The sequence below is a fragment of the Lactuca saligna genome, chromosome 8 (genome assembly GCF_052625555.1).
Source record: "Lactuca saligna cultivar CGN05327 chromosome 8, ASM5262555v1, whole genome shotgun sequence".
NCBI classification, from domain to species: domain Eukaryota; kingdom Viridiplantae; phylum Streptophyta; class Magnoliopsida; order Asterales; family Asteraceae; genus Lactuca; species Lactuca saligna.
The window spans coordinates 203,874,173-203,946,261 of NC_136424.1; the positions used below are offsets into that span (position 1 = coordinate 203,874,173).

General features: G+C 38.1%; 3 protein-coding genes across 3 annotated transcripts; 1 reads left to right on the top strand and 2 right to left on the bottom strand.

Moving 5' to 3' along the window:
* Nucleotides 1–17,457: 17,457 nt before the first annotated feature.
* On the bottom strand, nt 17,458–17,859 carry LOC145010446 (uncharacterized). The gene has a single exon (XM_078968985.1). The coding sequence runs from the start codon at nt 17,857–17,859 to the stop codon at nt 17,458–17,460; it is 402 nt and encodes a 133-aa protein (XP_078825111.1).
* Nucleotides 17,860–20,550: 2,691 nt separating this feature from the next.
* Nucleotides 20,551–20,988, bottom strand: LOC145010447 (uncharacterized). Its single transcript, XM_078968986.1, has one exon. The coding sequence runs from the start codon at nt 20,986–20,988 to the stop codon at nt 20,551–20,553; it is 438 nt and encodes a 145-aa protein (XP_078825112.1).
* Nucleotides 20,989–57,613: 36,625 nt separating this feature from the next.
* On the top strand, nt 57,614–61,433 carry LOC145008984 (uncharacterized). Its single transcript, XM_078967632.1, has 2 exons — nt 57,614–60,345; nt 60,776–61,433. Exons 1-2 carry the CDS (start codon nt 57,729–57,731, stop codon nt 61,168–61,170), a joined length of 3,012 nt encoding a protein of 1,003 aa, XP_078823758.1. The 5' UTR covers nt 57,614–57,728; the 3' UTR covers nt 61,171–61,433.
* The last annotated feature ends 10,656 nt before the right edge of the window (nt 61,434–72,089 follow it).

Sequence of the window (72,089 nt, forward strand, 5' to 3'; positions counted from 1 at the left end):
TCGAAGTTTCACGACGGAACCGGCGCGACACCGGGAAGCGTAAATAGTGAACTTACGATAGAGCGACTTTTAGCCTTAGAAATCTAAATGAAAGTCGTAGAATATGTTAAACTGGGAGTGTTCATAAGAAGAACGCCCAAATATGACTTTGTATGAAGAAGTTATGAGATTTTAATGGACCAATCATGTCCCAGCCTGTTAAAAATATAACTTTAAAAATAAAGTAAAAATTAACCGACGGAGTCTAAACGAAAGTTGTAGAGTACGTCTCCACCTACGTGTGGATATAAAGAACGTCAAAAGCGGAGTTCGTATGAACGAGTTACAAATTATAATAGCATATTTACGTATTAATATAAAGTATACATCATGTGTACATACACATATATATATACATATGTATATATCATTAGAAAGGTATCGACAATGCGGTCATTATAAGACTGATGTTGAGTTCTTTCGACATTAGTTTAGTACAAATATCATTAAATCCATCTTAAATAGTATTATAAAGGGGTGTTTAGTTGTTTATATAACTAAAAGGTCATTAAGTAATTATGTAGGGTAGTTTTTGAAAATTCAATTAGTATAAATAAGAGCCTTGGGCTCTCATATTTCTTGCATCATTCTCTTGATTCAAGAGTCTTTCTCTCCTTATCCCCCGAGCATTTCGGTCCCTCGTAATTCAACTTCTCTTTCTGTAGTTTAGTATAGTAAGGTGAGCACTGAAGCGCTGCACGAATCTTTCTTAGAAAGATTCAGCGATGAAGTTCTTCCCCTACAGAGCCTGACTCCTAGCTAAAACCCCCTTGTAAGTAAGTTATGGTTACCCTATTTTAATATAGCTTATATTTACAACTAGTATTGTTATTATGAACTTATAATAAATATTTGAGCTATTATTATAACTTATATAAGTGTCGTTATAATCTTTTTTTTAACTACTAGTGGTACGGGGAATCTGGTTTAAAGGGCCACATAGGGTTGTTGGATTTCAAAGGTGCTATATGAAATAATGTAGTAAGGCTTATGTTGTATTGTTTATGCTTAGGATCTGTAGCGAACATGACATCCCGAGTCTTTTTAATGAAATACATTTCTATAGAAATGCTTTTGATAAATCTTTATCATATTTTGTTTTGGGACAAATTCCGCAACACTTTTATTTAAAATGTTACTCTGATATTCAAACAAAGCATTAACAAAATTGGTCTTTTCTGGCCGTGAAAATGGGGATGTCATAGTTGGTATCAGAGCATTCGTTTTAGCGAACTACGAATTTGTAGGATTTCTAGACTTAAACTTAGAATGCTAAGCGATGATTGTGAGATGTGAGCACTAGCTTATTTTAGGAACTGTGCCTAAAATGCTTTTATGTGCTAAATGTTTTGTGCCTGATATGCTATTATTTGTTCAGATCTATGGTCTGTTGCTGATCGGATTTGGAAACCTTATGTGTTTAGGATTCTAAACGTACGACTACGATATTAGAACTAGCATGTAAACGTTTCAAAGTGATAAGGATGGTTTAAACGTATATCCTAAATAAAGATCTAAATTCACCTTATTCGGTGTATAGATCAAAATGACAAGAACCCGCAGTGGAGTTGGGAATGCAAATGGGAATAGGAATCAACCCCCAGTGATTCAACAAATACCTGTTGTAGCAAATGCCCCTGAGCCAGTCACCATGGATGGAGTTCAAGCCATGATTCGGGCTATGCTAGCTGAACAAAGGGAAGAAATGAGACAGATGCTCCACGAAAATAGGGACGAACCTACCATACATGTTGAGCCGACCGAGCCAATTCCCGAGCAATCTGAGGAAGGGAACTACAGCCACCAAGTGAGTCAAGTATGGACTCAAGGTGAGAAAAGGGATGGCCCGGAGAGGAGAAACAACAAGGATGGGAGGATGTACAAGAATTTCTTGGGTGCAAAACCACCAAGTCTCTCAGGAAGCCCAAAGCCTGTTGAGATTATGGATTGGATCTCCGAGAAGGAGATGGTGGTTGAGATTTGCGACTACAGTGAGAAGGAGACGACCGTCTTCGTTGTGAGACAATTGAAAACTGGAGTCTTGAGCTGGTGGAAGCTATTGGCGGATACAATGCCACGAGGAGAAGCTCTGAAGATGTCGTGGGATGAGTTCTTGGAACAACTGAAGGCGCAGTACTGTTCAGAGATAGATATAATTGATCTGAACAATGAGTTCCAAAACTTGAAGAAGGGAAGAATGAGCATCGATGACTATGATGCTGCATTCACAGAAAAGATGAAGTTGTTCCATACTTACTTCCAACCGAACTTTCCAAAATTGAGAAGTTCGCAAATGGACTGCCAGCCGACTATGGCCCAACAGTCAAGATTGCAACCACTCTGAAATCAGCTGTTCGAGCGGCTAAGAATGTGGAGACCCAACAGAAATAAAGCGGTATGGAGAGGGCCGAGGTTGGTGAGAAAAGGAAACTTGACGGATCCTCGAGGTCCGGAAAGAAGAGTAAATTCTCAAAATCTGGTTCGAGAGGAGGAGGATCAGAAGCGAAGTGATGTGACAAGTGCAAAAAGAAGCACTCTGGGAAGTGTAACGGAGGGGTCACTTGTTTCAAATGCGGAAAGCCTGGACACTATGCCAATAAATGCACCCTCACCCAGAAGGCATGTTATGGGTGTAATGAAGAAGGGCACGTTTTGAGGGACTGCCCGAAGAAGAAGGAGGCAGGAAGACCCAACATTCCACCGAAGCCGAAGGCAAGAGCCTTCCAGATGACGCTCGAGGCTGCAAAGGAGGCCACAAACGTCGCTTCAGGTGCTTTTCTTGTAAATGGTTTGTCGGCAAATATAATATTTGATTCCGTAGCCAACTATTCCTTTGTGTCGCATAAATTTGGTGGGAAATTAGCATTGCCTGTAGAAAAACTTGATAATGCCCTGATTGTAGAAGTTGCCAGTGGCAAATTCGTACCTGTTAGTGATCGTATTCGGAACATCGTCATCAACCTAAACGGAAACGAATTCCACAAATAGCTATTACCCATAGAGTTAAACGGTTTCAACATTGTTTTGGGTATGGATTGGCTTAGCGCCAACGATGCTGAGATTCAATGCCGAAAGAAGATAGTAAGGGTGAACCCACCCGGAAAGGAATCATTTATAGTGTACGGGGACAAACGCAGAGTGAATTCTGGGATCATCTCTCTGATGAAATCCAGAAGATGTTTGTCCAATGGATGTGCATCATACTTGTCATTCGTAATCGATGCTAAGAAGGAAAAGAAGGAGGTACAGAACATACCTGTCATATGTGATTATCCGGAAGTCTTTCCCGAAGATCTTCCCGGATTACCACCTGATAGACAAGTAGAATTTCGGATTGACTTGTTACCAGGTACAACCCCAATAGCAAAAGCACCATATCGATTAGCACCGATGGAGATGAAGGAGCTTATGACGCAACTTCAGGGGCTGTTGGAGAACGGTTTCATTCGACCTAGTTCATCACCCTGGGGAGCTCCGGTGTTATTTGTGAAGAAGAAGGATGAAAGCATGAGAATGTGTATAGAATACCAAGAGCTGAACAAAGCAGCAGTGAAGAACAAGTATCCATTGCCGAGGGTTGATGACCTATCCGATCAGTTGCAAGGTTCGAGCTACTTCTTAAAGATCGATCTTAGGTCAGGATATCATCAGCTGAAGGTGAGAGAGTAGGATATCGAGAAGACTGCATTCAGAACAAGATATGGACACTATGAGTTCTTGGTTATGTCATTTGGATTAATCAATGCTCCTGCAACATTCATGGTTTTGATGAACAGGGTTTGTAAACCGTTCCTCGATAAATTTGTGATACTATTCATTGACGACATTCTGATCTACTCGAAAAGCCAAGAGGAGCATGGCAAGCATCTACAGGAAGTGTTGGAAGTGTTAAAGAAGGAGAAGCTTTACGCTAAGTTATCCAAGTTTGATTTTTGGATACGAGAAGTCCAGTTCTTGGGTCACGTGGTTAACCAAGAAGGGATAATGGTTGACCCCACAAAAATCGAAGTTGTGATAAAGTGGAAACGACCAAAAAGTCCCATAGAGATTCGAAGCTTTCTAGGATTAGCTGAATATTACCGATGATTTATCCAAGGCTTTTCTTCGATAGCATCTCCATTGACAGCTTTGACCCATAAAAGAGTTACATATACGTGGAATGAGAAGCATGAAGAAGCTTTTGAGAAGCTGAAGAAGAAGCTATGTGAAGCACCGATACTTTCTCTACCTGATGGAGTTGAAGACTTCGCGGGCTACAGTGACACATCTGGAGTCAGGTTGCGTTGTGTTCTGACCCAAAGAGAAATGGTGATAGCATACGCATCTCAACAGTTGAAAGAGAACGAAAAGAACTACCCAACTCATGATTTGGAGTTGGCGGCGGTAGTATTTGCTCTAAAGATATGGATGCATTGTCTCTACAGCATGAAGTGTAAGTTGTTCACTGATCATAAGAGTCTCTAGTATCTCTTTAATCAGAAGGAGTTGAACATGATGCAACGACACTGGCTAGAACTACTCAAGGACTACGACTGTCAGATACTTTACCACCCATGTAAAGAAAATGTTGTTGCTGATGCTCTTAGTCGGAAAGTCAATCTTGAAAGGAAAAGGCCAAGAGCGTTGAGAATTGAAGTCATCTCGACGATTGTGGAAAGTATCAGGAAAGCTCAAGAAGAAGCTTTAGAAAAGAATGACCGAAAGGAAGAACGTTTGGGAAAAACGTTAATGTTCGGTACAAACAGTCGAGGACTGAAGGTATTCCATGATCGGATTTGGGAACCTAAGACGGGAGGAATAAGAGACCTTCTGATGGAAGGGGCACACAAGACCATGTACTCGATTCATCCCGGTAGCACTAAAATGTATAGGGACCTAAAACCCTACTACTGGAGGCCGACGATGAAGCTCGATGTTGCGAAGTATGTGGCCGAGTTTGTGACATGTGCGAGATCTAAGGCACAACATCAGAAACCCTATGGGAGTTTAGAACCCTTACCTGTACCCATGGGTAAATGGGAAGACATCACCATGGATTTTGTGACTAAACTGCCCAGGACGAAGAACGAACACGACATGATTTGGGTAGTCGTGGATCGTTTCTCCAAGAGTGCACACTTCATAGCAGCCAACGAGAAGTGGTCTATGGATAAGCTCGCAAATGCTTACGTGAAGGAAATTGTAAGACTTCACGGTGTTCCTCTTACGATTATATCAGATTGCGATAGTCGTTTCACGTTGAGGTTTTGGAGGAGTCTACAAGAGGAATTGGGTACGAAATTATGTTTGAGTGCGGCTTACCATCCGCAGACTGATGGTCAGAGTGAAAGAACGATTCTGACACTGGAAGATATGCTGAGAGCATGTACCCTCGAGTTCCAACGGAACTAGGACGAGCACTTACCTCTGGTAGAATTTTCCTACAACAATAGTTTTCACTCGAGCATCAAGATGGCGCCTTATCAAGCCTTGTTTAAACAGAAGTGTCGTACACTATCTTTTTGGCTTGAAGCTGGAGAGAAGCAGTTTATGGGCCCCGAGATAGTCCATGAGACTGTTGAGAAGTTAAAAGTGATTAGGGAAAGGATGTTAGCAGCTCAAGATCGTCAAAAAAGCTACGCTGACAAGAAAAGACGACTAATGAATTTTGAAGTTGGGGATTCCGTTTTGCTTAAAGTCTCACCATGGAAGGGACTTATAAGATTCGGGAAACGAGGGAAGTTGAGTCCAAGGTTCATTGGTCCCTTCAAAGTTCTTCAGAAGATTGGGAACCAAGCTTACAAGTTGGAATTGCCCGAAGAACTCGGTATTCATAACACCTTCCATGTGTGTTATCTGAGGAAAGTCACGGGAGAAGTTCCCGACATAATCCTGATCTTAGAGTTAAGGATGGATGAGAACAAGAGGCTGATTAAAGAGCCTGAGGCAATCAATGACCGTAAAACTAAGAAGTTATGATGCAAGATGGTCGAATTAGTGCTAGTCCGATGGAAACATTCGAATGGGACGAATCTCACTTGGGAAACAGAAAGTGGCATGATGAGTCGCCACCCACATTTGTTTGCTAATGCATGATTTCGGGACGGAATCATCCTAAAAGGGAGAGAATTGTAACGCCCGGGTTTCGGGGCTAAGCATTTTTAACAATGTAATAGTCTAGGTCAACTATTGTAACTCTTTTTGAATTAATAAAGATGAAATATTTGAGAATTATGTAAATTATGTGTATTTATGTGTTTATTATTTAATTATAAATGTATAATTAATAAAGAATAAAAATAAGCATCAAAATTTAAGTGTGAGATAAGCTCGATATCTCTACATAAAGTTGTAGTGGTCGAAAAAAAGGATTCCGAGGATATAAAGAACACCGAAATCCGAGTTATAACGAAGAAGTTATGACTTGTCGAAGTTTCACGATGGAACCGGCACGACACCGGGAAACGTAAATAGTGAACTTATGATAGAGCGACTTTTAGCCTTAGAAATATAAATGAAAGTCATAGAATATGTTAAACTGAGAGTGTCCATAAAAAGAACGCCCAAATCTGACTTCGTATGAAGAAGTTATGAGATTTTAATGGACCAATCTTGTCCCGGCCTGTTAAAAATATAACATTAAAAATAAAGTCAAAATTAGCCGACGGAGTCTAAATGAAAGTTGTAGAGTACGTCTCCACCTATGCGTGGATATAAAGAACGTCAAAAACGGAGTTCGATGAACGAGTTACAAATTATAATAGCATATTTACGAATTAAAATAAAGTATAAATCATGTATACGTACACATATATATACATATGTATATATCATTAGAAAGGTATCGACGATGCGGTCATTATAAAACTAATGTTGAGTTCTTTCGCCATTAGTTTAGTACAAATATCATTAAATCCAATTAAAATAGTATTATAGAGGGGTGTTTAGTTGTTTAAATAACTAAAAGGTCATTAAGTAATAATGGAGGGTAGTTTTTGAAAATTCAATTAATATAAATAAGAGTCTTGGGCTCTCATATTTCTTGCACCATTCTCTTGATTCAAGAGTCTTTCTCTCCTTATCCCCCGAGCATTTCGGTCCCTCGTGATTCGACTTCTCTTTCTGTAGTTTAGTATAGTAAGGTGAGCGCTGAAGCGCTGCACGAATCTTTCTTAGAAAAGTTCAGCGAAGAAGTTCTGCCCCTACAGAGCCTGAATCCTAGCTAAAACCCCCTTGTAAGTAAGTTATGCTTACCCTATTCTAATATAGCTTATATTTAAAATTAGTATTGTTATTATGAACTTATAATACATATTTGAGCTATTATTATAACTTACATAAGTGTCATTATAATATTTTTTTTAACTACTCGTGGTACGGGGAATCTGGTTTAAAGGGCCGCATAGGGTTGTTGGATTTCAGAAGTGCTATAGGCCAAAATGGTCCTGCCCTCTGGTGTTTTATGTCTGGTCCCTATCTGTACATAGTGGTTGGAAAAATATTGTTTAACGCTTATATAATAATAATAATAATAATAATAATAATAATAATAATAATAATAATACTAAAACTAATATTTGATCACGGTAAATATTAGACTAAAATTTAGCGATAATAATGCTAGGTTTCGTCGAAGGAAAATAGAATCGTTAGAAGCAAGCGTTGCCCGATTTTGGAATCATCACTTTAACAAGTGAGTGCATAGTTACTTTCAGCTTACACATAGATATGAAGTATTTTATATAAATTACGTGCTATGTGTGCATATTATCTGAATACTTGCTATCTATGCTGGATGAACATTTTTATACATGTTTTCAATGATTTGAACTGTATATGTATTTTATATCTACAAAAAAAAATGTTGGGGTAAAACATGGGTAGATGTAATAGGTGATGTGTGATAAAATGATGAGAGGCCTCGATGTTGATTTTGTTGATTCAATTATCTAGCGGAGTATGGATGACGACCACGGATTCTTCTAGACAGTCCAGTGGAACGCTAGCAGGCTCGCAACCTGTAGGTGTTTGTGAACAATGTGTTCATTGGTGTACTCCATCCCCCACATGGTTGCCTTAAGGACATTTATTGCAGAGGAATCCCCTTAGTAGTAGTGTCCATCCCGATGATGATCCTTAGGCTAGGTCCCTTATGATAGGTGTTTAGGAACGTAAAAGTAAGGATAACAGGAACGGGTAATCGGGTTATTGTTGATTGATGACTTTAATAAACTTATTTATTGTGGGTTGAAAAATCTATGTGCTCACCAGGCTCCCAAGCCTAACCCACTCAGTTTTATGTATTCCAGGTAGTGGCGCTCGAGCAAAGATGTGATGTTTTGGATGAGTGATTACGGATATAGGACTGTAGTTATGAAATAATGTAGTAAGGCTTATGTTGTATTGTTTATGCTTATGATCTGTAGCGAACATGACATCCCGAGTCTTTTTAATGAAATACATTTCTATGGAAATGCTTTTGATAAATCTTTATCATATTTTGTTTTGGGACAAATTCCGCAACACTTTTATTTAAAATGTTACTCTGATTTTCAAACAAAGCATAAACAAAATCGGTCTTTTCTGGCCGTGAAAATGGGGGTGTCACAGTATGTGTGTGTGTGTATTCATGTTATATGTTATGAAAACATGTTAAAACTTCATAAAAACTCAAGATATCTACTAAAACTTGGTGATGTTTGTAAACTAAACCACTTTATGTAACTTACTATGAAGTTGAAAGGATCAAACATGTTAAGAAATACTTGAAAACTAAATAAAACCGTATGAGGGGCCATATTTGACAAATAAACAAAAAGTGAAGCCTTTTTGTTAACTCACGGTTTTAAGATGACCAAAAGAGTCATTTTTAGACAAAAATGGATCTTTATGATATTCACGGTTTTAAAGGGGCTGAAAGTGTTAATTTTTGCAAAACGGTCTTTTATTTGGGCCATCATGGTTTTGATGGGCTAAAATGGTCAATTTTCATAAAAATGGGCCTTAATTAGATAATCACGGTTTTCATGGGCCTAAAATATAAATTTTGGCCTTTATGGACTTAAAATGTCATTTCCATTAAATTTGGGCCAAAAATGTCATTTCCAATATATTTGGGCCGAAAAAGTTATTTCTAACAAAAGTGAGCTAAAAATGTCATTTTATTCAAAATGGGCCCTTAAATGTAAACTTTCGGTCTTAATGGGTCTAAAGTGTCGTTTTTATAAAAAATGGAGTTATAATGTAAATTCTCGGTTTATTGAGCCGAGAATGTCAATTTCAATAAAAGTGGACTTTTCATGTCATTTTGATATTAATTGAGCTAAATAATGCATTATAATAATAATTGGGTTAATTACGTCATTTCCATTCCTTAATGGGCCTTGTGTTCTCATTACATGTTATTTGGGCCTTATAGGCCCATTTATTTTCTTATTGGGCCTCAGGTCACATTTTATGTTAATATGACCAATAACAAACAATAGTTGACGCTTTGATAAAAACAAATGGTATTTTCATAACCAATGCTTTGTGATCAGATGCATACTTGTTCATTATTTTAAAACGGTAAACAATATGATACATTCTTCGCGAAAATTTAGTTAAGGTTCTTGTGAGACGTTCTTTCATTCGTTCCTACCTAGTGTACAACCTTAAGTCCCGTAGTTATAATCAGAGTCTCTTGAAGGGAGAGCGAGAGTTTGTGTATAGATCTATACGGGGTTGACAGCCCCGCACCTGAGTTGTTCGCTACAACTAGACAAGGTCAGTCTATGGTGACAAATGTCTTACCTTAAACAAGACGACGCCTGAAAAACGTAATGACAGGCAGATCCGTCATATCAAGCATGGTTATAACGACTCACATAGAGATTAACTCCACAGTAAAATTTACGGAATACATATACATTTCTGCTGTTACGAATGTAATGCCCCGATTCTCAGGTATTGATTTAAATGAAGGTTTATTTGGTTTTAAGATATACTCGACGAGTTGGTTGCCCTGCTCATCGAGTAGCAGTGGGGTGGGATCGCCTATTTAGTGGCCTACACGCCGAGTACATGAAGAACTCGACGAGTAGGACCTGGCAAAAGAAACCCTAGATCCCGGGGTTTTGCACCCTATTTAAGGAAGCATACGCCTCCTTTTCCTCTTTATAGTCCTTTAAGAGCTCAGAAAACCGTAATCCATGTGGTGCTTCATCCTTGTCTATCTTAAGCTTTAGAAAGGAGGTTTTTGGAAAGGAAGAACTTGGAGGGCAAGAGACTAGGAGCAAGGAAGGCGTGGGAATCAAAAATCTACCTCAGTTAGCATCATTTGGACGTATCAAGTCGTCACCTTTACTTCATTTTCCTTTTAGATTTCATTTGGTTGATATTTAGGGTTTTTATGGTTTGATTGAGATGATAGTGTGGGATATGAGCTAGATCTGAAGTTGTAACTTTCGATCTGGACCCTTCTTGGGTTCTAGAGTCATAAAGCTCTGATCCTGGTCTTGTATGAAGCCTCCTTGAGTATGAAACCCCCATTGTGAGCTTGGATTTGACATTAAGAGCTTTTTAGCCTTGCATGCACGTAAAGTTTGCAACTTTAAGTGAAATGCATGCCTTAGAAGCTTGGATCTATAATTTGGAGCCACTACATGGCTTAAAAGAGTCGGTATGGCTTAAGGACTGAAGGAATTCGGCAAGTCATATGAAGATAGGCCTAGACCCGACGAGTTGGATGAACAACTCGATGAGTCGGTTGAGGTTTCCCTAATTTATGTATGTGTGTGTAACCGTCGAGTTTCAAGAGTGAACCCGACGAGCCGCCTTAGGGTTTTCGATCGTAAACCGAAGGACCTCGACGAGTCACTCCGGTGACTCGGCGGGTGGACAAGCACTTTAAGAAACTCGACGAGTAGCTGAGGGTCGGCGAGTTACGGTCAACATGGACTGTTGACCTTGACTGATGACTTTGACTTGGACCAGGGTTTGATTAGTTGGCTGTTGGGGTACCTTGAAAGGTTGGGAACTTATGGGTATGATTATATTATGGTAATAGGTGGTGGAGTTTTTGACAATGATCCGAGGGTTGGGGTTCATCTACCGAGTCGACATCTGCAAGGTGAGTTATCCTCACTATATTAATAGGGTCTAAGGCACAAAGGTCGGCCCTTTTGCTGTTATTGTTATGTATGCTGCATGTGGTTATGACCTGTTAGGTCTGAATCATGATAGACAGTATGCTATGCTCTTATGGTCTGTAGGGATGAGTATGTTAGTGACCTGCTAGTCTGGTGCTCTAGTTATGAGAGATTGCTATGAGTGATGATCAGTGAAATAGATATGTTTGATGTTGTATATGCCAGTATATGTTAGCTATGCGCACATTGGTTATTTGCTTATTGCTTGGGTTTAGGCGGTCCTTCTTTGTGCTGAAGGCCAACACACCCTATGAGCGGTCCGGGGAGGCTGTAGGCCCACATGGCAAGTCATGCCAAAGGCTCTGGATAGATTTAGATAGACTATAGGCCTTGTAGGGCAGTCCAGTCAGGCTGATGGCCCAGTATGCATGTTGTTGATTGCCTGTTATTGATATGGTATTATCAGCGTGGTATTGGTATTTTAGGGGTAGCTCACTAAGCCCTCGGGCTTGTAGTTTTCACTTTATTGTTTCAGGTACTTCAGGAGATCATAGCAAGGCGAAGACGTGACCGTACCGCTCCTCATCCTTATGATCTGGTTATTCGGACACTCTGATGAATAATGATTTGTAAACAAATACTATTTTGTTTTATTTATGATTGGAAAAGTTTAAATTTGGCATAATTTTTTTGGATGTGAAAACAAAACTATACAAACACCATTTTATGGTCTTAGGTTTTTATGTCACACCCGAAAACCAAGAACGGCGTAAATGTTTGGAGGTGGAGGACGTCATGTACAGTATCACAACAAAGCATAGTAGTAAACAAGCAAGAACATCATCCATTCAAATAATAATATAATTTAATACAAGTGTGTTCTATGAAGTTTATAAGACACTAAAAATATGAATCAAAATAAAATATGAGTCTTGAACAAGCTCCATCTTCTCAAAAGCTGGCATCGGTACTTGTCTACTGATGACCTGAGAATACAAGTTATTTTGAAAGAGTTGATCAGCTTTAAAGTTGGTGAGTTCATAAGCATTTTAGTGTCATTTTTTGTATGAAAATGTTTGTAAGTGTCTGATGTATAAGTTTGTAAATGTTTGTCGTAAATGTTTGATGTAGAAGTTTGTAAATGTTTGTATCTCCTCGAAAATCCTATATTTTTGATGTGTGTGAAATGAGCTAGTTTTAATCCTACTTTTAGTTAATAAATTAAGCACACAAAGGCAGTGAACCTGTCTTTTAGTGCTATAGTTGGATAAGTAGGGTGTCGAACTCAGGGAACGGAAATTAATCAAATAACTAATTTTATCTAAGCAAGTAATAAAAGTAAAAGGGTTTTTTTCTCTAGTTTTACAAGACTAGAAACTTAAACAAAGCATTTAAACACTTAACTAACTAAACAATTAAAGCAAATGACAAATTCACCAAATTTATTAAAGGGTTTCTGTTTAGGTTCAACCAATTCACTCCTATGGTTATTTAAATGATAAATTAATTATTATTGGTTACCAACTATAGTGGTTAGGTTCATGTTCATTACTCCTAACCCTTAGACAATTAATCAATTCAAGCAGTGGCCAATTGTTTAAACTAATTAATTCCCTAGTTCAATTGTTTGGATTAAATAAGATTTGTAATTGGTTAATCAAGTTGGTGTTTTAATTAACCTCTTGTTTGTTGGTTTCTCAAACAAGCTCACACATTAATTTACCCATTCTCTAATTAATCCTAATTTCATATTCATTATTCTGAAGCATATGATAAAGTGTTCTCATAACATATGGGGTTAATAATTAAGAGATGTTCATCAGCTTAATTACCTTCCAATTAATAGAAAATAGTTGTCATTAATGCATAAGGTTCTTTAACAAACTTAATTCAATAAAATCACCAAATAACAATCAATCAAAAATTATATTCTAAACCATAGGAGTAAATTGGTCTTCCCCAACAGAAACAAAACAAATTTAGTTCATAGTCATAACAAAAACAATCTCAAAAGAAAATTTAACTAAGCTAAACATACTTAATTCCTAAAGCTAAGTGGAATGAATAACCTAATTGCCTTGATTCTTCAAAGGATTTAAGGTTAGGGTTCCTTAGCTCCTCCAAGGGTTCTTTTTCGCAGGTTCATCTCTCAAAATCGCCAAAAGTCTTTTCCATTCGGATAATAGTTTGATATTTATAATGATCACAAAACAGGGTGTACTCGGCGAGTAGCAGACCCAACTCGCCGAGTAGACGCTTGTTATCCGTCTTATACCAGGAGTCTTGACTTATCTTCTAGAATATTCTAGTGTACTCGCCGAGTAGCTAAGCTTTTGTCCCTCATTCTTCATTCTTTGATCTCTAATTGCTTCCCCTTGTTCCTTTTCACTCCCAAGCATGTCTTTTGGACTAAAAACAAAATTTAAGCATTATTAAGTACCTTTTGGTCCACATTATACACATAATTAGTTAAAAATGAATAAAAATGTATGCTAAATAATTAACTAATTATGCACATATCAAAATACCCCACACTTGACTTTTACTTGCCCCCAAGCAAAACTGAATTTTAACATATTAGAACCACATATGACAACTCCAATCTAACCTAGCCATTATGCCAAGGCCGCAACGCATGCATTTGTGTCTAAAATTGTCCTAAATATCCCCATACTCCAAATACTCACAATCCTCATAAACATTCGCCCATTCACCCCGAACTATGCTCATTTTATGCATCCCTCCGAATCCATCCTCAGAAAACCTCTTAACCTCAAGGTATTTTTGGTTGAGCAACCCAAGCATACATAATCTAGATAATTACAATTTAATGATACCACATTGGAGCTCTTTAGAATTCTCTATTTCTTTGACATTTGATCTTTGATCTCTTTGAATTCACCACCTTGTTGTTTGGTTTTTGGTATCTTCACCTTTTGAATTTCTTTGGAATTTTTGATCTTCATGTTTGATATTTGACTTTGATGCTCCAAAAATTCTTCAACTTTTCTTGTAACTTTCTCTCTCTTTTTTATACATGTACCTCACTTTTTCACTCAAATCCCTACATGCTTAAGCAGGGGCACTCAACTTCAACCTTTATTGGTTAACGATAATAATTTTCCTGGATACATTTCTAGTACACGATGCTAAACATATTGCATCCCTCAGGTTGAGCGAGGTCGTGTTTTTGTCCCATGATTTCACTGGAATAAGGAAGCCACAAATGCACTAGAACGTATATAGGCTCAACTAAACATTTGGCTTTTCATGCAATTATCAACACAATTTTAACATAGAACCCTAATTTCTTTTACCAAAATTTTCTAAATTAATTCCTAAGTAATATTTTTGGTATGCAACAATTTTTTAAAATTAGCCTAAATTAAGATTCTAAATTTTCTAATATGTGACCAACCCCCTACCCCACACTTATTTTATGCAATGCCCTCATTGCATATCATGCAAAAAATAACAATGCAAACTATAGAGAGAATTGGAACAAACTCCCCTGGGGTAGCAGTCGATAGGTTGATAACTCTTTTCTTCAGCTCCATCTTGAATTGACTTTAGACATGGGAACATATCATCCATGTCTTGGGTGTCATGCGTCTCGTGTGGTTGACAGCTCGGAAATATCAAGGAAAAAGCTTCTTAGAAATCTCCAGTAACAACTCTTCATGAAAAATGGACAAGTACTGCAATGAAAGTGCTCAAAACAGCTCTGGAACTCAAAAATTGTCAATCTACTCGGCGAGTAGTGTCGTGTACTCGGCGAGTATCTTTTAACTTGCAACTATTACGTGTAAGTCCCCATGCACTCGTTGAGTAGAATTTGTGCACTCAGCGAGTAGGTGTTGTATTGCCAAAACTGATCCAGCTTGTGTTCTTCTTGACTTAGGTTTTGAATTTGAATATTTCACTGACCCTTTCTCTAAACCTTCCAACAGCAACACCCTCCATTACTCTCAACTCTAACGGAGTCAATCCTAAGGACAAAACTTCGCACTCTTTCTTGAACATCACTCACTTCCTTACTTGACCCTTAACACTTTATTATGCTTCCGAACCTTCCATTCCTGAAAAATAAACAACTAAAAGTGAAAGTAATGAAAGTCCTAAAAAACAAATCATCCAAGTTTAACAATTGTTCAAATCAAAACACCATAAATAAAAACACAAAATATAAAACATAAAGTCCTCAATCCTCTTCCTCCATGTCAGCCCATCCGGCTTCGCTTCCTCCTCCTTCATTACCCCTCATAATTCTTTCCTCCCAACTAATAATGTAGGGATATCCCGGACGGGGTCTCGGTGCGATGTTCATTTGCTCAAAGAGGTATTCAAATGATTGATTGTTATAATTAACCCCTCGTTCATTATCATCCAAATAGCGCCGGTACTCCACTTGATTCCATCCATCATTCTCTTCCTCCACCGGAATAACCGGTGGGTCTTCTCGTACCCGCTCGCTTTGTTGCCTTACTCGCCTTCCCGACTCCGCGGGGATTGCCGGCTCATCCGCATGTGGAATGGAAAAATAATCACCAAACTTCTCCACAATCCTTGCCCTCCTATATAATGCGGTGTTGAACGGAGGGGGATAAATGACCGTCAGCGCCCTTGCCTCTTGCAAATCTAATATCCCAAACAACCTGGCAAGCCTTGTCACAAACATTCCTCCATTAATCTTGGAGTTAACCTTCTCCTTAACCGCCCCTTCTGCAAGATACTTGGCTATGCAGAAGGGGAGATTGCAGAAAACATCGGGATTAATAATACTCCAAAGATAGAAGATGTTAAGGGTTGGAACCTTGTCCCAATCCTTCCGCATATTTATCGTGCTCGCCACGAAACGATGAATGAGACGGTGGATGGGCTAACGAATGTGAACCTCTTGAGCGGTAGACGGGATATACACCCGGTTAGCAATAGTATTCAACCAGGTAGAAGCAATCACTACATCGGGAAGATCCTTGTGGCAATTCTCCAAGAAGGCTTCAAAATCCTCAGTCAACATAGTGCTTTGCTCATAAATCCCAAGCCTCCATGAAAATTCAGCCATGTTGCATTGTCGCAGCTCCCCACCAAGAGAAAAGAAAATTATATTGGGATTGTAGTACTCACTACCACCTCAGAATGAGATGGTAACAAAAAACTCCCAACACAATTCAGCATAGACCAGTTCTTGTATCTTGAATAATTGTAACCAACCATCACATATGATGGTTGAATCCCCCAAATTGCATTCCTTCACCAAATATGGTGTCAGCTCCTCTTCTAAACCAACTTTCCACAACCAATCCATGTCCACTGCGTTGGGTAAATGAATCTCTTTCTGTTTCAATGCCTTTAACTTGTTTTTGGCACGAGCTTGAGACGATTTGGACGTGATTTGGCGGAATGAGAGCCACGGGATGTCCCCTTGGCTTCCCCTTCTTGAAGATTGACCTCTTTTGAACATGGTATCTGCATAACAACATTAAGAAAGCACAAACAAACAACACCTAGCAATTAAAATCGAATAAACAAATCTGTATAGCCTCCTACTCGTCGAGTTCATGTCCTACTCGGCGAGTAGGATGAACATCGGGACCATATTCTGTCGAACACATATAGGTTGTCCAAAACACCCAATTTTGCATAGGGGTTTGCTGTACTAAGTCAAATAACCATTAATCCAAAAGAAATTTCTCCTAACATTACCTAATTCATGGTAAAATTAGAACCCTAGAATTTGAGGAAACCCCTAAATCCGAATTTAGACAAAATAGGGGCAAATCAGTGATAAAGCTTGAACCTTTGATGAGTTTTAAGTGTAAATATCACACATTTTCCCTTGAAAGTCAAGGATTAAGCAAAAAGTCGAAGAAATCACAGAGATTGCTTGAAGGAGGTTGTGCACGGTGAGTGTATGGGTTAAATGGGTGAAAACCCTTATTTTACAGATTATAAACCATCTGTGTAAGTTGGCTACTCGCCGAGTAGAAAAGATCTACTCGCTGAGTAGAACTGCATTTACGCGTTTTATGGGTTACTTTGGCAAGTAATCGCCGAGTACACGTACCTACTCGGCGAGTAAACCTTGAAGTTTGAAAAAAAATTGAATGTTTTTTCTCATTTTTAACCCTCCACCCCACACTCTAGGCATTTCTTGCCCTCAAGAAATTATATTCTCAGAAGAAGATGAATGAAAAAGATCCTAAAATAATTAAAAAGAAAGTAAAGGAAAGAAAATGCAAACTCAAAACTCGGGTTGCCTCCCGGAAGCGCTTCTTTTTAAGGAGTCATTAGTTGGACTCTTCCCCTTCTACGTGGCTGCAATCCCTTCCAGCAACATCAACTCTTCCATGCCTTCATTCCTTGGGACTCCTTCTTTATACTTTTTGACCCTATGTCCATTGACCTTGAAAGGTGTTCCATCTTTTGACAATAGCTCTATAGCAACATGTGGAAACACCGTCTTCACCAGAAAAGGACCATCCCATCTTGACTTGAGTTTTCCCGAGAAGATTTTTAGCCTTGAATTAAAGAGCAACACCTTTTGGCCTTCATGAAATTCTTTATTTTCTTTTATCCTCTTGTCATGCCACATCTTGGTCTTCTCTTTATAGATCAAAGAACTAGTGTATGCATCATTTCTAAGTTCCTCAAAAGCATTCATTTGCATTAACCGGTTGCTCTTGAGCTCCTCCATGTTGAAGTTGCACATCTTTAAAGCCCAAAAAGCTTATGCTCTATCTCCACCGGCAAATGACATTGCTTTCCAAAAACTAACCTATATGGTGTAGTACCAATAGGCGTTTTGAAAGTTGTACAAAAGGCTCAAAGTGCATCATCTAGCTTATCCTACAATTCTTTGCGATTGCTCCCCACTGATTTCTCCAAGATTCACTTTAAAGCTCGATTTGTCACTTCAGTTTGTCCACTAGTTTGGGGATGGTAGGATGTAGAAAATTTATGGGTTACCCCATATTTCCTTAGCACCTTCTCTAGTTGATCATTGGCAAAATGAGTGCCTCGGTCAATTATAAAAGCTTTCGAGACTCCAAATCTTGAAAATAACTTCTTTAAAAACCGCAACACCACCCGACCGTCATTAGTTGGTAAAGCTTGTGCCTCCGCCCATTTGGATACATAATCTACCGCCACCAATATGTATTTGTTGCCTTTGGACATGGGAAATGGTCCCATGAAATCGATCCCCCACACATCAAATACTTCGCACACTTGGAGACTATGTTGTGGCATTTCATTTCGAGATGAAATGTTTCCCACTCTTTGACAAGCATCACACTCTTTGAAACATTGGGTTGCATCTTTAAAAATCGTGGGCCAGTAAAACCCAATGTCAAAGATCTTCTTTGCAGTGTAATGTGCTCCATGATGTCCACCCGTGGGCCCGCTATGACAATGCTCGAAAATTTTCCGGCTTTCAATCCCGAACATGCAGCTTCGTATGATTCCATCCGCGCATCTTCGGAAAAGATATGGTTATCCCAAAAGTAATATTTTATCTCGGAAAAGAATTTCTTCTTTTGTTGACTTGTGAGATCTTTTGGGATGTATTTTCTAGCTAAGTAATTAGATATATTTGCAAACCATGGTTCTTCTCCCACGGTCACCATAACATACTCGTTCAGAAAATCATCTCCAACTCTATCTTCTTGCAATCGCGGGTTTTCAAGTCTTGATAAGTGGTCAGCTGCTACATTCTCCGTTCCCTTTTTGTCTCGTATCTCTATGTCAAACTCATGAAGAAGTAGCACCCATCGTATCAATCTTGTCTTGGCATCCTGTTTGGCAAATAAACACTTGATAGCAGATTGGTCAGTAAAAACTGTTGTTTTAGATAAAACTAAATAAGGACAGAATTTATCAAAAGCATACACCACAGCTAATAATTCTTTTTCCGTGGTGGTGTAATTTTCTTGGGTTGGATTTAAAGTCTTGCTAGCATAATATATGGGTCGAAAGTGCTTATCAACCCTTTGACCAAGGACAGCTCCTAATGCAAAGTCACTAGCATCACACATTATTTCAAATGGTAAATTCCAATTTGGTGCAATAATGATCGGGGCATTAGTTAATTTTTCCTTAAAAATTCAAATGCCTCTAAACATTCTTTAGTAAAATTAAATGGTGCATCTTTTAAGAGTAATTGTGTTAGAGGTCTAGTTATTTCAAAAAAATCTTTTATAAAACGCTGATAAAAACCCGCGTGACCTAGAAAACTTCTAATGCCCTTCACATTATTTGGTGAGGGTAATTTGGCAATGGTGTCAATCTTTGCCCGATCCACTTCAATTCACATTTTGGAAACCTTGTGGCCTAACACTATACCCTCCTTAACCATAAAGTGACATTTCTCCCAGTTGAGGACCAAGTCGGTTTTTTCACACCTAGCAAGCATTAATTCAAGATTTGTGAGACAATTATGGAAGGAAGATCCAATAATAGAAAAATCGTCCATAAAAACTTCCATGAATTTTTCCATCATATCGTGGAATATGACTGTCATACACCTTTGAAAAGTCGCGGGTGCATTGCATAGCCCAAAAGGCATGCATCTATAAGCAAAAGTCCCACTTGAGTAAGTAAATGTGGTCTTTTATTGGTCCATTGGGTCTATGGGTATTTGGAAATAACTCGAGAATTCGTCTAGAAAGCAATAATAACTATGGCTCGATAATCTTTCTAACATTTGATCAATAAAAGGTAAGGGAAAATGGTCTTTACGAGTGGCATCGTTTAGCTTTAGATAATCAATGCACACTCTCCAACCAGTTACCGTTCGTGTCGGAATTAGCTTGTTCTTTTCATTGGTTATGACCGCCATCCCTCCTTTCTTGGGCACCACTTGGACCGGACTCACCCACGGACTGTCGGAAATGGAATAGATAATTCCCGCATCTAAGAGTTTGACCACTTTCTTCTTGACCACTTCTTGCATATTTGGGTTTAATCTTCTTTGGTGCTCTACAACCGTCTTTTCTCCTTCTTCCAGATTAATCTTGTGAGAGCAATAAGAAGGGATTATTCCCTTGATGTCGGTGATGCTCCATGCTATGGCCCGCTTTTGCTTCTTCAAAACCTGCATTAGGTCTTCCTTTTCATATTTGGACAGGTCAGAGGGCTATGATTACTGGCTTTTGGTTGCCATCTTCAAGGAAAGCATACTCCAAATGTTCTGGTAACTTTTTGAGCTCAGTTTTTGGGTTCTGATTGTTCTACTCGCCGAGTGTAGGTAAGGGACTCGGCGAGTTGGTAGCTGCATTTACGAATTCTGGCTTTTCTAAGGATGAAATCGGCGAGTAGCTCAGCCCTACTTGGCGAGTAGATTTATCAGATTGCTTCACCAAATCTTCAAACTCAGCTTCTTCCAGCAGCCTTTCGTTCTCCATTAAGTTTTTTCTGCATCAAACTCTTCATAAAAAATTGTAGACTTGCTGGAATCTTCACTTATGCATTCCTCTAATAGTTCATCTAGCATGTTAATTGAGAATGTCGTGTCGTCACTGTTCCTTTCATACTTCATGGCTTGATCGACCCCAAAAGTTACTGAATCATCACTTACCCACAAAGTAAGCTTCGAATCCCTCATGTCTACTATAGCACTCACAGTGTTGAGGAAGGGTCTTCCGAGGATGATCGGGACTTGAGGATCCACCTCCATATCTAGAATTATAAAATCAACGGGAAATACAAATTTGTCCACCTTGACCAGTAAGTCTTCACATATGCCTCTTGGGAAAGTGATTGTCTTGTTTGCTAAGTGAATCACCATGCGAATTGGTCTTGGTTCCGGGATATCCAGCTTCTTGAAGAATGAATGTGGCATTAGGTTTACACTTGCTCCCGAATCGGCCAAAGTATGAATGGTAGCCAAGTTGTCAAATTGACAAGGTAAAGTTAAGCTCCCCGGGTCACCCTTCTTCTTTGGTAGCTTATTTAGCGTAGCAGCTGAGCAGTTTTAATTGAGGACTACCTTCTTCACTTCCTCCATCTTCCTTCGATTAGTGAGAAGTTCCTTAAGGAACTTAGCATATTTGGGCATTTGTACGATAGCTTCGATGAAGGGTATGTTGATTTGAAGATCCTTGATATGGTCTAGAAACTTCTGGTACTCCTCTTCCTGCTTCTCCTTCTTAGCTCGGGTTAGGTATGGCATTGGAGGCTGATAAAGCATTTCAAGGGCCTGATCCTTCGGATTTGGCAGTGGACTCGCCGAGTCCACATTTTCTACTCGACGAGTAGAGCTGTCAGATTGAAGATTTTGATTTTCTGCTTCCTCTTTCTGTGATTCTTTGGGTGCTTCTTTCTGAATAGGGGCCAGAGGAGTGATTATTTTCCCACTTCTTTTTGTAATTATATTTATGTACGCGCCTCGTGGGTTATTTTCAGTTTTACTAGGGAGTTCGCTCGGTGATCTTTGGTTTATTTGTTGAGCAAGTTGCCCCAGCTGCGTTTCTATGTTGCGGATGGATGCTTGCTGGTTTCTAAGGATAGTTCTTGTTTCTTGAATGGCAGCATCGTGATCGTTATGTCTCTTTTCTGAAGCAGCTACAAATTTGGTAAGCATTTCTTCCAAACTTGGTTTTCTTTCTTGCGCCGGCTCCTCCTTTTGGTAAAAACCTCTTCCTTTCTGCTTGTACTTCTCCTCCTTAGCCTTCTTGTAATCTTCATACGGGAGCCACTCTTTCTTTGGTTTTCGCCAGTCTTCATCATATCGGTCCCCACTTGAGTAACATACTTGCACCTTTTTGTTGCCATTTTCATCCAAGTCGCAGTCTCTAGTAAGATGAGGTCCATTACAATTTTCACAACCCACCCGAATAGCATGGATCGTTTGATCCATTTTATCCATCCTCCTATCCATGGTTTTTAGCATAGCCATGGCCGCAGACAAGTCTTCAGTAGATGCATATGCAGCTCCCCTAGTAACATCATTTCTTGATGTGTGTGAAACCCAACTAGTTTTAATCCTACTAACTTAGACACAAAATAAACACACGAAAGGCAGTGTACCTATCGATTAGTAATATAGTTCAAGCAAGTAGGGTATCGAACACAGGGAACAGTAAATAATTAAAATTAAGCGTTAATATTATCTAAATAAAAACAAGTAATAAAAAGGGGGTTTCTCTAGTTTTGCAAGACTATAAACTTACCAACTAATACTTAGACTGCTTAACTAAAAACTAGATAAGCAAAGATTCAACTAAATTCAATGACGAAGGGAACTTCTATTTAGTTCAACTCAATTGATCCTATGGTTGATATTATGATAATAGTGCAATGGATTAATTCTTCTATTGGCTACCGATTCAAGTGGTTAGATTCACGTTCATTGCACTAATCCTTAGAGAACAAACTAACTCAAACAGTGGCCAGTTGTCTAATTTAATTCAATTCACTAGGTTATTTATTCGGGTTAATTTAGACTTGTAATGGTTAACTAATTTGGTCCTTTACTTAACCTCTTAGTAATGGTCATCACACAAGCTCACACATGATTTTACCTATTTTTCTATTCATTCTAGTTTCACAGTCATTAATCCTAGTCATATAACAAAGTGGTCACATAAATTATATGAGGTAGCAATTAAGAGATGTTCATACAGCTTAATTAACTTCCTAATAACAGAAAAATAGTTTTCAATCACACATAAGGTTCTTTAACAAGCTAGAATCAACAAAATCACCAATATTAAATTAATCCTACCATAAAATTAAACCATAATCACAAAATCATCTATCACTAAACAGAAGTTATGAGTTTTTAGCTCATATCTACAGCAAATAACAAACTAAAAACATAATCTAATGATTGAAACGTGGTTTATGCAAAATATTAAGATAAAAGTAGTGTGTTATTGCCTTTGATCTTCTTCCAAATTGATATCTAAGTTGAAATCTTGAAAACTACAACTTCTAAGAACCCTTCTGGCCTCCAAAATCGTCCTAAACTTCCCCCATTCATTAGGGTTTGAATGAGAAGCGTTTCTATATATATATATATATATATATATATATATATATATATATATATATATATATATATATATATGTATATATATATATATATATATATTATGAAAAACAGGGGCTACTCGGCGACTCGAGTGACCTACTCGCCGAGTCCATCACTTAAAATCCCGTGTACGGCAAGGCAAAGTCAAGAATCACGAAACTTCTGACCAACTCGTCGACTTAATGGCCTACTCGCTGCGTCCATTTGGAATCAGCATTTTCTCAAAACACGAAAGTCGTCCGAAATTCTGTCTAGTTTTAAGAACATTTTGAATCTCATCAATAGGAGTTACGGTTTATGAGATATGGGCAAAACACTGACAAGGGGTCAAGCTGTCCAGCAACATCCTTCTTTCTTCAAAATCCAAGATCCAAGCCTTCAATCGCTAGTTCTGCTTCCTTTTCCATCCGAGCATGTAATTCTTGCTGAAAAATGAAATTATAAACTAATTAATCACCTTTTGTTCATTATTTGAGACAAAAACAACATAAAGTATTAAGATAATGCATGAATTATATGACCAAATATGCTTATATCAATTTTCTACTAAATGTAGCCTTCTACCAAGGCATCAAATGTTATGTATGTTTGTTTCTTGTATGAGTGTGTATTTTCCCAAAAGTTACTATCATTAACCAAATATATAGTTTTTTTACATTACCCTTTATCTGAGAAGATGACAATGTGAAATGCAATGGGGAAATAATAAAGTAATGTAGTGTTGTATGACAGTTACTACTGTTGTACTATCTACCTTAATCCGGCCATTAACTAAGGTGTAAAGTGAAATGGTTGCACCATACTATTGACTAATAACACGACGATGAAAGATGTCAGAAGTAATGACATTTGGCACCCGTAGACTTGCAAGTCCCACTGTAACGAACAACAAGGTGTAGGATAGTAAATCCAGTATAGATCTATACACAAATTCACGCTCTCCCTCTAGGAGACTCTGGATACAAATAGATCCATGAAAGCGATGCCATGCCCTGAACAATGGTTCACATTTATGTTATAGTATACTTGTATATGTATTGTATGTACTAGAGCATTGTATGTTCTCACTGTCTAGTATGTAGTATGTTCATTTGTATAGTGTAGTGTATGTATTGTTTCTGGTTAATTTATTCTCTATCTGTTTGTATAGTTTCTCATAATAGTATGTTCTCTTAGTTTCTCATCATAGTATATTTGTATGGTTTATCATAATAGTGAGTTCTGACTCATGAATGAACTGATTCTTTGTATGCTTCATTTAATTAGAGGTAATGAGTAGTATCTTCCTAAACTATACCTATTATAGTTTACTAGTAGAATTGTTTGTATGACTGAATGTATTGAACTGAGATAAAAGCTTTTATGTCTTATACATATATACATAATATATAACTAAGTATCAAATGAAACTCAGACAAACAACTGGGTACTCTAAGTCCACAACCAAACGAGGAACAGGAAATAAAGTGAGTTATCAATCCTAAGTCCTTCAAACCTTTCTTATATAATTATATATGCATTAGACATGATTTTGACAATATATATAAGTTTAAAAAGAAGTTTTGTAAAACCTTTTGAAGAGTTTACATAAATATTGATGACTTGATGTCATTTTATAACACGATTTAAAAGCAGTTTGGCGTACATAAACAAGTTTGATAAAGAGTTTAACATGTAAAACAAGTTTGGTAAACAGTTTGAGGTAGTTTGTTTGATAAAACAGCTAAAAGCATGGTAAATCCATTTGTTTGATAGTTATTAATCACATATGATTAATCTAATAACTATAATGCTTCAACTTGTATCCCCCCCCCCCCCAATAAAAGCATTTAAAATCATTTAAAAGGTAGATTAAGGGGTATATATGAACTCACCTGTGGCGAGTGGTTTGGATGGAAGTGTTGGATAGGATGCTATATGTCAAGTGAACACTTGAGCATACACACAGATCCTATTTATCATATAATGATACACATATGCATCAAATTAGAGTTTTAAACAACTATTTATGCAAGTAAAGACACCTTACATTGGAGTTTACAGCCAACATGGATGCATTACATGAGTTTACGGCCAAGGGGTAAACCCACATGATTTTACAGCCATAAACTCATGGTGTTTTCTACCAAATGTTGTTTTAAGGTCTTAAAAGTCACAGTGAAGTGTTCTATACTTGTTTCCAAGGCTTAGGAAGAGATTAGGGCTCATTGGCACCCTTAATTAAGGTTTACGGCCCAAGGAGATTGCCTTGGACATAAAATCTCTTTTGATCTTGGTTTTGTGCTGATTTCAAGGTGTAAACTAAGTGATTCAATCATATAAAAAGTTAAGGCAAGAGTACTTACAATATAGAAGCTTGTAAGGGTGTTGAAGGTCCAAGAACACTAGTGTGTGTTCTTGGTGTTCTTGGTGAAATGAAGAACACTTGAAGATCTATCAAAATGAAAGGATTTCATGGATGAAATCATGTGAAATCACTAGATAAAGTGTTGTAACAACAAATCAAGAGAAAGGATTCTTAGATTTTTGGAAGATCGGGATGAAGATCTTATGATACTTGAGAGAGAAATGGGGTTTATAGCCTTGATATGGAAGAGAAATGAGGAAAATGATGTAAACTCATGTATTTAACATGAGTTCACAGCCAACTCATGATTTTACAGCCCAAACATGAAGGTTTGGTCGTAAACTCCTCATTATGGGTTTAAAGCTTGATTTTGGTAAAATGGATTCAAGCAAATACTTTCGTAACACCCATTTCTTGAATATACTGGGCTTTAAATTCTGAAACAGACTCTAAATAGTGCTAAAAGATAGAAGAACAAGTCTAACTTTCATTGAATTGATTGACTGTACAAGATAGAAATTTCGGGTTGTCACATCATCCCCTCGTTAGAGAGAATTTCATCCAAAAATTAGAATTTAAGCAAATAAGTAGTTACAAATAACTAAGTAAAAAGATGAGGATATTTCAGTTTCAACTGATTCTCGTGCTCCCAAGTGAATTCAGGTCCTTGCTTGGCATTCCAGTGGACCTTCACTATCGGGATACGACTTTGCTTCGTTTTCTTGACCTCTCGGTCCATGATCTCTACAGGTTCTTCCACGAAGTTGAGGCTCTCATTGATCTCAATCTCGTCGAGTGGGATTACAAGAGTCTCGTCGGATAGACACTTTTTCAAGTTCGAGGCGTGGAAAGTAGAATGTACGTTACTGAGTTCGCGGGGTAGATTGAATTTGTAAGCTACAGGGCCGATTCTAGCGAGAATCTCGAAAGGCCCTACGTATCTTGGGTTAGGCTTCTGATGCTTTTCGAAGCATATCAAGCCCTTCAAGGGCGAGACTTTCAAAAGAACACGGTCTCTCACCTAAAATTCTAAAGTTTTCCTTCTCTTTTCAGGGTAGCTTTTCTTTCGGTCTCTAGAGGCTTTCAATCGTTCACGAATCTGAACGATCTTCTCTGTCGTTTTCTAAAAGATCTCTGAACCTTCGAAGAAAATACCACTGCCCCTAACTCCAGATCGTGTGTTGTATAGCTGGCTTCGAGTGTATTAAGCTGACGAGAGTTATAGGAAATGACCTTACCTCGTCGCATCAGAACACAACCGAGACCTTGATTTGATGCATCGCAATAGACCACGAAGTCTTTTATTCCTTCTGGGAGGGATAGTATCGGTGTGGTGCATAAGGCTCATTTCAGCGTTTGGAACGCTTTTTCTTGCCTCTCTTCCCAATCAAAGGCCACGCCATTCTAGGTCAAAGTCGTAAGAGGTTTCGCAATTTGAGAGAAGTTCTGAATGAACCTATGATAGTAGTCAACGAGACCTAGAAATTGGCGAATTTCTGTAGACGTCTTCGATGCTGACCTGTTCTCAATGGCTTTGATTTTGGAAGGGTCCACATGAATTCCCTCTTCACTAACAACATGACTCAGGAGTTCGACTCTTCGAATCCAAAACTCGCATGTAAGGAACTTCGCGTAGAGCTTCTCTGATCGTAACGTTTCCAAGATCTGATGTAGATGCTTACTATGCTCTTCCTTACTACGAGAGTAGATAAGTATGTCACCTATGAAGACAATGGTGAACTGATCCAAGTAAGCATCCCTTATTCATTAAGTCCATGAATACTACGGGTGCGTTGGTCAATCCGAATGGCATCATTACAAACTCTTAGTGTTCGTAATGAGTTCGGAATTTTATCTTCGGGACATCCTCCTCTAGCACTCGTAACTGGTGATACCAAGATTTCAGATCTATCTTTTCAAAGTAACTCTTCCCTTAAAGTTGGTCGAACAAATCGTCTATGTGAGGCAGAGGGTAACGATTCTTAACGGTAAGCTTGTTGAGCTGCCTATAGTCGATGCACATACGAAACGATCCATCATTCTTCTTGATGAACAAGACCGGTGCTCCCGACGGTGAGAAACTTGGTCTAATAAAGCCCTTGCAGAGCAGTTCGTTAAGTTGACTGAACAATTCTTGCAACTCAGCAGGTGCTAGATGGTAGGGTGATTTGGCTACTGGGTAGCCCCTGGAATTAAGTCGATTTTGAACCCGACTTGACATCGCGGAGGTAATCCGAGGAGTTCTTCTGGATAGATGTCAGGGACATCTAAAAGAAAGTACAATTACTCATGAATTAAAGAAAAGGATAGGTACTTCTGTTCTATTCGAATCTCTTGTCCCAATCTGCGGGAAAAGGCATTTGTTTGGCCCCAAAGTTTATTCGCATGGCAGCGCGATCACTCGTAGTCTTGAGCAGTCTCCGTCCTGAAGTTCATATTAGAAGTAATATTTGGTTCATCATTCACAACTTCGCGTATAACCGATTCGTATATAATTAAGACTGAAAAAGCAGTTGAATAAATGATTCTTCTGTAAGCTCACCTCCAAATAAGGAAAATAAGTTAAAGCGGAATCATCAATTCTAAGCCTGTAGAACCTTGATTAGATACCACCCTTGAGTATACATTCCTCAGCGATAGATTAATTGCATGCGTCTTCTGTTTGAACTTGACGTACTGCACGGGTGGTATTCCGGGGAGGTTTCTTCGGGAAGGATACGAACCATAAGATACTCTAAGCATGAGTATCTCGGAGTTCTGGAATGACGGCTTCACTAGAAAGGCGATTATGGGGAAAAGAATTTTCGCACGAGACTGGCATTGAGAGGATCGAATTGACTCAAGTTACATGATAATGTCGGACTACTCAGAATAAAAGGCATTAGACTAATTTAGAAAGGTGTTACAAAAACATAACGGTGCAACTTTGACAAAGTTTAAGTACTTTAGTTTATCTACAAGACTACTACTGCGAACAAGGTATACTACAAAAAGCAAGTATACGCAGCACAAGAGTCCCTCGCTGACGGTATCTCACAAAAAGATAAGACTCGAGTTACACTAGCTTTTACCAGTTTATAAGTCTACTATAACGAAACACCCTAGTACTTCAACGTGGGTTCGGACTAGTCTATCCTTCAACAGTGATCCTTAGTATCATCCTGTCTGCACTAGAGTTCTTTGTTATTGCATAATCCTTCTTGAGATGTCCTATCTCACCGCATAAATGGCATATATGGATTGTACCAGCATCAGTGGTGGAAGTGATATGTCGGGTCAGAGTGATGTGGAAACGAGTGCTTTCGTTGTTCCCCCCTTTTGGCCAATTCCTTTTATAGTGTCCGGTTTCACCACGACCATAGCAAGTCGGACTGACCCCGAGGCTAGTGGCTTGGAATATGGTTTGTGCCAGCGCTCTACAAACACGAGTAGTGTGCCCCATCTGGTTGCAATTGCTGCATTGCAAATCACGACAAACTCCGTGATGATGAAAATTACACTTGTCACACTTCGGGAGTGTTCTCTCATATGGTTTGATCGGTGCTGAAGTGGCAGGGGTCGCCACTTGTTGCTGTTGCATGGAAAGTGTTTGAGATCGCTTGCGCTCCTTTTTGGCTTGACGCTTTCATTTGTTATACTCATATTTGTGAATTTGGGTGCTTGTAACAGTTATCATTTGTTGATTTCCCGTATTGTTACAACAATTTGAACTGGCAACACCTTTTACAGCCTACATTACGTTACCAGCTTTGAAGTGTGCAAGGACAACTGCCACGACAGCTGTTACCGCGACTTGGAAGGTAGCGGCGTCTATATGAAGGATCGAGTTTTCATCGTTCGGCTAACTATTTCTGGATGACGACATGATTATGTTATACGAAAGAAAAGGAGTTTGTGACTGATTATGGTCGGCACTAGATGTATTCTACTCATTTACGTAAATGTAAATTTTCCGTTTTGTTAAACTGTTCTCGATGGTTGGACCTACATCCCTATTATGCAGTACTTGGTAAAGAGTTGAAGTAAGCTCATAAAATGGTCACTAGCCGCTTGATATTTCGAACCAAGCTATCCTTGGTTGGTGGATAACATGATCCAACCTTCGACAAGAATTGGAAGTGATCCTTGAGCTAAATTGCCACAGCTCAATAATTTGACGGAAGTGAGATTTAGATAGAATTCTATTGATAGTAGAATGAAAGCATTTGAACAAGGATTGTCACAGGAATTAGTCAACTGTCAATATCACTGAAATTTAAGATGTAATAAGTTCGGGAATATTGACCATGGAGTAGGTCTTACATCATATCCGAAGTAGAAAAGTTTTGATAGCATAACGGCCTAAGTAAAAAGTACTTATAGTACAAAGATAGTTACATAGAAAACTGCTACTTGGAGCATAGATAGAAGACTATTCCTTTAACCAAGGAAAGAAAGGTAGAATATCTCCTACTGGTGATGGTTATCCCTCGGGTGAACCCTTAGTTCAACTAGCTGGCACTCCATATCAAGCAGGTGTTTTTCTTACACCCTTTGGCGTACTCAGAGCTCTATGACTTCAGCCCAAGTTGCAGCAACATCTTACTGTAGGGACTCGTGGTTTCCCCTAGATCTCTCACGAGCATCTTCCAAATGAATGGTGCGGATGGTATGCATTCTTGCATTGGTATTAACTTCCGTGATTCGATGGAGAGTTGTCTTGCCCTGAATTTCGTTTTGGGAAATTCTATGAACCAAGATTAGAAAGACTCTGTCTATTGAGCCTCCTTCGATTAGGTCGTAAAAGCTTCGATCTCCATTGAATGGTGTGGGCTAATTATTCTCTTGGCTCCATGAATCCATGCTTTCCACCCAAGAAGGCGTCGGGCCCTGAAAAGCTGGACAAGGGTTAGGATTTGGGACAGTAGCCACCAGGGGTAGGTTCTTAACTTCTGGCTCAGAGTCATAACTATCCGAAAAGCCTTCTGCAAGGTAATCATCCAAATGGATTGGATGGTCATCATCTAGCTCTTCTTCAATCCATCCTCCATTGCCTTGGTTAGGGAAGTATAGGTCGCCATGGGGATGGAATCCAACCATGTTATCTACGCGAGAATAGAGATAAAGAAATAATTAATAGACGTACTAACTAAATAATTATAAATGATCTTTATCTGTTACTTCAATACTTGTATAGTGCATACCAGTTATATGTAATCATAACATGATAGACCTTCAAATAAGTGACTCTAACTCCAAATCCACAAGGAACAGGGAGTAAAGCAAAGATTCACAGATTCTAAGTCTATGACATCCTAGTTACATATAACCTTAGTGTATCCACTTAGAAGCTATTGACCTACTAATGAAGACCTTTAGTTGTTAGATAAGTAATTATGGTAATACAAAATACTCCTATAGTATTTTAGGTTTATGTTTTATTCTTATGTTTTCATTGTAGTCGTGTTGGTAAGTTTTTAGACATCTTGCCACATCACAACCATTCTCGGGAATATGCTAATCACTTCTCGGACCAACATAGTTGATCATTCTATTTCACTCCTAGAACAAACCATACATCCCCGAGTCCACTTGTGATGTTCAAAAATCATAATACTTTTGTTCTGTCCTAGTGACATTGATTTTAGTATGAATGCAGGTATGTATACTTGGTTAAATATTTTAGTCTTTAAAAGTATCAACTCTAGATCAGAGTATTTTAATCCCGCTGTGTTTATAGTTTGAATATCTTTTATGGGTTGATATACTTGATTCACTATAAATGATGCTTGGATACCAATCTGTCACTCCTAAAACCAAGAACGGCGGAAACGTTCGGGATGGAGGATGTCATGTACAGTATCACAACAAAGCATACTAGTAAACAAGCAACAACATCATCCATTGCGTTAATAATATAATTTAATACAAGTGTGTTCTGTGAAGTTTATAAGACACTAAAAATATGAATCAAAATAAAAGATGAGTCTTGAACGATCTCCATCTTCTCAAAAGTTGGCATCGGTACCTGTCTACTGATGACTTGAGAATACAAGATGAGTCTTGAACAAGCTAAATATTAATCAAAATAAAAGATGAGTCTTGAACGAGCTCCATCTTCTCAAAAGTTGGCATCGGTACCTGTCTACTGATGACCTAAGAATACAAGTTATTTTGAAAGAGTTGATCAACTTTATGGGTGGTGAGTTCATAAGCATTTTAGTGGCATTGTTTGTATGAAAATGTTTGTAAGTGTCTGACGTATAAGTTTGTAAATGTTTGTAGTAAATGTTTGATGTAGAAGTTTGTAAATGTCTGTATCTCCTAGAAAATCCTATATTTTCTACTAAATGTAGCCTTCTACCAAGGCATCAAATGCTATGTATGACTTTTTCTTGTATGAGTGTTTATTTTCCCAAAAGTTACTATCATTAACCAAATATATAGTTTTTTTACATTGCCCTTTATGTGAGAAGATCACAATGTGAAATGCAATGGGGAAATAATAAAGTAATGTAGTGTTGTATGATAGTTACTATTGTTGTACTATCTACCTTAATCCGGTCGTTAATTAAGGTGCAATGTGAAATGGTTGCACCATACTATTGACTAATAACACGACGATGAAAGACGTCGGAAGTAATGACATTTGGCACCCGTAGACTTGCAAGTCCCACTGTAACGAACAGCAGAGTGTAGGATAGTAAATCCAGTATAGATCTATACACAAATTCACGCTCTCCCTCTAGGAGACTCTGGATACAAATCGAGCCATGACAGCGATGCCATGCCCCGAACAACGGTTCACATTTATGTTATAGTATACTTGTATACGTATTGTATGTACTAGAGTATTGTACGTTCTCAATGTCTAGTATGTAGTATGTTCATTTGTATAGTGTAGTGTATGTATTGTTTCTAGTCATATTATTCTCTATCTGTTTGTATAGTTTCTCATAATAGTAAGTCCTCATAGTTTCTCATCATAGTATATTTGTATAGTTTATCATAATAGTAAGTTCTGATTCATGAATGAACTGACTCTTTGTATGCTTCATTGAACTAGAGGTAATGAGTAGTATCTTCCTAAACTATACATATTATAGTATACAAGTAGAATTGCTTGTATGACTGAGTGTACTGAACTGAGATAAAAGCTTTTATGTCTTATACATATATACATAATATATAACTAAGGATCAAACGAAACTCAGATAAACAACTGGGTACTCTAATTCCACAACCAAACGAGGAATAGGAAATAAAGTGAGTTATCAGTCTTAAGTCCTTCAAAACTTATATAATTGTATATGCATTAGACATGATTTTGACAATATATATAAGTTTAAAAAGAAGTTTTGAAAAACATTTTGAAGGGTTTAAATAAATATTGATGACTTGAAGTCATTTAACAACACGATTTAAAATCAGCTTGGTGTATAGAAACAAGTTTGATAAAGAGTTTAACATGTAAAACAAGTTTGGTAAACAGTTTGAAGTAGTTTGTTTGATAAAACAGCTAAAAGCATGGTAAATCCATTTGTTAGATAGTTATTAATCACAGATGATTAATCTAATAACTATAATGCTTCAACTTGTATCCCCCCCCCCCCCAATAAAAGCATTTAGAATCATTTAAAAGGTAGATTAAGGGGTATAAGCTCACCTGTAGTGAGTGGTTTGGATGGAAGTGTTGGATAGGAAGCTATGTGTCAAGTGAAGACTCAAGCACACACACATATCCTATTTATCATATAAAGATACACATATGCATCAAATTAGAGTTTTAAACAACTAGTTATGCAAGTAAAGACACCCTAGGACATGGAAAACACTTTGATTCAAGTGCTAGAAGTACCAAGGGTTGCATCTAAGGGAAGTATGGCCTTACATTGGAGTTTACAGCCAACATGGATGATTACATGAGTTTACGGCCAAGGGGTAAACCCACATGAGTTGACAGCCGTAAATTCATGGTATTTTCTACCAAATGGTTTTTTAAGGTCCTACAAGTCACAATGAAGTGTTCTATACTTGTTTCCAAGGATTAGGAAGAGATTATGGCTCATTGGCACCCTTAATTAGGGTTTACGGCCCAAGGAGATTGCCTTGACCGTAAACTCTCTTTTGATCTTGATTTTGTGTTAATTTCAAGGTGTAAACTAAGTGATTTAATCATATAACAAGCTAAGGCAAGAGTACTTACAATATAGAAGCTTGTAAGGGTGTTTAAGGTCCAAGAACACTAGTGTGTGTTCTTGGTGAAATGAAGAACACTTGAAGATCTATCAAAATGAAAGGATTTCATGGATTAAATCATGTGAAATAACTAGATAAAGTGTTGTAACAACAAATCAAGAGAAAGTATTCTTACATTTTTGGAAGATTGAGATTAAGATCTTATGATACTTGAGAGAGAAATAGGGTTTCTAGCCTTAAAATGGAAGAGAAATGAGGAAATTGATGTAAACTCATGTATTTAACATGAGTTCATGGCCAACTCATGAGTTTACGGCCTAAACATGAAGGTTTGGCTGTAAACTCCTCATTATGGGTTTAAAGCTTTATTTTGGTAAAATGGATTCAAGCAGATACTTCCTAACACCCGTTTCTTGAACATACTAGGCTTAGAACACTCAAATAGACTCTGAATAGTGCTAAATGATAGCAGAACAAGTCTGACTTTAATTGAATTGATTAACTGTACGAGATAGAAATTTCGGGTTGTCACATTTTAAGACCACAACACTTTTACAAGCAGAAAATATCGGATTTTCTAGGAAACATACATTATACATTACCTTCTACTTACAACAGAAAATTTAGGATTTTCTAGAATACTCTCTTTATACATTTTAAAAACAGAAAGAAACATACTTTAATACAAGATTTGACACAAAGCTTCCAAACCATTTTACAGAAAATATCGGATTTTTGTGGCGTTTACAAAGTGATACAAAACTTTTGTACCAACATGCTTATGAACTCACCAACATTATATATGCTGGCATTTTCAAAATAACTTGTATTCTCAGGAAATCGTTAAGTGGGTTGGTCACCAAGAACACATGGATTTTGTTGTATTTTTGGTATCATCATACACTTATTTATTTGGAATGTAATTTACAATCCAACACACACTTATGTAAAAAATGATGGTTGTATTAGTGTATGGGTGATGATGATGTTGTCTTGATTCAATTATTTACACTGTGATGATATTACAAGATGAAGTCACCCAACCCCTAGACATTTCTACCGTTCTAGTTCGGGGGTGTGACAAATTGGTATCAGAGCAATGTTTAAAGTGAATTGCCATATCTAATCATACAAGATATGCAACTATAAATACATTGGGACTAAAATACTCTAAAAAAAATACATACCTATGTATGTATTTTAGAGTACGGTCACGATAAGAAACAATAAAAGTCTTTGGAGGAATTGAACATCATGGTTAAACCCGAACAGTTATGTAGTCGTATTGGGGGTAAATATGGCCTGATTAACTATATTTATTCAAAATACGAATAACATGTGTTTGGGAGTGATCATGGTTGGCAATGAATCTAGAAACTTACCAACCTTGTATCCAAAAAGTTTTAAGAAACTCAATCGCAAACAATTAAAATACTATATGACCACTTTTGGGATACCATATAAACGTCGCACATGGACGATCTATGTAACGCCCCATTTCTGGTATGTAATTTAAATAAAGTATTTTTCCTTTCTTAAGAGATACTCGACAGGTATGTAGCCCAACTCGTCGAGTAGAGGCGGGATTTGCACGCGTCTTCAGTAGGAGACTCGACGATTCTGTATCCCGAACTCGGCGAGTCTGCTTATCTGTATGAAACCCTAAATTCCAGGGTTTGCACCCCATTTAAAGGTCATTATAGCCTCCCACCCCAGCCTCCAGCACCTTTAGAGCATTTCTCTATAAAACCCTAGTCCCCATGTGATAGCTTGGTAGTTGTAGAAGAGAAAAAAGGAAAGAGGATCAATAGAAAAGGAAGGAAATCCAAGAACTAGCTTCCATCTACTTCATATTCAGGTAATAAAGTTATTACCTTGCTTATTCTTCCATTAAACCCTCTTTTATGCTTGTTTGTGTCTCTTTTGGAGCCTTATGTGATTCAAACTCGAGATTTGAACTCTCTTTAGGATATCCGAATGTTATTGAGCTCTAGAAACTCGATATAGATACCTTTATGCAAATATAGCCTTGTTCCAAACCCTAAGTGCTTAGTGTTGGAGGATTTTGGTGTTTAGCCACTATCACATGTGCATGCACGTAAAGTTGGAAACTTTACGTGCAAAACCACCCTTAGAAGCCCAGATCTATGAATTGGATGCACTGAGACTAACTAGAAGCGACTGTATAGTAGTAGCATGCAGGAGACTCGGTGAGTACATGCCATGACTCGATGAGTCTAAGGCAATCTTCTTGCCTCTAGAATAGAGTCGACGAGTTGTTCATACAACTCGGCGAGTCAAACGCCTGGATGTGTTCATATGATGAAGGAGGACTCGACGAGTTGTTCATAGAACTCGACGAGTCGGATGAACATAGATTCGACGTTAACCCGGAAGAAGAACCCGTCGAGTTGATGATAAACTCGATGAGTTGAAGCGAGTAGGGGATTAGAAAAGGTGTTAGGGACTTGGCGAGTTAGCGGCCCAACTCGGCGAGTCCAGTCAACTGAAAGTTGACTTTGACCAGGAGGTTGACTTTGACCAGGGGTAAATTAGTCATTTTACCCTGAGGATAGTTATCAGTATCTGATTTAGTGTCTATGGAATTTGTAGCCGGGGAGTTCCAGAGCAGGAGTCAGCCAGCTTCAGATTTAGCATCTCAACAGCTAGCGCTACGTGGTAAGTTTTCCTCCCAGTAGGAACGGGTCTACAGCCACAATGTCGGCCCGTTTTGTTAGTAGTAGTCCCGGACTTCGGTCTGATGCAGTAGTTCAGTTTGCTTGATGTCTTTGTGATTCAAGCATGTATTTGTGTTATGTGTTTCAGACTTCGGTCCGATGCAGTATGCAGTATATGTGTTTATGCTAGTGGTTATGATTATGCTATGCTATGCTCAGTCAATTCCGGACTTTGGTCTGATGCATAGGGCAAGGCCTGGTTAGTTCCGGACTTCGGTCCGATGCAGTTTCCGGACTTTGGTCCGATGCAGAGGGCAAAGCCCTGGTTAGTTCTGGACTTCGGTCCGATGCAGTTTCTGGACTTCGGTCTGATGTAGAGGGCAAGGCCCTGGTTAGTTTCGGACTTTAGTCCGATGCAGTTTCTGAACATCGGTCCGATGCAGTGGGCAAGGCCTAGTAGCTGTTTTATATGTTATTGCATGGTATGTGGTAGATTGGGGGAGCACACTAAGCTTTGTGTTTACAGCTTCAGTTTTTGGTTTCAGGTACTTCCACAAGTAAAGGGAATAGTTCGGGATCATGGCATGGCACACACCACAACTTCAGTTTATCCTGGAAGTTTTTATTCGGATGTTTTGATATGTTTTGACATCAGTTGATTTGATACATTCTCTTTTACAATTGATACATGTGTTTCATGGTTTTATCATATGATGATTAAGTTCGTGGTTTTAGTAATGTTTAAAACAAAAAATTTGGGTTCTATTGTTGGTATGTTTCAAGTTGGTATCAGAGCCTTGGTTTAAGGGATTCGGGCACACTCTCCGGTGTGTCTGAACTCAAACTAAGGAATTGGTATAAGGTTTTCAAAAGAAAAACATTTTCGAAAGAAACTTTTGAAGAAGAAACTTAAAAAGAAAAAAAGTTTTTGAAAAAGCAAAGAAAAAGGTGTGCTGCATGCGATTAGCCGAGCTCAAGTAAGTACTCCCAATTTACCCATACAAGTTTATGTTATGACTATCAGTTTCAGTTATGCTAGAATAGGACTAAGGACCTAGGATTATGCCTTATGTTCTTGCTATGTGTGTTTCTGCTTTATGATAATTGCATGCTAGTATTGAGTAGACAGTAGTAGGATAGCCTGTTTAGGTTATGCCTGATTGTATGAGTTTAGCATTGTATGCTAGTACAATTCTTGTTTTGACGATAGATTTGCTTGATTAGTTTCCTTTGTCTAAATGTTGCTTGCTTTGTGCTTTGTAGCACTCGGAGTGATGGGAGTTAGCTATTAGGTAGATACGTTAAGTCACATGCAATCAGGGTTGAATAATCTCAGAGTGTTGGATTTGACCCTATTGCGTAGCTCTTTTTTTGAGTCCTAACCGTTGTAGGGATGAGTCCTTTACTCGAAGGATTATCTGAGCCTCGTTGCATGTGATGGTATCCATGTAGTGGCTAATTGGCATTACAATGAGGCTTTCAGCAGCCGAGGACTGGTTTTGGGAGAGACAGAGATTTTCCTAGGGCAAGCCTAGGATGAGAGTAGCAGAGTTTAGTAGCAGTAGAAGTGACTTTGGTGGAGTCAAGGCAATTCTTGAGGAAAGTACGGATAGATGTAGAAGGTAGTATGGGCCCGTACTACTGGAAGCAGAGGATCTGTATTTGAATCGAGGAAGGGTGAGATGAGATCAGGAATTTTTTAGTAGTAGCGATCCCTCAATACATATCAGTGTTTCTGACATTTGTTACAGTGTGTTTTCAGAATGGTGGTTTTACGCCCAAGGCTAGCAGTTCGCAGTTCAGGAGCCGGTGAGGGATCAGGATCAGGCTTAGGGGCCGAGCATCTAGATAAGCAAACCAGGGAGTTACTCTCCTCAGAGGTTACTTGTATCATACTTGAGTAGACTCCTGTGATCTTCGGTTCAATCAAGGAGGGTATTTGGAGGGTATTTTGGAGCTAATGGATGAGAGGTTGAGCACATTCTGTACTGAGGTGGCGACCATGATGGGGTCACGTACCCTCACTTTCAGGGAGTTCAGAGCATGTGGAGCTCCAGACTACCATGGGGTGTCGGATCCCATAGTGAGTACTAGGTGGTTGGTAGATGTCGCCAACGCATTCCGCACTAGCAGATGTCCCGAAGGGGACAAGGTCAGACTAGCATCCTGTCTTCTGAAGGACAGGGCACGAGATTGGTGGGAGGAGATCGAACATGTTATCAGAGATGATGCAGGTCATGATCCGATGACCTGGGATGATTTTACTACCAGGTTCAGAGCCGAGTTTGCACTGTTATTGAGGTGCAACAGTTAGCTAGGGAGTTTCAGGATCTCACTCAGACTACAAAGACAGTGGCGGAGATTACCGCCAAGTTCAGGTAGAGGGATCTCGTCGTTCCTCAGTACGTAGCTAATGAGGAGATGAAGAAGTCCCGTTATCATGAGATGTTTCGAAGTGATATCCGCTAGTTTGTGAACCAGTCCAGCTGTAAAATGCTGGATGATATGATTGTGAGGGCTCGTGAGAGAGAGATAGATTTGGAGATGGAGAAGAAGAGGAAGCCAGAGGCAGTATCTAGCAAAGGGAGTTTGGGAAAAAAGCCCAAGGTAAGGATCACAGATCTAGAGGACAGCAGAGCGACAGTTGGTGTAGCAAGTGTGGGAGGCTGCACGATGGGGCATGCAAATCAGGGAATCCCGGTTGCTTCATGTACGGCCGAACCGGGCATATGAGCAGAGATTGTACAGCTACCACCACCACCACAGCATCTAATTTTATTTGCTTCCATTGCAATCAAAGGGGACATAAAAATTCCAAATGTATGAACTTGACAGCAGAAGGGAAGGTGGTAGCACCTGCCACTGCTACTTTGAGGATTACAGACGGCCGTCAGGGCCGGGGTGAGGCGCCAGTGGTGAAGAGTGGAGCTTTCTAGATGACAGCAGAGGAGGCGCGAGCGACTCCTGATGTGGTGGTGGGTATGTATTTTCCTCTTATCTTTTATTGATATTGATTGTTTCTCATGATTATATGTTTTTGTATAGGGTCGTTCTTAGTGAACGAAATTTCAGCTACAATATTGTTTGACTCGGGGGCTACCCGATCATTTGTTTCACTTGCGCTTAGCAAGAGGTTTAGTAGAGCTTCGGGGGAGCTGGATTGTCCACTTGAGGTTGAGATAGCGGATGACAGGACTGTCATGGTCGCGAGAGTACATAGAGGATGTTCACTGCAGTTATTTGATGAGCAGTTTTCAGTAGACCTGGTTCCTATTCCCCTGCGAGGGAATAAGGTTATAGTGGGTATGGATTGGTTGAGCCCCAATGGGGCCGTGATTGACTGTGAGCTGCAGTTAGTGAGGGTTCACACTCCCAGTGGGGGAGAGTTAGTGATTCAGGGTGATAGGCCACAACGCGGACTAGTTCTTTGTTCAGCAGCGAGAGCGAGGCGCTACATTCAGCAGGGTTGCGCAGGGTACGTCGCCTATGTTATAGATGCTCGGGAGAAGGGTAAGGCGACAGTAGACGATGTACTAGTAGTGCGAGAGTATCCGAATGTATTCCCAAAGGACTTGCCTGGGATACCTCCAGAGAGACAAATCGAGTTTAGGATTGACCTGGTACCGGGTGCGGCTCTGATAGCCAAAGCACCATATCGGCTGGCTCCTCCAGAGATGCAGAAATTGTCTATGTAGCTGCAGGAGCTGCTATACAAGGGTTTCATCAGGTTGAGTAGTTCACCATTTGGATCCCCGATCCTGTTCGTAAGTAAGAAGGATGGGTCACACCGTATGTGCATAGATTATCGGGAGCTGAACAAGGTAACGGTGAAGAACCATGACCCACTCCCGAGGATAGATGATTTGTTTGACCAGCTTCAGGGACATCTTGGTTCTCCAAGATTGATCTACAGTCAGGATATCACCAGATGCGTGTCAGGAATGAAGATGTGCAGAAGACCGCTTTTAGGACCCGCTATGGTCATTATGCGTTTGTGGTGATGGCGTTCGGGCTCACCAACGCACCAGCCGCATTTATGGACCTCATGAACCGTGTATGCAGACCGATGCTGGATCGGTCAGTGATAGTGTTCATTGATGACATCTTGGTTTATTCCAAGACTTGGGAGCAGCATGAGGAGCACCTGAGAGAGGTGTTAGAGATGCTGAGAAGGGAGAGTCTGTTCGCAAAGTTCTCCAAGTGCGAGTTCTATTTGCGCGAGGTGCAGTTCCTTAGACAGCTCATCAACCAGAAGGGTATACTAGTAGATCCGTCCAAGATAGAGGCCGTGATGCGGTGGGAAGTCTCGAGATCTCCATCTAAGATTAGGAGCTTCCTAGGACTAGCAGGGTACTATAGCAGATTCATCCAGGATTTCTCCAAGATAGTAGTTCCGCTCACCCGACTAACCAAGCAGTTGGTGGTGTTTCGCTGGGGGCTTGAGCAGCAGCAAGCATTTGAGACCCTTAGACAGAGATTGTGCGAGGTGTCGATTCTTACCGTGCCTGAGGGAGTGGAGTATTTTTGTAGTCTACTATGACGCTTCGATCACAGGTATGGGAGCAGTTTTGATGCAGCGAGGCCACATGATAGCTTACGCCTCTAGATAGTTGAAGCCTCACGAGGCTAACTATCCGACACATGACTTAGAGTTGGGGGAAATAGTGTTTTCCCTCAATATATGGCAACATTATGGGGTTCGTTGTACCGTTTACAAGGATCATAAGAGTTTGAGGTACCTCATGGATTAGCCAAATCTGAACATGAGGCAGCGCTGATGATTAGACGTGGTAAAGGACTATGACTATGAGATCCTTTATCATCTGGGCAAGGCCAACGTTGTGGCCGACGCCCTAAGCCGCAAGGCGGTAGTAGTCCTGATCAGGGATATATGTATGAGGATGATGGTGATTACTCCATTGTTGGAGCAGATTAGAGAGGCATAGGTTGAGGGCCTGAAGGAGGAAAGGCAGAAGTGCGAAAGGATTGTGGGCCGAGTAGCTTCATTTGACTATGACAGTCGAGGATTGTTGACCCTTCATGGGAGAGCTTGGGTACCGTAGTGGGGCAGAGTACGACAACTATTTATGGACGAGGCTCACAAGTCTTGGTTCTCCATCCCCCGGGGGCGACGAAGATGTACAGAGATCTTCGACCCGATTATTGGTGGCCCTACATGAAGCGTGACGAAGCTTGGTACGTGGAGATATGCATGACCTGCAGGAAGGTCAAGGCAGAGCATCAGAGACCCCACAGAAATATGCATCTATTAGACCTTCCTGTGTGGAAATTGGAGGATATCACTATGGATTTCATCACTAAGCTTCCCAGGACCGCACGTGGAGTTGATTCGATTTGGGTCATAGTGGATCGGCTGACCAAGAGCGCGCATTTCATACCAATTCAAGAGAGTATATCAGCCGAGAAGCTAGACGATATTTATGTGCGTGAGGTAGTGGCACGGAATGGAGTGCCTGTATCAGTAGTATCAGATCGAGACGTCGGGTTCACTTCCAGGTTTTGGAAGCGGTTTCATGATGAGATGGAGACTCATCTTCACTTCAGCACTCCTTTCCACCCTCAGACGGACGAGCAGAGTAAGAGAACAATTTAGACTCTCTAGGACATGCTTTAGGTATGTGTTCTAGATTTTGGTGGCAGTTGGGATACGTATCTTCCATTAGCGGAATTTTCATATAACAACAGTTACCACGTCACTATTGACCGCCCTCTTTTCGAGAGACTTTACGGGAGGAAGTGTAGGACCCCGATTTGTTGGGTTGAGGTCGGTCATAGGGTCGTTGGGAGCACTAAGTTGGTGCTCAAGACCACAGAGTTGATCCAATAGGTCCGTAGCAGACTGCAGACCGCATAGAGTCGGCAGAAGAGTTACGCCGACAAGAGGCGTTCGGACTTCGAGTTTCAGGTGGGCGATATGGTCCTCCTGAAAGTGTCACCTTGGAAGGGTGTCATTAGGTTTCGGAAGAGGGGTAAGATGGGTCCCAGGTTCATTGGTCCCTTTATGGTTTTGGCCTGGGTGGGTCGAGTTGCCTACCGTTTGGATCTTCCAGTAGAGCTTAGCCAGATCCACATCACTTTCCACGCCTCTTAGTTGCGGAAGTGTTCGGTGGATGAATCAGCAGTGGTACCATTGGAGGATATTAAGGTTGATAGCAGCCTGAATTATATCGAGACACCAGTTGTGATCTTAGATCGGAAGACGAAGACCCTAAGAAACAAGGTGGTCCAGTTAGTGAAGGTGCAGTGGCAGCACCAGAAGGGTTCAGAGTGGACGTGGGAGACTAAGGAGGAGATGAGGAAGCAGTATCTGGAGTTATTTTCAGGATTGGTAGTAGCATACTTCGAGGATGAAGTCTAAGATGAGTGGGGGAGAATTGTAACGTCTCATTTCTGGTATGTAATTTAAATAAAGTAGTTTTCCTTTCTTAAGAGATACTCGACGAGTCTGTAGCCCAACTCACTGAGTAGAGGTGGGATTTGCACACGTCTTTAGTAGGTGACTCGATGAGTCTGTATCTCAAACTCAGCGAGTCTGCTTGTCTGGATGATAAACCCTAAATCCTAGGGTTTGGACCCTATTTAAACATCATTATAGCCTCCCACCCCAGCCTCCAGCACCATTAGAGCATTTCTCTCTAAAACCCTAGTCCCCATTGTTGAGCTTAAGTGTTTTGTGATAGCTTGGAAGTTATAGAAGAGTAAGAAGGAAAGAGAATCAATAGAAGAGGAAGGAGATCCAAGAACTAGCTTCCATCTGCTTCATATTCAGGTCATAAAGTTATTACCTTGCTTATTCTTCCATTAAACCCTCTTTTATGCTTGTTTATATCTCTTTTGGAGCCTTATGTGGTTCAAACTCGAGATTTGAACTCTCTTTAGGATGGAGACCAAATATCTGGATGTTATTGAGCTCTAGAAACTCAATATAGCTACCGTTATGCAAATATAGCCTTGTTCCAAACCCTAAGTGCTTAGTGTTGGAGGATTTTGGTGTTTTAGCCCCATTCACGTGTGCATGCACGTAAAGTTGGAAACTTTAAGTGCAAAACCATCCATAGAAGCCCAGATCTATGAATTGGATGCACTGAGACTGACTAGAAGCGACTGTATAGTAGTGGCATGCAGGAGACTCGGCGAGTACACGCCGTGACTGAATGAGTCTAAGGCAATCTTCTTGCCTCAAGAATAGACTCGACGAGTTGTTCATGCAACTCGGCAAGTCATAGCCTGGATGTGTTCATATGATGAAGGAGGACTCGACGAGTTGTTCATACAACTCGACAAGTCGGATGAACATAGATTCGACGTTAACCCGGAAGAAGAACTCGTCGAGTTGATGATAAACTCGACGAGTTGAAGCGATTAGGGGATTAGAAAAGGTGTTAGGGATTTGGCGAGTTAGCGGCCCAACTCGACGAGTCCAGTCAACTGAAAGTTGACTTTGACCAGGAGGTTGACTTTGACCAGGGGTAAATTAGTCATTTTGCCCTGAGGACAGTTATCAGTATCTGATTTAGTGTCTATGGAATTTGTAGCCGGGGGGTTCCAGAGTAGCATTCAGCCAGCTTCAGATTTAGCATCTCAACAGCCAGCGCTATGAGGTGAGTTTTCCTCCCAGTAGGAACAAGTCTACGGCCACAATGTTGGCGCGTTTTGTTAGTAGTAGTCCCAAACTTCGGTCTGATGCAGTAGTTCAGTGTGCTTGATGTCTTTGTGATTCAAGAATGTATTTGTGTTATGTGTTTCGGGCTTCGGTACGATGCAGTATATAGTATATGTATTTATGCTAGTAGTTATGATTATGTTATGCTATGTTCAGTCAGTTCCGGACTTCGGTCCGATGCCGAGGGCAAGGCCCTAGTTAATTCCGGACTTCGGTCCGATGCAGTTTCCGGACCTCGGTCTGATGTAGAGGGCAAGGCCCTGGTTAGTTCTGGACTTCGGTCCGATGCAGTTTCCAGACTTCGATATGATGCAAAGGGCAAGGCCCTGGTTAGTTCTGGAATTAGGTCTGACGCAGTTTCCGAACTTCGGTCCGATGCAATGGGCAACACCCAGTAGTTGCTTGATATGTTATTGCATGGTATGTGGTAGATTGGGGTAGCTCACTACGCTTTGTGCTTACAGTTTCAGTTTTTGGTTTCAAGTACTTCTGCAAGTAAATGGAAGAGTTCGGGATGATGGCATGGCACACACCACAGCTTTAGTTTATCCTGGGAGTTTTTATTCGGATGTTTTGATATGTTTTGACATCAGCCGATTTGATACATTCTCTTTTACATTTGAGACATGTGTTTCATGGTTTTATCATATAATGATTAATTTCATGGTTTTAGTAATGTTTAAAACAAAAAAATTTTGGTTGTATTTCTGGGATGTTTCAATCTACACACTTCTCATGCCTCGATATTCGTACAGGCACCATGGTTGAAATTACACTAGGCGACCTCTACTACCAGGGCATAATGGCCAATGGATGGATTGAAGGAGAACGAGAAATTTTTCAAAAGGGAAATCCATAAGAAATACCCAAAGAGTATATTTATGAGGGTAGCGAGTCGGACGAGGAGTTAGAGGAAGGAGAAGACATTAAGAAGACCCCTAGTGAGCTCTACCATTCGGAGATCACATCAGACCAACATGCAGTGCAGGGGAGTACTACTGACCGTATACGCTCTCTAGAGGAGGAAGTAGCCAACCTAAAGCAACGACTCTTTGCGGATGAAGCTAGGGCAGTTCAAGTAGAGCAAAAGGAGGATGAGATCACTCGTGAGATGAGTGAATTAGCTGAGCTTATGGTGCGTCACTTCAGCATCTAAGTATCACCAACCCTATTGATAGGACTCTCTCTTCTCATGTACTATTACATGTAGGATCGACTCTATGATTAAGTGACTACACTACTCATAGAGCTATTATGCTGACATATTTTATTTTTCTTATGTACTATACGCCTTCTAAGGAGAATTTTTCATGCATTGTACTACAAAGTCTATCATTAATGAAATGGTTCTGCGTTTTATTTTTAATTTTGTTATTTTCTATGTGTTCTATTTTCCTTGTTTCATGATATTGTATGAATTCACTTACATGCATAACTGAACCACCGAAACCACTATATTCCAAAGAAACTCAAAACCACGAACTACTATGTACTCACCATCTTTCTGTTCCATGACAGGAGATGCCTCAAAGACCGATACGTGGAAACAACACAACACCACCACCACCACCGCCTCCGCCAGAGGTAGACTCTACTTCATTCCAGGGAGCAGTATCGGTTGCGGTCACCACAACATTGGCACATACTCATAATGGAAACAACAGTGGTGGTAATGGTCAAGAAACGGGGAGCTCAAAGCAAGGAATGAACCAAGGGCCTACAAAAGTCTGCACCTACAAAGATTTCTCAAATGCCAAGCCTCGAACATACAACAGAACTGTTGGTGTGATAGCCTTGAACCGTTGGATTGAAAAGACTGAATCTGTCTTTGAAATCTATGAATGTTTGGAGGAAAAGCAAGGTGAAGCTTGCAGCCTGCACATTTTTTGACCAAGCCCTATCCTGGTGGAATGGTCATGTGAAGGCCATGACTTTGCCAGTCGCAAACACTATGTCTTGGGGAGAACTTAAAGAGATATTCATGGCAGAATATTGTCCCCGTGGGGAAGTGTAGAAACTAGGACAAGAGTTATGGAACCTCACAATGCAAAACTCATACATCGAGGTGTACATTTCAATATTCAGTGAACTAGCCCTTCTCTGCCCGGGTATGATCACTTCAGAGGGAAAGAAGATTGAGTGGTTCATTTGGGGATTAACGCCTCCAATCCAAGGAAATGTGATTTCACCAAACCTTGAGACTTTTGACAGTTCAAAGAGGCTAGCTCAGAAGCTTTACGATCATGGCAACAAAAAGAGTACCAAAACTGTTGAGTCCGAGACCAAGAAGGAAGGGAATAACAAGAAAAATAGGGAAAACAAACAAAAGGGATGACAAAACCAGGGATCCTCTAAAAAGCAGCAAACCATAGTAGTCCATGCTGCTACCGCCCAAGTTGCACCAGCACTAGCTGCTCCAACCTCATCTGCACAAACTACTACCAGGCCATACTCAGGAATGCTACCAAAATGTAACAAATGCAACTACCACCACAATAGTGTGTGTAGAGAAATGCAGTGTACCAATTGCAACCGCAAGCGGCACATCGCCCGGTACTGCAGATCTCAACCCTAAAAGAACCAACAGCCCAACAACAAAAACGTTGGGGCCAGTTATACTTGCTATGGATGTGGAGGAATTGGCCATTTTAGGAGAAATTTCCCTAAATCCAACCACCAAGGAACAGGAGGATCAAATAGGATCTTGACATTGGGTCAAGGAGAGGTAGTTCAAGACCCAACGGTTGTTACTGGTACGTTTCCCTCAATAACACTTACGCATGCATCCTACTTGATAGTGGGGTTGAGCGGAGTTTCACGAGAAATAAATTCAAACACTTACTAAACCAACAACCCCAAAATCTAAGCGAAGCCTTCACGGTAGATATGGCTAATGGGTAAAATGAAACAACCGAAGATATATACATAGGGCACACTCTCACATTAAATAATCACTAATATCCAATCAACTTGATGCTAGTATTCATTAGAAGTTTTGATGTGATTATAGGCATGGATTGGTTAAGCCCCCACCATGTTGGCATTATGTGCCATGATAAGGCCGTTCGCCTTCACCTCTCCAACCATGAAACCCTAATAATCTACGGTGATAAACCTGACGCCAATCTTCGTCTTCTCTTGTGTATCAAGGCATAAAAATGCATGCACAAGAAAAATTATGACTTCCTCTCCCACGTGGTGGATAAAGAAAAAGAGGAAATAAACATCAATGATATCCCAGTGGTATGTGACTTTCTGGACGTATTTCCTGAAGACCTTCCGGGAATACCCCTAGAAAGACAAGTCGAATTTCGAATTGCCCTAATACCGGGAGCCACCTCAATTTCCAAATCACCCTATGTGTTAGCTCCCACCGAAATGCAGGAGTTATCAAGTCAATTAAGCGAACTCTTAGACAAAGGGTACATCAAGCAGAGCTTCTCACCTTGGGGAGCCCCAATCTTGTTTGTTAACAAGAATGACGGATCCTTCAGAATGTGCATCGACTGTCGAAGTTGAACAAACTCACCATAAAAAATCGATATCCACTCCCTCGGATTGATGATCTATTCGACCAGCTTCAAGGAGCCAGTTATTTTTCTAAAATAGATCTAAGGTCCGGTTATCATCAGCTACTAGTCCGGGAAGAATATATCCCTAAAATTGCTTTCCAAACCTGATATGGCTATTACAAATTTGTTGTTATGCCTTTCGGTCTGACAAATGCTCCCGCAACATTTATAGACCTCATGAATCAAGTCTGCCGCCTATTCCTCGATAATTTTATAGTCGTTTTTATTGATGACTTACTCGTATACTCTCGAGGTAAGGAGGAGCACAGTCAGCACCTACGCAAGATCTTGGAAACTCTTAGAGCTAAAAATTTATATGCAACACTCTCCAAATGTGAGTTCTGGATTAGCAATGTGAATTTCTTGGGTCATGTAGTCAGTGAGAAAGGAATTTATGTGGATCCTTCCAAGATCAAAGCTATTGAAGGCTGGAGAATCTTGAAAACGCCAATAGAAATCTGGCAATTCATGGGCCTTGCAACCCTACTACTGAAGGTTTATTCAGAACTTATCCAAGATTGCCAAGCCCCTCACCACTCTAACACAAAAAGGTGTACCATTCAACTAGACTGACAAACAAGAAATTGCCTTTCAAACCCTGAAGTGAGCCCTCTATAGTGCTCTGGTATTATCTTTTCCAGAGGGAACCGAAAACTTCGTAGTATACTACGACGCTTCAAGTCAGGGTTTAGGATGCGTTCTTATGCAGCGCGGAAAAGTGATAGATTACACATCCTGACAACTGAAGACACACGAGGTAAATTACACCATCCATGATCTCGAGTTGGGAGTTGTGATCTTCACCCTAAAAATTTGGAGGCACTACTTGTATGGTACAAAGTGCACCATCTTCACGGACCACAAAAGCCTCCAACACATTCTAAATCAAAAAGAGCTAAACATGAGGCGGTGAAGGTGGGTCGAGTTGCTAAATGATTATGAATGAGAGATCAAGTACCACCCAGGCAAGGCTAACATGGTGGCCGATGCCCTGAGTAGGAAGGAATACTCAGGTCACCGGGTGAAAACATTATCAATGACCATCTACACTCACCTAACTTCACAAATCAAGGAAGCTCAATTAGAGGCATTAAATGCAGAGAATGCCGCGAATGAAGCAATGCGTGGAATGGATAAGAATCTTGAAGTCAAAGACAACGAAGATTACTACTTCTTGGAACATATTTAGGTACCAAAATTTGGAGGATTCAGGGATGTAGTCATGAATGAAGCGCACAAAACACGTTACTCCGTCCATCCAGGTTCCGATAAGATGTACCTGGACATTAAACAACATTATTAGTGGCCGAACATGAAAGCAAATATTGGCACTTTTTTGGGAAGTGTCTCACTTGTGCCAAAGTGAAAATGGAATATCAAAAGCCCTCAGGATTGTTACAGCAACCAGTAATACCCGATTGGAAATAGGAAACGATTACCATGGATTTCATAGCCAAATTACCCAAGATGGCAGACGAATTGGATGCTATCTGGGTGACCTTCAATTTGTTAACCAAATCCGCCCATTTCCTACCAATGAAAGAGTCATATAAAATGGAGAAGCTAACGCGAATCTACATAAAAGAAGTGGTGAGATTACATGGGGTTCCGATATATATTATCTCAAGGGAGATAGTAGATTTAATTTTCGATTTTGGCAGTCACTCCAGAAAGCATTGGGAACACAACTAGCCATGAGCACTGCCTACCACCCCCAAACTAACGGCCAAAGTAAGCAAACCATTCAAACACTAAAAGATATGATCCGATCCTGTGTGATCAATTTTGGCAAGGCATGGGATAACCACTTGCCCTTAATTGAGTTCTCATACAATAACAACTATCACACGAGCATTAAGGTTGATCCTTTTGAAGCTTTGTATGGCAACAAATGCATATCACCTCTTTGCTGGGTTGAGGTGGGAGACACTCAGTTGGAAAGAGGACAAACACCAAACAACACTCTTACAGGACTTGAGATCATTTGGAAAACAATGGAGAAAATAGTTCAAATCAAGGCACGACTCTAAGCATCGCGAGACCGACAAAAGAGCTATGCTGACAAATGACGAAAACCTTAGGAATGTTATATCGGAGATCGAGTGCTATTGAAGGTCTCTCCCTAAAAAGGGATGATCCGATTTGGGAAGCAGGGAAAACTAAATCCACGATACATTGGACCATTCGAGATTCTTGCCCGGATTAGTCTGGTGGCTTATAAGTTGCAGCTACATGCGGAGCTCAGCAACATACACCCCGTGTTCCACATGTCGAATCTGAAAAAGTGATTATCAGATGAAACTCTCACTATCCCCTTGGATCAAATCGAGGTGACCGAGAATCTCCTGTTCATTGAAGAACCAATCGTAATCATGGATAAAGAGGTGAAGCATACAAAACAAAGTTATATTCCGATTGTGAAGGTTAGATGGAATGCAGAGCACAGACCGGAATTCACATGGGAACGCAAAGACCAAATGATGCAAAACTACCGTCACCTTTTCTCTAGCTCTTAAGATCAGCTTTTAAAAGAATTTTGGGATGAAATTCCCTCTAACGGGGGGATGATGTCACAACTAGCATGTGAGGGCTAGGAATTTATGTCCAGGTGTATTTAACTTCTAGCATACATTGTAACCCTAATGTTGATACAATGTAAGATATTCATTCAACGACGACAATTTGAATCAAAACTCACTCGTGAAGCTTTAAACCTAATTTGATACATTTCATACACTCAACTTTGGGTTTGTAACCCTAACTTCCCGGTTTAAACCTGTTATTGGGCCAAGAACCATTTATTGGTCCTAATAGGCCAATAAACCCTCAACTTGATTCTTTTGGGTCAAGAATACACATTTGGGCCCTAGTTGGACCTACATTCACTTAGTAATGGATTTTTGGGCCATAAGACTCCTGATGGGTCTAGTTGGGCCGAAAACCATCCATTTGTTTTCATTGGGCCAAAAACCCATCTCTCATACATCTTTTAGGCTGTAAACCCTAATGGGCCCAATAGGCCTAAAAAAAATTCAATGTTGGACTACACAACTTCGATTAGTAATCAAAAATAAGCCCAAAACCAAATTTATTTTATCCCTCTCCAATTCTCAGCCCACATATATATAAAAAAGAAAAAAGGAAAATAAAGTGAATTAACTTAAATTAGTGACACATCACTTTTACTTAATAGTAATCCAAGGTATCACATATATCTAAGTCTAAGACCTCTAATCTTCCATGTAATAACTACTTACTTCTTCCCTTTCTTCCTCTTCTTAATCTCGGCCACATAAGCTCTCACCACCACCTTCATTTCATCACATAATACAAACTCCCATTTCTCTCTAAAGCTACAAAGAACTTACTCATCCTTCCTCTTCAAAATTTGTGTATGCTTATGTGTGTGTTCAAGGATACTTCATCAAATCTCATTCATTTTTTGTAAGCTACTTTAATTCAAGAATTTAACTTCATTTTTTTTATAAACTTATCACTCATAAACACTCTATTTCATGATTCTTGCTTCCTAGAACACCTAAGTTCGAAGCCCTTCCCAAAGAAGCTTGCTAAACTGAAAACACCTCTCCTCTCTTCATCAAAACTAAATCCATCACTCAAGGTGAGTTCATACCCCCATTGTTTTTGGTTTTTACTAAGTTTTGGGGGAGAATACAAGTTGCTTTTGTATTAGATCTAGGTATTTATGCATATATGTGTGTATTCATGTTATATATTATGATTATGTTATGAAAACATGTTAAAACTTCATAAAACTCGAGATATCTACTAAAACTTGGTGATGTTTGTAAACTAAACCACTTTATGTAACTTACTATGAATTTGAAAGGATCAAACATGTTAAGAAATACTTGAAAACTAAATAAAACTATATGAGGGGTCGTATTTGACAAATAAACAAAAAGTGAAGCCTTTATGTTAACTCACGATTTTGAGAGGACCAAAAGAGTCATTTTTAGATAAAGATGGTTCTTTATTATATTTACAGTTTTAAAGGGGCCTAAAGTGTTAATTTTCACAAAATGAGCTTCTATTTGGGCCATCATGGTTTTGATGGGCTAAAATGGTCAATTTTCATAAAAATGGGCCTTAATTCGATAATCATGGTTTTCATGGGCGTAAAATATAAATTTTGGCCTTTATGGACTTAAAATGTCATTTCCATTAAATTTGGGCCAAAAATGTAATTTCCAATATATTTGGGCCGAAAATGTTATTTCTAACAAAAGTGGACTAAAAATGTCATTTTATTCAAAATAGACCCTTAAATGTAAACTTTCAGTCTTAATGGGCCTAAAATGTCGTTTTTATCAAAAATAGACTTATAGTATAAATTCTCGGTTTATTGGGCCAAGAATGTCAATTTCGATAAAAGTGGACTTTTCATGCCATTTTGATATTAATTGAGCTAAAACAATGCATTATAATAACAAATTGGTTAATTACGTCATTTCCACTTCTTATTGGGCTTTGTGTTCTCATTACATATTATTTGGGCTTTATATGCCCATTGATTTTTTTTACTGGGCCTCACGTCACATTTTATGTTAATCAGACCAATAACAAACAATACTTGACGCTTTGATAAAAACAAATGGTATTTTCATCACCAATGTTTTGTGATTAAATGCATACTCGAACACATTATTTTAAAATAATAAACAATATGATACACTCTTCGCGTAAATTTAGTTAAGATTCTTGTGAAACGTTCTTTCATTCGTACCTACCTAGTGTACAACCTTAAGTCATATAGTTATAATCAGAGTCTCCTGAAGGGAGAGCGAGAGTTTGTGTATAGATCTATACGGGGTTGACAGCCCCGCACCTGAGTTGTTCGCTACAGCTAGACTAGGTCAGTCTAGGGTGACAAATGTCTTACCTTAAGCAAGACGATGCCTGAAAAAGGTAACATACATGTTCAGTTATCGTGTATTGTAAATTATAAAAGTGAATAAAATTACGAAATATTATGTGAATTTGAATGTTGAGTTCTAACAGATGGTTTTTACTATAAATGAAGTAAAACTATAGTGAAATTTAGCAAACATATAAAATTTGAAATAAGTACAATTTTATTATTTAAAGTTGTAAAGAATCTTGTTATAAAAGTTTAGGCGAAAACCTCGTTGAAATCCAAGTTATAACGAAGAAGTCATGACCAATCGAAGATCCGCGATAAAACCGGCAAACACTATGCCGCGTAAAAAGTGAGTTTCCGGTAAACTACTTTTTAGCCTTAGTGATTTAAATGAAAGTTGTAGAACTCGTTAAAATAATAAACTTTCATATAAAGAACTTTTAAAGTCGACTTCGTATGAATAAGTTATGATTTTTCTAGGTCTCGGAATAGTAGTAGACAGTTAAAAACTCAAAATAAAGATCAAGCGATATTTAGCCGACACAACCTAAACGAGAATCGAAGGTCTCGTCAATAGTAGTACAACAGTAAAAAGTCTGACAAAACGGACGTCGGATGAAGAAGTTATGAATTTTTAACGGATTTTTTTGTCTCGGTCTGTTAAAAATAATAATATTAAAATTAAAGTCAAAATTAGTCGATAAAGTCTAAACGAAAGTTGTAGAGCATAATTTTACCTACGCGTGCATATAAAGAACATCAAAACGGAGCCCGTATGCGAAAGTTATGGATTTTAGAAGATTTGGGCTCAATATCCGAGGAATCTTGCAAGGATAAGGCCGATTTCGGTGAGTCATGTACACCACGTATCCGAGCCGAAGACCCAGCCGATGACGCGTCGCCATCCGATTCGTCCGAACAACGGTCCAATGCGCATCCGACGCACCTCGCACCAGGTGTCTCGCGTCTAAGCTCGCTTCCGTGTCTCGCATCCGACGTCGCTTCGTGATTTGCTCCCTCGTTGCCGCGTGTATGGTGACTCTCCCTTCCTTCGGCCGAACCTCGCATCTCCCCTCCTATAAATAGATGGCTACGAGCCTTCCCGAGTAATTTTGGAAAATTGCCAATTTTGACCCCTAAATCAATATTTTAGCTATTTTGACATTCCCCGAAGCCCCGATATCAATTTTAGCACCCGAAACACACCCCGAAGTGCCCGAGAAACCTCGAGAAATTTATCTTTTCGATTTGAAGCTTTACCTTCACAGAGCCCGGTTTTCAAGAAAGCTCCCGGTTTTTATAGAAGAAAGCTATTTATAGGAATGAAATCTGCACAAATTACTATTTTAACCCCCAGTTATTTCAAAGTGAGTTTCAATATATATGAACAATTGTATGTTATGTGCTATGTGTTTTTCAGTGTTATTATTCCAGGTTATTTTTCCGTGTTATTTTATTTCTGCTATTTATAATAGCAAAGTTATACCTTTGACTATGTGATCTGTGAAAGGACTTAGATTCACGGTGGTACTGGTATGTAGTCTCTGACCATGTAGTGCATGTTTCCCTAAGATAATGACTTCTATTATATGGTATTGACAAATGGTTAGACAGGGCTATAAACCTGAAATCTACCAAAATGTTAATTAAAAATTGTATATCTTATGTGCCATTTGGGCTGAAGCTTTATTGATGTATATCAAGTTTGGAAATTGTTATCTCTCATTGATTGTATATCTTTGAATCAAGTCATTGATTGATATGAAAAGTTTGTCACATGATTCACATGTGCCTTTGTTGTTCCTTGTTCCTCTTTGCTTCTGCCATACTGTATCTATTATTGAACTCACTAAGCGTCACCGCTTATCCTCTCAATGTTTTAATATATTGCACGCAATAACCATCCAGTATAGCTTTATACTGTTGGAAGAATTAAAATAGTCTATACTATTACTTTTGTATTTAAGTTTTAGTATGTATAAAATATACAATATCCTAGGTAGTTTTGTAATAACTTAAACTTAGTCGGTTTGTATTCAGTCGTTTGTAAATAAATTATTAATGTAAAATATTATTTGTGAATATGCATTTAGCATGTTTTGGGAGTAACAAATTGTTTTAGTATTATGAAAGTGAGGGACTTTCATAAAACGTCATGACAGGCAAATCCGTCGTATCAAGCATGGTTTTAACGACTCATATAGAGATTAACCCCACTGTAAAATTTATGGAATACATATACATTTCTGCAGTTACAAAACTATACAAACACCATTTTACGTTCTTAGAGTTTTAAGACCACAACAGTTTTACAAGCAGAAAATATCATATTTTCTGGGAAACTTACATTATACATTACCTTCTAATTACAACAGAAAATATAGGATTTTCTGGAATACTCTCTTTATATATTTTCAAAACAGAAACACACGTACTTTACTACAAGATTTAACACAAAGCTTCCAAACAATTTTTACAAAAAATATCAATTTTTTCTGGCATTTACAAAGTGATACAAAACTTTCATACAAACTTGCTTATGAACGCACAAACATTATATATGTTGATGTTTTCAAAATAATTTGTATTCTCAAAAAATTGTTAAGCAGGTTGGTTACCAAGAACACATGGATTTTGTTGTATTTTTGTTATCATCATACACTTATTTATTTGGAATGTAATTTGTAATCCAACACATTCTTATGTAAACAATGATGGTTATATTATTGTATGTGACAACTACCATCCATCAATTTTTTCCAGCCATCGGTTCAACCATCATGTGTTGCATCTATGACCCTCTCTTCGGGAAAAAAAAAACTCGCGCATAGTTAGGGTTTGATGGGCAGGAGATTGTCTAGTAGAAAAAGAGATGCAGCTATCAAGGTTTTAGATTTTGATGTAGTTTTAATTTTTTAATTTTTGGATTGAAACCATCGATTTGTTCACACCATTCACAAGGAATATAAGGAAATGGGGCTGAGTAGATAAAAAATCCTTATCATCTATGTCGGTTTTTCTCACAATTTCAACAGATTTGATATCAAAATTTGATTCTAGTTAGCTTGAACTTTTGTTTCTGAGTTCGATTTTGATATCAGGTTCAATTATGGCTTAGGGTTTAGTAGAATAAGACGCAGTTGTTTGATTTTTGATGGTGGTGATGGTTGTGGCGAGGTAATGGGCGGCGATGTTTATCGCTTCTAAAAGTGTTGAATCGGAAGCCATTGCAACCGTCATTGTAGGGTGTGTTTGAGATTAAATTTTTGAAACTAAAAGTCTTTTTTACAAAAGGACTTTTTATACAAGAATTTTTTTTTTCTAAAAAAAGGTTTTAAAATGTGTTTGATTTGATTTTTAAAGTTTTTAAGCGACAAAAATTAAAAGTCACAAAAGACATGATTTCATGACTTTTGGAAAACTATTTTTTTGTTCTTGGCAAAAGGTGTTTTAATAAGAATTTTTATACTTACTAAACATCTTTTAGATATTTTTGACATTTTAAAAAAGTTAAAAGTTTAAAAGTTATTTTAGAAGTAATGTCAAACACCCTCATACAAGATGATGAGCGGTACAAGCACTGATCAGGTATCTGCAGATCTGCTTGTTTTTTATTTCCAAATTTTTTAATTTAGAAGTAAAGATTAAGTTCGTCATAGCCATCCATCACCACTGGAGATTGATTTTGTTCCGGGATGTCATCAAGAAACATATGGTTGCTTCAATATGGAGATTGTAAACGTGGCAATGTGTTAACTATTTAGAGAGAGAAAGAGAATATATATATATATATATATATATATATATATATATATATATATATATATATATATATATATATATATATATATATATGAGTTCTTTTTTGTTTTTTAATTAATAAAATATAAAAATAAATATTAAAAAGGATCATTTTTGCAGTTTTATTTTAAGTTTTTGTTAAAGGATTAGTTTCAACCCCCGAATTCTACACCTAGTGTTTCGCTCATGTCCATTTGTAGATTCTTTTCTCTTCTTTATCTTTTCTTTTCAAGATTCACATAGAACTACAACAGGTAAAAGAGGTGAAGAATTTTTGTCATAAATGAAAGAAATCATCAGTTATTTGTTGGTTGGGAACTAAGTTGCAATGTCCCTCTTTTCCTCCAATGAAATGAAATGGAAAAAGACAAACCCGTAGAGAATCAAAGGGTGTCCTTCGTATATACCTTTATTTGCAAATTTTATCTGTACACTATGGATTCATAATTGTCCTTTTTTATTTAATGCTCGTCGATCAAGTGTTTATGGTCACTGAAATGCCTATTATGAAATCGATAAGGAAGAATGGAAGATTGAGATTTGGAAAACCATATGATGCATTAGATGTTTGTACCTTTGGTATTGATGATGACCACTTTAAATATTAAAAATAATAATAATAATTTGAATGATTACAGTCTTAAAGATTAATTTCATAAGTTTGTTTTTGTTTTTCGTTTCAAACGTGATGTAAATTTTTTTTTTTCTCTGTTTTTTTTTTAATGTACGGTATAAAGATTAACTCATTAAAGTCTAACGTATTTTGGTCATGTTTCATTAGATTCTTCTAGTTTCGTTCTTTGCCTCTTTTTCAAACTTATTTAATGATACTTTTATATTTAATTGTTGTTGTGGAATTTTGATCTATATATCTCTTATTATAATATTTTTATAAAATTTATTATTAAATAATTATAATTATTCATAAAACAAATTAACTTACTTAACTATTTTGTGTAAATATATATTTAAGGCAAACAAATTACAAAGTAAAATTTCTTATTTACTTTGTTATATCTTATAAATTAATATTATGATAGTATTATAAAAGATAAATATTACTGTTAAAATACCATTCAAATTTGAAATATCAAATTGTGGAAATGTTAACACTAACAAATATCAATACTTTACTATTCGCCAACATTAAAATAGTATAAGTGTGTATGAACATCAGGACTTTAAAAAATTATTCAATATGCTCAATATATACATATTTTTTGTATATAGATATTAATTTTTAAATTGTCTATTTAAAACTATATTTAATAAACTAATTTGATGGTTGTTAGTAGTTGTCTTTCCCCGATCAATTATGCACTTGTTTACTCTAAAGTCCTCCCTTCATTGAAAAACAACAATACACAAATTTTCACACCTCCTTGCCAAATCCTCCATTCCCACGATGCCACCGCCACTCCTGCCGTCGCGACCACCGCCGTCGCCACCTTCACTTCTATTGTTATGTCTCTTGCTATTATCAACCACCACCTCCCTCTCTTTGAACCAAGAAGGTCTTGATTTAATCAAAATAAAATCCACTCTCATCGATCCCAGTGGAATCCTCTCCGACTGGAACCCCGCCGACGACACGCCATGCAACTGGTTTGGCGTCACCTGCAGCCGCTCCACCGTCACTTCCATCGAACTCCCCTCCGCCTCCCTCGCCGGCCCATTTCCCATCGGTCTCTGCCGTCTACCTTCCTTATCTATCGTCTCGCTCAGCGACAACAGTCTCAACTCCACCATCCCCGCCACCATCTCCGCCTGCCGCAACCTCACGTCGCTTGACCTCTCTGCAAACTATTTCGATGGTCTGCTTCCATCGACGCTCTCCGACATCCCAAACTTGGTTTATCTCAACCTCCAAGACAACAGCTTCTCCGGCGAAATTCCACGTAGTTTTGGATTGTTCCGGCGACTAGAATCACTCATTCTCATCAACAACTATCTGAATGGATCATTCCCTGTTATTCTCACAAACGTAACCTCGCTTAAAGAACTCAGTGTTGCTTACAATTACTTTCTTCCTGCTCCAATTCCTCCTCAACTCGGAAACCTTTCCAACATCGAACATCTTTGGCTCAGTTCATGTAGCTTCGTCGGAACAATCCCGGAGACATTTTCGAAATTACAGAAGCTTTCTGATCTCGAATTATCTTACAATTCACTCGCTGGTCCATTCCCAGCTGTCATTTTCCAACTCAGGAAACTCTACCAACTCGAGCTCTATAACAACTCACTTTCCGGCGAGTTGCCAAAAAAGGATTGGTCAAACCTCCCCGAACTGAGAAAAATCGATCTGTCGGTGAATAGTTTCACCGGAACTATTCCGGTTGAGTTATGCAAATTGCCCCTCGAATCACTCTGTCTCGCTGATAATGAACTACAGGGTCTGATACCGGAAAGCTTAGCTCGATCTCCAAACTTGTATGATCTCAGATTATTCGACAATTCGTTAACTGGTCCTCTTCCCAATGATCTCGGAAGCAATTCCTCTCTGAAAACACTTGACGTGTCGTTCAATAAACTCTTCGGTGAACTTCCGAGTAGCTTATGCGAAAAGGGCGAATTATTTGATCTAGTACTGATCGGAAATTCCTTTTCCGGTGAGCTTCCTGTAAGTCTGGGAGAATGCAAGAGTTTAGGAAGGGTTAGGCTGAGCTCGAACAAACTTTCCGGGGAAGTTCCGGGCGTAATTTGGGGGTTGCCTCATGTTTATCTCCTTGATCTTGCTGATAATTTGTTCTCAGGTAACCTCTCATCCGCTATCTCCGGTGGGGTCAATCTTTCGTCGATTATTGTTTCCGGGAACACCTTCTCTGGTGGCATACCTGATGAAATAGGATCTTTAAGCAATTTGGTTGAGTTCATAGCTGGTGATAATAAGTTAACCGGAGGTATTCCAGAATCATTCTTCAAATTGAATCATCTGGGGACACTTGATCTTAGTGGAAACGATTTCTCCGGCCAGATTCCTACACAAATTGGATCACTAAAACAGCTCAACGAGCTAAATTTAGCAAACAATAGGTTCACCGGAGAAATCCCCGACGAAATCGGTGACCTCCCAGTTCTTAATTATCTCGATCTTTCCGGTAATTCGTTCAACGGAAACATCCCATCCGGATTAGATAACTTGATGCTGAATTCACTCAATTTATCAAACAATCATCTCTCCGGACCAATCCCTTCTGCATACGCTAAAGACGTTTACCGAGATAGCTTCTTGGGGAACCCAGATTTATGCGGCGGATTCACCCATCGTTGTCCCCAAACCGACCAATCAAAAACAAATCATAATCTATGGCTGCTCCGGCTCATTTTCGTATTTTCCGGCATAGTTTTGGTAATCGGCGTATCCTGGTTCATTTTCAAGTATCGAAGCATCAACAACACGAAGAATGAATCCCCAATTTCAATATCGAAATGGCGATCGTTTCACAAATTGGGTTTTAACGAATTCGAAATCATTCATCGATTAAACGAAAATAACGTAATCGGAAGCGGCGCTTCTGGGAAAGTCTACAAAGCGATTCTCAGCAACGGTGAAGCGGTGGCAGTGAAAAAACTCTGGGAACGATCGATTAAAACTAATACTATAACAGATTCAGCACAAAAAGACGAGTTCGAGAGTGAAGTCGAAACATTAGGGAAGATTCGGCATAAAAATATTGTTAGATTATGGTGTTGTTGCAAGAGTGGAAACTCGAGGTTTTTGGTGTATGAATATATGCCAAATGGAAGCTTAGGAGATTTGTTGCATAGTAGTAAAGGTGGATTATTGGAATGGCCGATGAGATTTAAGATTGTTCTTGATGCGGCTGAGGGACTTTCATATTTGCATCATGATTGTGTTCCTCCTATTGTTCATCGTGATGTTAAATCGAATAATATTTTGCTCGATGAGGAATATGGTGCAAGAATTGCGGATTTTGGTGTTGCGAAGTTTATCGAGTTGGGAAATAAAGGATCCGAGTCGATGTCGGTTGTTGCCGGTTCTCGTGGTTACATAGCCCCAGGTATGAATTCATCGACATATATAAACTGTATTAATCATAGGTCTGACTGAACAAGTTTGTACAAACTAAAGACTAAATTCGAATCCATAACATGCATTGTTGTTCTACATGTTTGAATGAGAGAAAATCAGTTCTAGTCCAAAATAATTTACATGTCAAACAAAGTATAAAGTTGTCATCTATTGTCATGTCCAGTGTTTGTGTATCAATCGTGACAATATATGACATAACATATTGTATTGTATTTGATGTATAGACACATGTCAATATGACAATTATTACAATTTGTTTCTAAACTCAATAATTTATGTTGAATTTCGAACAGAAGATTAAACGTTTGACCATGTATTTGTCCCTCCTAGACTCTGCCACTAGTTTTTCGTAATCGTTTTGTAAAATTTACTAAGCTTTTCTCATAAATCTGTTTCAGAATATGCATATACGCTTCGCGTGACTGAAAAGAGCGACATATACAGCTTTGGAGTGGTGATTCTTGAACTCGTGACCGGAAGAAAACCAATTGACCAGGCGTTTGGCGAGCGAGACCTAGCCACATGGGTGCACACAACGGTTAACCAAAAGGGTTATGACCACGTGATTGACCCTGAGCTAGAGTATGAGTCCAAGGACCAAATATGTCGGGTTCTTGATATCGGTTTGTTATGTATTAGCCAACTTCCAATGAACCGACCCTCGATGCGAACCGTGGTCAACTTACTTCAAGAGGCTGCAGCCGATGGCAAACTAAAAGCTACCATGAATAAAGATGTGAAATCATCTCCTTATTATGAAGAAGATAGCTCCGATCAAGCAAGTTTGGTTTGATCGATTGAAAGACTTGTACATTGTGCGACGAATGTTGTACATTATGCATCAAATGTTGTACATTGTGCATTAAAAATGAGCAAGATTTGTAGGAGTTACGAGTGTCACTAGTTAGACTACTACACTTAGCTTTTATTAGTGCAACTCTAGTGATTTGATGTATCATTTAGTTGTATCATTAGCAACGTAATTATATCCTTAGCAAAAACAAGTCTTTTTCAATGATTTATAAATATAAGACTATGCTTAATTGTTTATATCTATGTAACTTTCTTCAATTTGTTTTCAAGATAACTTAGATTTAGGGGTAGATGAAAACCGGTCCCACAAATAAAATCAAATAATTGAAGCAAACACAATTTAAGTTGAAATGAAACTAGTTATATTTGATTCGCTTTTTAGGATGAATTTATTTAAACTGTTATATGATGGGGATATGAGCTGAAAACTGAAAAATATAAGTCATTATACACTTGCACTTTATAAATTACAAAAGTTTAAATTTGTACTCCACTCATGTTTGGAATTGACATAACCCGGTTTAAGGAGACCGGTTTAAGTCTGTCTCTTTTGGGAAGTGAGAGGGAGTTGTTGAAGTGTTATCGTTCGTGAGGAAGTGCTTGTCACTTTGTAGAATTTTGCCGTCCATATTAAAGTAGAATAGATTTTCATTTAGAGCCCTGGAAGTTTATTTATCTCACAATCACCCCAACATAATAATGAAATTGGCATAATGGTCCCTTTTCTACTCACAAGTTATATCATTATGCTAATGACTTAATGGGTCTACGAAAGCAACTGAATGAATAATAGTAAAGGTTCTAACCATTTGTTATATATATAAAACCACTCAAATATGACAATCAAGCAAATTTCTTACGCTTAAGTTGGTTTTATGTTCTCATATAAGGATTATATGATTTATTTTGTGAGTATATGTTTGATTTGTGTTATTCTTCTTTCCTTTTAATTGAAAAAGATCATGCATGTGTTCATTCCAAATCATTTTTCTAAGATTATACATATATTCACCGGTTAACCTTTGTTTTAATGCCACTTAATAAAGAAATGTTAATACATTAATGTATTGCATAGAGATTTAAAGAGCTAAGGGTCTCTTTATTAATTATGTTTATATCTATTGTTAGTTATCTTTCTTTTATTGTGTTTACCAACTTTTTTATTTGGTCAAACAACATTGTATTATTAATCCCATGGTGACATTCATGTATGGAGAGATCTTACGAAAGGATCACTATGGATATGGTCACAATTACAACGTTGTTGTTGTTATTATTATTATTATTATTATTATTATTGTTATTATTATTATATAGATAATAGTGTCGGAGGTGTTTTACAGAAAGAGTCCTCTCATCGTATGGTTAGGAACTCGGGTTGTCCATTAATTTACCCTATTTTTTCCATGTATATACGACTTAATGTTTTTATTGTTGTTGTTATATGTTCTTTTTTAAAGATGGTTTGACAATTTATGTAATTGTCAAAAGGAAATAATACTAGCTATTTGTAGTATTTCTCTTATAAATACACAGTTTATGTTACGAATGATCTTTTGACATAATTTTAGAATTATAAAGGTTCTTTTGACATAATATATGAAGTAGGCATGAAAATGGAGGGTGGTTGTGTAATATGGATAAAAGAGTAAGGATTAAAAGTGTACAAGTGAGTAAGTAGACAGATGGAGACCACTACCAGCTACTTAAGAAGAAGAAGCAGATGGACTTCAAAAACGAAAGGCGTAGAAAATTAGCAAAGTGAAAGGGACATAAAATTATGGGCGGTCAAAGAGTTGACTGGAGACTCATTGTGACTTCTTCTAAAATGCCGTGATTGCCTCTCATTATTTTAAATTAATAGATAGGAACGTATTATTATTGAGCTGTTCATTTTAATATTATTATAGTTCAACAATAATATCATATCTTAACCAACTATTTAATAAATTAATAGTATAATCTAGATACAATTTGAGTTTAAATGAATATTTATATGTAAAAGCTTAAATCATAGTATTTTAGTTAAAAGGTAAGAATATCATGTTATAGTTAAATTGATTTTTATTTGTCTAAATGTTTAATAACTATTAATTAAGCTAATCACAATGTAGGTTGATATTAAAGAAAATAGCCTTATAAGGATAAGTTATATTGAGCACACTTGAGAAACGTGAGAACAAATATAGACCAATCATTTCATAAGGGTCAAAAATAAGAAAGTATATAGTTACGTAAATAGTAATTAGGCAACATAAAATAACCTAAACGTATTAAATAAACACGTAACGGACGTTTTCCAGGATTGAAGTCAGAACGATGAAGAACGTTAATTGGATAAAACTTATTGAAACCGTATTGGTTATTGCTACAGTCCATATCGTCGACATTAGACGTGAAATCGAAATTTGCAAAATATTACAGCAATATTGTTGTCATCGTCTAGAATCAGATTATGATACGTTGATTGAATTCGGTTGCGATGAAGCACATCGGTTGTGGGGATATTTATGGCGATGAAAGTTACTTCAATTCACTGATCGATATTGGTGATGAAGGTGAAGGTACGTGTGTTTGATTTCATAAATTATTATTTGACTGTAATCATACTGTGAAACAAAAAAAAGTGTTAGTTTCTGCTAAAACAAAGTAAAACTGTTCAATTCGATTGAATTGATTTATACTGATGAATGATATAGAAGTGAACTAAATTTATATCAACGGTAAAAGTAATCGTGATTGAGTTAGATGTTGTATGGGTATTAAATGCTACAATATGATAATCTATAATGAATGAGTATGGTGTGATACGGAAAATAATTAAATTCAGTGATGATTATGATGTTGTGTATGTTCGTAGCTAATTAACATGTGACAAATATAGAGGTATTTATTCCAAAATTTGTGGTCTTATGTTGATTTATATCTGAATATGTTGATTAACATGTAGACCCTTATTCACTGATGATTATAATGTTTTGTATGTACATATATAATTTACCAGTGACAAATATAGACTTGTTATTCCTTTAAGTTGTGTAATCTTGGTTATAGGTGAATCATTGATTAATTTATGGAATTATGTAGTTTTACGTTGAAACATATTTGAATAGGTTTGTAATCACAAATGATTTATGTAGTTGTGATGGAATTGGGGTATCTATAAATGTTGTTGTTTTCATTCATGATTGAATATAATTGATTTGAATTCAATTGGTGTCTATTTGTATTTGTATTGAAATCATTGAATAATATTTGAGGTGACAATCAATAATGTTTGCAACTTTTTACTAGGCAAAATAGTTTTGTGTATTTCAAATTTAGACTTTTTAGTCCGTTAGGTTGCATAGTATTGGTTGTATGTGAATCATTGTTTAATTTAAGGAATTTTTGTGGTTTTACGTTGAAACAATTTTGAATTGGTTTCTAATCACAAATGATTTATTGTAATTGTGATGGAACTGGGGTATCATTTGTAATCACAAATGATATAATGAAAACTCCAAAAGAACATTGTCCAAGTCCCATTCTATAATTGTTTCAATCATCTTTGAAAACAATTATTGTTTATGGAATTATGTGGGTTTATGTTGAAACTGTTGGATATAGTGTCTAAGTTCATAACTTTATTTGGTATGTACTTGATCCGACTACGCATGGTCCATTTGGGTTGCATGACATTGCAATACTTGGATAAACAAAAAGAGAGAAAGTACACTTGTGATTATTAATATATTATAAGTTCTAATATATTAATAATAGTCACTACTAGAAAAAAAGCCTTTTACGACGCTCATTGTGCGTCGTAAAACGCTCAGACGACGCGCAAATGCACATCAAGGAAGGCCCTGTCATAAAGAGAGACGAAGCGTTTTTGCGCGTCGTCTATAGACGACGCGCATTTATGACACACATTTACGACGCGCGGTTATGACACGCAATGCGTATCAAGGAAGGCCCTGTCATAAAGGAAGACGACACGCATTTGCGTGTCGTAACCTTACGATGCGCGTGTTTATGACACACAATGTGTATCAAGGAAGCCCCAGTCAAGAAAGGCCATTTAATAAATGAAGAAGATACACATTTTTGCGTATCATAATTTTAATTTTTTTAAATATATATATATATATATATATATTTATATATTTATTAATTTATAAATTAAATTTGCATTTAATCTCTCATAACAGAAATAAAATACCATATACAAAAAATACAATCCATTGCATTTAATATGTATGTATAACAAAGACACTTGTGTTAAACTTGTTACCATTAACATTTAATCGTATGGACTCGAGTGTTAAACTTGTTACCATTAACATCTGATTCATAAGTCCTTTCAACAAGATTGTTACATGCATAAATGAAAACAAGCATGAACATTAACAGCCAGCTATGAACAATTTCACAAGATGCGCCAAAAATGATGATCATTAATCACTCCTTTCAAGGATAATTTGGTTTAGATAGAAGATTAAACTAAATACAAATCATAAAGAATCTAAAAAAAAGTCAAATGGGAGACTGCTATATATTACTTAAATTTATGATCAATTTGAAGCTTACTCTTGTGGTCTAATAAACTGTGTTTGCAAGTAAAACTTACACATGGTTGCTTTAGCAATTGATTTTGACATGTTATGATAGTTTTTTTTTGGAAGCAACAATTCATTACCAAATGGGAGACTGTTATATATTGTACATATGATTCTAGTAAATTCTACCAGAAGAGTGCATGTGCAGTTCAATCCTAGACACAAATATCCTAGTATTCATCAGATTTTATCTATCTACGATACAAAATAATCAACATGCCATTGAATTTATAATAGGGGTAAAGTCGGAAAAACTCCAACAAACTATACCTATTGTCCAAGATTAGTCAGGAACTTTCTTTTGTCCACATTAGGTCATTGAACAAGTATTTTTGTGGCTATAGAAGAGTCAACATTTTAAAGTTGACTTAACCTGTAAACCTATTGTTGCCAACCCATAAGGAACTAATATGAAACAATGGGCATAGTTTGTTGGAGTTTTTCCCTTTATAACAAATACCAGGAATTATTTTAGCAGCAAGTGATGGAACATGATGTGAAACTAACCTCCTTGGATGTTGTGCTTGTAGCAGGTGCATTTGATGTCTCTATTGGCCCAGGGAAAACAACTGTTACCCGGAATATGGTGGGCCATTACTGGTATCTGAACATTTCACGCTGCCTCTATTGTCATACACTCTTCTGGTTGTTTAAACAAGTTATTGGTGTATTAATAATTATTCATGTCAAAGTAAAGAGAGATACTTGCCACAAAGCATAAAGCACATACTATCAATACAAGCAGAAAGTAAAGAGAGAACAAGAACATAAAAAAATACCTTCTTTCACGATCACGATCAGGTTCTCTAATTTCCCTTTCTTTTTCTTTTTCTTTTTCTTTTTCTTTTTCTTTTTCTTTCTCTTTCTTTATCTTTAACCTCTCTATCATGGCTCTTTTCCCTATCCCTTACACTCTCATGTCTTTCGGATCTTGCTTCCACTTCGATGTGGTCTTTCATGTTCTTTCTCTTTCTCTTGATCTCTATCTTCCCTTTCTTTCTTAGGTTCACGTCCATGTTTACTTTTTACCCTCACTCTGTCCCTCTCCCTATCCCTATCACCACCTCTGTCTCTTTCTCTTTCTCTATCTTTATCTCTACCCTTTCCATTTCTATCCTCCCTGCTCCTATCTTTATCCCTATCTTTGTCTCTTGTTTCACGGGTACCCCTTTGTTTGTCTCTATCACTCCTAACCCCATCTTTTGGAGATGAATGATGGTGAGAAGAGCGTCTTAGCATCCTCTTCTAATGGAGCCCTGCAATATTTATATTCATGCACATTCTCATGTTATGCATTCTCTCTCATATATGATATATCCAAATCCAAATGCTAATCAAATGGAAATGCTAACCTGTCTTACTCCCAAGGCTGCTTACAATGGTGTCATCTTCTCATAAGGAACCTACAACCTCATATTCAGATCATTCTTAACTATATATGTATGATAATAAGTAAAATTGTGTATTTAATTATTACCTTAGCTGTCACAAGCTCCCATAAAACAATCGCAAAACTGAAAACATCCGCCTTTTCATCATATTTTTGATGATTTATAACCTGCAAACCACGACAATAAATCATCATGGTAAATTTAGAGTTTAAAGGATGATTCACAAATTAGTTAGGGTTTATCAGTGAAAAAGGAAATATCTTCAAATATTGTATGTTCCAATCTTTGCTGTCATAACTCCCCTTGACTCAGAAACCGGGCAACCCCAAAATCTGCCACCTTCACAACCTAAAATTAAAATGTTAAATAAAATTTAAAAAAACAGAGAAATAGCTAAGAAACTAATAAGACAACACCATTAGTTTATATTGTTTAAGATTTGGCTCCACACTAGCCTTTATACGCTCATATGCTGCCTATAAGATAATCCAAAATCCAAAACACATGATAAGCATATTACAACAATTATTGTGATGGTTAATATAGGGGTTTAAAAAATAAAACTTACCTCATCAACATATTTGTAAAAGCTAACATGAATATTCAAACCAAATTGATTCTAAGTTTCAAACATAAATAAAAGAAAAAAAAAGACTTATAGCACACTAAATGTACCTTCACCTGTTGATTTTGCCAACACCATCACACCACATGAAGCCACCATGACTATCCTTGAATCTTAAAAGAATATCTGTGATCAAATGCAATTGAATGTTAATCATGAGAAACTGAAGTATAAATAAAATGTATCTCATTTTAATCATAGGAATTGAAACTGATATTAAAGTTGGTGTTAGCAGTGATTCATGATTAATTAATAACTTATATTTCACAAGTTCTACAGTATTCAACATGTTAAATGATTTTTTTCTGTATATATAGAAGGAAGGTTGAAAGGAAAGCTTGACCATGTCCAGGGGAATTTCTGGTAAAAAATCATCACCATAGTGAATTTTACCTTAAGACCCTCACTCTACACAATGTTCCTGGTCATGGCCATGTCCATTTTAATTCAGTAGGGTATTCTTGTAATTTTGTGCAACAACATTACAAGTGGTAAGTAGCTTTAGATTTTGCCTCCCAGACCTTAGCTTCCCAACTAGTAAAATCAGCGGGAGCAACATTTGGGTCTCGGGTTCCCTCCTCTTCATCAGAGCCAGTATGGGACCTTTTGTTTGCCCCCCAGACCCACTTGCGATTAACTCCAATAAAGATACTATTTCTTATAAAATCAAGGTTCCTGTATAAAAACAAGTTGTGAACTGTGTGGAATGCATGAAAGAACTTAGGTATCTTCAAAATAAAAGGTCATCATATCGTTTTAAATATGTTTCCAGAACTTTTGACTATACTGTTCTGCTTAGCTTCTACATCATTAGTTCAAGAAAATATATTTTTTTAGAAAGTTAGCATTTAGAGATTGAAACAATTGATTGAAATTGCAAACAATCAAATCAAAAGAGCTAAGAAAAAGGAAGGTATCTTCAAACAAAGAACAATCACAGATTCTAAATAAGGAATAAACAGATTGAAATGAAATGAAAGATAGTCTCATAAAGGTAATGGAATGGAAAAAAAATCAGAGAATGAAGAGTGAAGTTGGATTTATACCAGTTTTAGGGTTTCCTTCGGTTACTCCCTTCACATCTCCGACAAACTTGATCTATAAAGGAGAGAGATGAGAGAAAACCTGGTAGAGGGAGCGAGATGAGAAGGTGGATGCATCAATTAGGGAGAAAACAAACTCAGAGAGTGAAGAGTAAACTCGGATTTAGTAGAAGCACCATTTTTAGGGAGAAATCGAACCAGTTGGTCTTCATTGTTGATCTTCGTTGCCGCCATTACTGGCTCCTGAATAGAGAGAAAGGGTAAGGCTTAGGGTGATTTGAAGAGTTGTAGTCGCATGTGTGTAGAGGTGAGCCTCAGCTCGCTGACGAGGTGAGGTGAGACCGAGGTTGCCGATGAGGCTGATCAGGTCGTTGACTCGAAAGCAATCGTGAGGAATGGAAAATCGTTTTGAATTATAGGGTTTGTAAACGTGGGGAGTCGTTGTAGATGGAGTAGGGTAGAGGTGAAGAGGAGTGAACGGGGTACTTCAAAATTTTGGGGGATTTTCCCCCTTTAGCTATTAATGAAGGACCAGACTCTCGTTCTTACAACATAGAACGAAGCCAACATAAAACCATGTTTCTGGTGGTGGCGGCTGCTAGGTTTTACAGAGAGAAGGAGGGGAGAAAATGAAGGTCATCGGCAAGTGGAGAGGAATGAATGAGCGGGTCCTCCAAAATTTTGGGGATTTTTGTCGATCGATCATTTCCCGCCTAAAATGCGTGTTTCATTAAAAATTTATAAAGCGACATACTTACATGACACACATTTTATAAAAGGCGCCCTCCGCATTTCCTTTTTTTTTTCTTTTCTAACACTAATTTTAGGGCACGCACAAATGCGTGTCTTCTATCCTTCAAATTTTGCAAAACTGACACTAATTTTTAGGGCACCCACAAATGCGCGCCCTCTATCGGTGAGTGTCATTGTTTACGCGTCATTAAAGGTCAGTTTTCTAGTAGTGAGTATTATTTAATTAGTATTGATCAAGTATTAATCTAGTATTAATTTGGTGATCAAAGTGAGACTGATTAAATATATAGGGTTGATTATGACAATCATCAATTCTTTTATGGTGGATTAATGATCCATGGTTTATGGGTTTGGTTATAACCATTTGGAGCTCCATGGATAGTCCATGGGAGTTACAAACCCATGGGTCATGAGAAATGAAGGGTACTGACAATTAAGAGTATTCATGTAAAAACCCTAATTGTGACAACATTATAAAAGGAACCCTTTGGCTAGCAAAATCGGACCTAGAGTTCTTGTGAGGGCACAACCGATTTTTTAGTGTAGAAGTATTCTCTCAAGTTATTCCAGGTTTTGTGGTGTTGTGTGAAGCATTTGAGGCACAACATTTGGGGTGCTAGGCTCACAAAGTCTTGAACGAATCCAAGCAACAACAAGGTATGTATTTCTACTAGTTTTTTATGTTTTATATATTCCCCATGCCATGCTAGTTAGGAAATAACCTTGAGAAAGAAATTTGCATGCATATAGAGAAAACATAGATTCAAGGTTAATAGGGTTGCATGTACACCATAGGAGTGTTAGAATGCTCTAAACCTATCAGAAACATATTTGAATATGTTTGTAATCACAATTGATTTAATGTAGTTGTGATGGAACTGGGGTATCTATAAATTTTATTGTTTCAGTATACAATTTATTTGATTTGAATTTCATTGTTGTGTATTCGTACTTGTATTGAAATCATTAAAGAATATATGTTGACCACCATTGGGATAAAGGTCTAATGTTGCCTGTTAATCTGTTCTGCGTTGTCTGGCCACCATTAGGATAAAGGTCCAATGCTACCTGCATCAGTAGAATTGCCACCTCCATATTTCGTGGATGCTTCATTAAGGAAGATTCTGATCTTGGCTTTCTATTCGTTGAAATGACAAACAAGAGGATTCCTTTCGATTGCCTCTACAAGTTTTGAGGCCAACATATGATTATCCTCAACTAGCTTGTTTAACGTACTTTCAATGGTGGAAAGGTATTCCTGAAAACATTATGAATGATTAGTAGTATGTGATAAATATGAAAAAATGATGTGAAAATTTTGTTACATCTACTAATCCATTTACCGAGTTAACATTTTCGGCATTGTCATCCCGTGGTATGTAAGGATCCTGAAGTTCACCAGAACCAATTCCACCATTTCTGATTTCATACTCCTCATGTAAGCATATGGTTTCCACATCCCAGAAACATATAACAGGTCTTCCACGATCGATCGTAACCGCATCACATGAAACATGCTCCAGGTATATAAGCTTATATGTTTAAAAAAAAGATGATTAAATCATTAGTGATCAAGGAGTAGTCAATAAGTCATTACTGATGTAGTATTATAATCATCAGTGACCAATTCAATAATAAATAAGTAGAATTAATGTTGTAAGTTAGGATGTAGGATAGGTACCATCAATAGGACAATAGGACCAACATAGTAAGATGTATCACTTATAGAATTCCATGCATGTTTTGTATTTTTCAAACACTCTAACACGTATGAACACCAATCTATGTCGCTTAAATCTAAATCCTCTAAAACCCTTGAAAGCATTGATACATCACATGTGCCCATGCTCTTGGATTGTCCAAGGGTGTTACAAATAAGAACCAAAAAATTTACTTTAAACAATAACCCAACATCTTTTAATCTCTTAATCGCCCTTTGTACGCCTTTAGGCCTAATATCATTTTCTGACTTGAACTGTACAGAACACAAATCAACAGTTTTGTCTTTAGCGGGAGTGACCTTTAGTGAATTAATATTGATGATTCCCATAGGGAGACCCAACATGTCATGTATCAATTACCTAGTGATTGGTATCTCACCCTGCTCGACATTCAATACCATGCGTTCAGGGTCAAAGTTTTTGACCGCATACTACCCAATTCGTGATGCCGACCCCATCTACTTTTATATTTAAAAGGGGAGCAAATCCAATCGATGATAAATACTCCTTCTGTCCATTCGTCATACTGTGCATTGTGGGGAATAATATTTTTGGTGACGTACAAATATGTATTCGCCTTGGTTGTGTTGGAATACCCACATGAACTCCCTTCTTTGATTTTATGTTCTCTAGTTTCTTGACTTTAACTTTTGTCTTAATTGCTTGAGGGCTGGCCACATCTGCTCTAGCTTTCTTTTCCTGATTTTGTACAACTTTGGTTGTTACAAGTGATGGCGGTTGTTTCTCTTTAGGCGTAAACACCAT

Excerpts from the sequence above, each read along its gene's own strand:
- LOC145010446 (XM_078968985.1), bottom strand. The coding sequence starts at position 17,859 with ATGTGCAACTTCAACATGGAGGAGCTCAAGAGCAACCGGTTAATGCAA.
- LOC145008984 (XM_078967632.1), top strand. The coding sequence starts at position 57,729 with ATGCCACCGCCACTCCTGCCGTCGCGACCACCGCCGTCGCCACCTTCA. Across the intron at positions 60,346-60,775 it reads TCGTGGTTACATAGCCCCAG|AATATGCATATACGCTTCGC; the intron begins GTATGAATTCAT and ends AATCTGTTTCAG.
- LOC145010447 (XM_078968986.1), bottom strand. The coding sequence starts at position 20,988 with ATGCCACATTCATTCTTCAAGAAGCTGGATATCCCGGAACCAAGACCA.